Source organism: Medicago sativa, chromosome 4, assembly GCF_051527215.1.
Source record: "Medicago sativa cultivar Bolivia chromosome 4, Bolivia_mono, whole genome shotgun sequence".
Lineage (NCBI taxonomy): Eukaryota > Viridiplantae > Streptophyta > Magnoliopsida > Fabales > Fabaceae > Medicago > Medicago sativa.
This window is the reverse complement of record NC_140752.1, coordinates 92,297,088-92,367,105: the sequence shown is the minus strand read 5'-3', so window position 1 is coordinate 92,367,105 and position 70,018 is coordinate 92,297,088. Positions and strand designations below refer to the sequence as shown.

Here is a 70,018-nt window from a genome sequence, read left to right as displayed (position 1 = left end):
ATTTTATTTTTGTCATTTTAAGCATTCACACAATACAAACATTAAAATATTTTTTATATTATTTTCCCTCTTCAATTTAAAATTCAAAATTCAAATCTTCTTTTCCATCCTACTTTTTCTCACATCTTAATCAACACCACTTTCTACTTTCTTTCTCTCTCATTAATTTCAAACTTCTTTCCCTTTTCTCCTCATTTTATCCCTCACAACCAAACCTACCACCACTCTCTCTTCCCTCATTCTCTTTCTCTCTCACGTAAAACAACAACAAAAATTCCACCATTTTTCCTCTACCTTCTTTCTTCATTTTTGATCAATTTCGGCCTCCTCCCACTAAAAGAAAGCCACCATCATCTTCCTCTCTTCATCCTCTACAAAACCAACTAATTCATTTATACATTCTACCAAGTTCAATTTTGAGACCACCATTGACCACCGCGTCGGAATTCGCTCTCCGCCGTTTCAAAGCATCATCAGGTTCTCTCTCTATCTATCTCTCATCCGAAAATACCCATTTTCGATCTGTTAATAGTATCATAAATCTCTCTAAGCATTGACTATTTGTGTTTGTAGTTTTGAATTTTGGATCTGTTGCATAATGAAAGAATGAGCCAGGACGCACACTTCTTGGACGGAGGTAATGATTCATCCATTTTTCATTTTCAGATTTATAGATCTATTATATTTTGCATTTTGAGACCAACCAATTTTATTTGGTATTTTTAATTTATCTGTACTTTGAAATCTTTGAGCAACTTATCTACCCTTTTAACTTTTCTTATTTGTAGTCTGATTTTTAGAGTTAAAAATTTCTGATGTTTTTACTTCTTATGCAGCAATAACATTGCGATTTTATGCTTTTGGTGGTCTTCAATGGGTTAGTCCTCTCTCTAATCTCATATTTCTTGATTCTGGAATGGTTCACTGTTGGTTAATATGCAGTCTTAATTAAATCCTTTTATAATAGCTTTTATATTTATTTTTTTTGCTACAATAATAGCTTTTATAATTATTAAATTTAATTGTGATGAGTTTGTGGTAAAGTTGCAATAACACTTGCTATAGTGAACATGGTACTCATGGAAGAGGAGTAATTATTATTTTATGCATTAACAGCCAAGTTATGTGATACTATTGAGTTTATTTGTTGCAGTCATATTCAATTCAATTATTTTATTTGCAGGCGGTTGATTTTATCTCTACTGCTAACATGAGCAGCATTCGGTTGTTATTATTTGTAAGTTCTTCCAAATTTATTGTAGGTTCTTCCATTTGGTCTTTGTATTTGGTGTTCCTTCCATTAATTGTTTCTATTAAATCATTTTTATACATAGCCCCATTTGATTGTCATTATTTGTAGTTTCTTTCAATTTGATAATGATACTCAACTTATTAGATTTGACTAGACTTTTATGTTATTGATGTTAATTTGATGGTTCTTTATAATTTATGAAGATATCAGGATTTAAGATATGCTTTTGATTATCAGTTTTCATTATTAAAAAAAAAATCTTGCCACTAACACTTTCAAATTTCAAAATTTCCCTCCACTATCATTTTGTTATTCAAACAAATATCCACTAAAAGGCAGGTTGACTTACACACACACAATGCTTACATCACATGATCCATAATGAAAACTGACTTGCACTTATTCAGATAACATGTTGCTAAATAGAGTTTTTCGACAATTATTGCTACCAAGACACATGCAAATTTCAAATTTTCCCTGTACTTTAATTTTGAGGTTTAAAGACATATGGACTAAAACACTTGCTGACACACACAATCCTTTTCTGTATTTTCTCCTGAATTGTTTGCATGTTATTTAAAGTTTGCAAGAACATGAGTAGTATATTAGATCAATCTAGGCTCATTTTGTAATTTACACCAATTTAGAAAATTGCTTATGCTTTGTCAGTGCAATTTATTTGTTGTGGATTGTTAATCTATTTTTTTGGGTGTTTTGGTACTAGCTATAACTTTCTATTTTTGGCTAAACATGCAGTCATTGTAGGAATTAGTCAATCAGCTCAAGTAATTTGTCTTTGCACAATAAGGTAAATTGGATTAATGTCTATTATTTCTTAGATGTATAGTGCAAAATTTAGAGTGTATAGAATGGATGAAAGTTAGCTTGCTGTTCTATTGGTTAGCACGGTTTCACACACCAAAAATAGTAGTTATTAGTAGTTAATATTCAGTTAATTGTTTACCATTTTGCCACTTTGTTTCTCTCAGTGAAATTATATTCCTCTTGAACATGATTAGTGTATTAATAAGCTTATTTACTATGTCATAAATAGAAGGCATAAATTATATTCCTCTTGAACATGGTTTCAGTTTCTGCATAACATGTGGTGAAAATAAGCATTGATTTTTGTGATGTGCTTTATTGAACTTAAGTTTTTGTAATTTGCCTTCTTCTTAACAGAATCTTCATTTTGTTTATTATAATCACATCTTTTAGGCTGTTGTCTATTAGTTTGCAATTTTTAATTCATTCATTTGAGAAAAATGCCAAGTTGTTTCCATTTTATGAGAAGAACGAATGCGGTAATTCAAACTCATGCACTATCATTTATAAGTAATTCTTACTACTAACACATGCACATTCAAATTTTAAAATTTAAATTTTCTTTTATTATTAAAAAACAACTCTTACTACTAACACACATTCAAATTTCATATTTTTCTTCCACTATCATTTTGAAATTCAAACTTATATCCACTAAAAGACACGCTGACACACAAAATGCTTACATCACACATATCACACAGAAAGCAAAAGGGACAATAATGGGTCAAACTAAACCACGTCTTTTCCAATACTTTTACATTCCCATGTTTGTCTATTTGTAGTATGTATTTGATGTCACTCATTATTTAAGAAATTGAATTTCAAATTTCACATTTTTAAGAATATTGTTAATTTCATTATAACTTGAATTAAGTCTCCTGTTGCGGCTATTTTGGATACTGGCATTTGGAATTTGATATCAGTATCTCTTGATTTTAGATTTACATGTCGTTTTGGTCATTGTTCTCTATATGTTTATTCTTAAATTGCATGAATTCTAAGCTTCAACAACTTATATAATACTTTGAATTTTTTGCTGACATCTTATTTAGTATTTTCTCTTTTTGGGCATATACACTCATCCTTAGCTAAAGATTTCTTTGAACCATGATTTTATGTCAAAAGTATTGTTTGTTTGTCCTAATTATTCAAGTCTTCTTGAATTGAGAAGCAATTTATGTTTTTCGTAATTTAAACTTTTATTAATTAGTTCATAAATTTCTTTTTCTGCATCAGATTTTCATGATTAGAGAATATATGTTCACTCAAGGTTTGGTAATATTTGTCCATATTGGGTTGCCTAAAGAATCTCATGAGTCTGTGCTTTAGCTGAATGATAACAACCAAAACAAAACAGGTGCAACACATGTGATGTTTCTTTTGAAGATGGTCAGTTGTATATGGAACACGACAAGAGTAACTATAATTTGTCTCTTTATGAATTTATCAATCACAATTGTAAATAATTAGGTGTTTCTACAAATTATTGGTTGAACAATGTTTTTATTAATGAAAACTGAAGTTGGTTTCATTAGGATTTTGCTCAAGAGGGGTAATTGAGCAGCATAACAATTATTTAGTATATGTGAAAACAGTATTGGTTTCAATTTTATGTATGTATCAATTTTGTTAATCTTATTGAAGGGATAATACTAGGTCATATTGGTATTATTAAGTCCAAATTTGTTTATTCTTCAAAAACACGGGGGGCTATAAGGTTTTATGTAGCCTTTGTGTTAGTTGATATAAATATTTCTTATCATCATTCTTTATGATATTTTCTCAATCTAGCCCCCAACGACACGGGGGGCTGTAAGGTGACCATAACTATAAAAGATGGTATTTTTTTGATTTATAATTACTCTAACTATAAATATGACTATTGTAAATGACTATTGATCAAGCAAGTGGTTTATGTAATGGAACACACTTGCAAGTTAACCATCTTGGAAAAAATATCATTATTGCCATTGTAATTATTGGCAAGAGTATAGGTCAAAAGGTCTTAATTCCAAAGATAGATTTGGTTCCCCCATATTCAAGATTTCCATTCAAATTCTCAAGAAGGCAATTCCCCATTTCTTTATGCTTTGTTATGACAATAAACAAAAGTCAAGGTCAATCATTATCCAAGGTTGGGTTGTACTTACAAGATAACTATATATTCAAATATATATATGAATGACAATGTATCTATGTATTTTGTTGTTGTGTTAAGTGTCAACATTCCAATGCACTACAATATACTGCTTTTTGCCCGTGCGTTGCACGGGGCAAATACTAGTTAGTTAACACCGATTAGACAGTGAACATCAAACAATGCCTTTGATGATGAATAAGCAGTCTGTGAGTTAACAATGACAGTGGGTTACTTCATTTGTTATAAAGCAATGACCACGGAGTCTTGACTTGAATCAAGACATATTTGAGTCCACATACATACTTAATGTTGTACCTTTGGGAGTTTGCTGTTCAGCATCTTTGTTAGTGCAGACTGAGGACATGCCATGCTCACAAGAGAAGAACCTGAAGTCATCATTGTAGCAGGAGTTGTAGACACTGGAAATTCAGAAACTGCAGGTGATGTTGATTGAATAAGGTTATTGCATAGCCAAAGAGCAAGGCTAAATTCATCATGATAAATCAAAAGTAATTAACGAATTGAAGGTTTCTCAATCCAGCCAAGTCATATATAGCAGATTTTGGTGACTTTAGAAAAACAATAAAAGCAAAAGGTAATACTCAAAGTTGAGAAGAGGACCATAAAAAGGTCTAAGGCATGAATCTGCGTAAGAGTAAAAAGAAACAAAAAAAGTTCAACTTCAAACCATGCTTAACAAAAAAGGTCAATGAAAATTCAAAATTTCCAACACTTCCATGACTAGATAATATTTCCAGAAATAAATAGAAATTAGACATGCTTAATTCAAACATGCCTTTTTTGTTTGTTTTTGTTTTACAGCAATGGAGGCGCGGAGGGTGATCATCTCTAAAGGCAATCAAAGTTTAGACCTTCTATTTAACTATAAAGAGGTACGATAATGGAGCCACTGAAACATTCATGAGTAAGTGCAAAAGCTGACAACGGCAAAGGTTTAACAGGAATGAATAAAACATCCCTATTTTTAGTACTATAATGAATAAACAAAAATCCACATTCTTCTAAATTTTGAAACTCCACTTAACTCAATGGCTTTACCACGACAAGATGTCAACAAAAATTTAAAAAATGAATTTTCCTTCTGAAAGGAATTTGGAAAATTATACTTGGAGAACGAAAGTTTAAGAGAGTGAGTGCTCCTTTGGGGTAGCCTTGTGTGCAAGATTATCATTAAAATTGAGACCTATTGCATCACCAATTTGTGTTTGAATCTTTGTAATGTCTGCATGTTTTTTTAGCAAAACTTTTGATGCAAATATATTTGAAAGCAATACATATGATCCACTATCTGCCGGGTTACATGAAATAAGAACAAGGATGAGAGTGGGAACTCAAGAAAACTTTTGATGTTTTATGACCTCGACATTCTCTTAAATGAGCTTAAATTCTCAGTTTTATGAGAGTGAGAAGAAAGTGAAACCAATCAGATTTCCACTTTTTAACGTTAATGTTGACAAAAATTGCTCATCAAGGTGTTCAATGATTTAACTATGTAATGAAGCTACAAGAACAAGGATCTAATGCACAAAGGAAAACTTGCAACAAGAATACCAAACAATGATGAATATGGCAACAAGCATTAAAAATCAACAATCACACAACCAACTAACTATACTTTTCGTTCTCAATATTTATTTATTTGGAAAATTCTATGGTGAAGTCATGAAAATGACTTTTCTCGTGAAGTTAACACTATAACATCAAAAGTGTAGTGAGTAACACCCAACCGTTTGCACAGTGGCATCAAAAGTTCAGTCCCCATAGTATCATCAATTAATCAGATTAACAAGACTACACTTAATCTAATTTTATCCTACCTTGTGTTAAGTGTAACACCCCACAAAATGTAACACTTAAGACTATCACATAATATCATCAACTCTGTATGCATGTTAAAGATGCCAACGATAAAATAGTACTTGTATGTCCAAAATGTTGCAAGCATTACTAGATGAATTACTATTGATCATTAATCAGGAATCAACAATTTAAAAATGAATTAAACATTAAGATCAAAATTAACTTTTCCAAAAAAGTCAGTTTTCTAATTGCACCGTAGAAGCTCCCTATTTGTTTATCGCGGATTTTATACGATATTGTACAATGACCTTTTTCTTGACTCAATATATTGGGGTTTAAACAACTAAGATTATAGGCTTTATTGCACTAATCCTTAACTAAATTTTTTAACACCGAAAATGAAATAAGAGTTTTTTCTCCAATTGTAGAAGAATCTTAATCCTTAACTAGAATTCCAATTTATGATTTTTCAATGCAATTTCTCTTAAAAGTCATTACATGCGACTTTGTTTTTACACTCTCAGCCACTACCAACGACTCACTGGTTGCAATTGCATCCTCTACATTTGCATTTTCGTTGTTTCATATTTTTTTTGTGTTATTTAAATATCGTTTTAGTCTATCATTTTCGAACAAACCTTAAGGTACTCAACTTTATTTTTTTTTAATATCTTGTATATATTATGCATTTGAAATTTTATTTTTTCTTCACTAAATTATATTTTCAACTCTGTCCCCTAAACTAAATCCCTGACTCCGCCCCTGCTAACCCTCAACATGCTGAGATGTTTTTGCTAGTGAATAATAAGATAAATGAAATAAACTGTAACAAGTTAATATTTGTCATTAAAAAAATTCTTTATTTTAAGGAAAAACTTAGGTACATTTTTTTTCTTGTCAAAAAAAACTTAGGTACATTTTTCTTACAAGCTTTTCGTATGGTTCTCCACATAATTAAAATTCATTTTTTTTTAATTATAACAAACTTTGAAAAAATTGTGGATTTGAGAAATCATAGATAGTTTATGTGAAGTACCACACAAAAAACATTTGAGAAAATGCACCTAAGTATTATCCTTATTTTAATTCTAGCAAAAATTTAGGTGCATTTTCTCATGTGCTTTTCATGTTTCTTAAATAAACTACGCATGAAAAGTGTATTTTAAGCTAAGAATCATATGAAAAACACATAAAGAAATTCACACGAGTTTTGTCCCCATTTCAAACTATTTATTCAATTTTTAGTTTTCTCCTTCATTAAATTTCATTTTAAATTATATTTCATTTAGCATAGGTTTTGTCAAATTTGGATGATTGTTTTCAAATTATTAAATTGATAGAGAAAATTTTAGATGATTGTTTGATTAAATTATTTAGTTTAATCAATTTTTATATTTCTAACGTCAAAAAAAAAAAATATTTCTAAGAAAATAATTTTGTTTGCCTGCATGTGCTCATTATTTTCATTTTAAATTTTTAACACACACTTTTGATAATTTTTCAATTTAGATAACTATGATTGATTTATTTTATATTTTGTAGTTTACTTTTTTTAAAAAAAACTCGATATCCGGTTCAATGACCGATTAATCTGATGGGTACAATCTCACTGTTTGTTTGTGGGACCCATTTAAATCCATATTTTAGGATATATTAATAATTTATTTATCAAAATAAGGGTTATATCACCACCCAAATTTACGTGTAATAATATGAGAAATCTTTTTGTTTTATTATTTTGAATTATTGAATCTTCAATAAATATTATACATATAACACAAACACTAATACTATATTGATAATTTTTTCAATTTAAACAACTAAAATTTATTTATTTTATATTTTGCGAGTATATTAAAAGTTTATTTAATAAAATACAGGCTACATTACGAGTAATCTTTTTTTCTATTATAACTCCTAAGTAATATGGACTTTTAATAAATATTATACATAATATACATACAATAATATAACTCCTAAGTAATATGGACTTTTAATAAATATTATACATAAAATACAGACAATAATATTATGTATTCTAGCGTTTGGATGGGCAATCTGTGTCCATTTTCTGTTCTTTTTGTTACGCTAATGGGTATACGTAGTTTTTAGGATTTTTTTTTTAAATACTCATCTTCTTCTTCATACCTTCATCTTCATTCTTTATACATTCATCATTAAAAAATCCAGAATTTAAAAAAATAAATAAAAGAAACTGAAAGCCATGTGAAAACAATTCATTTTTGGATGTTATCCCCTTTATTGAGAGAACTCACGCACAAACCACTGGGGGATTATTGCAAAGGGGCTAAATCACTGGGGACCAAATTTTTCATTTTTTTAATAGTGAGTCAAAATCGTACCATTTCGAAACTGAAGGGGCGAAAAATACCCTTTAACCTAAAAGTTTTTATTAAAATTAAAATAAGGAAACACATAAGAAAAAATTAAAATTGAGTTAAAAGAAAAAAAAGTAAAATTATGTTTTCTTTGAAATATAGAGTCAAGACATAGATCCTTGGATTGGTCGTGATTTTTACACATGTACATATTTTCTTTTGATTAAACTCAGCTTACCTACCATCTCTGTGGGTATTGAGTTTTTAAATCTTACTTGAATTCAGTTCAAGTATATTTACACAAACTCAGTTCAAACATTCTTATAGGAACTTAATTTAAGTATGTTTACAAAAATTCAGTTAAAGTATGCTTAAGCAAGGTTTGCAAATTTTATATGTAGTTAATGATAGGGTGCTCAATTTGAGTTTTTTGGAAGTTGAGTTCAAGTACAAGTTCTTAAAACCTGACAGGCGGTGCAAATAGAAATTTTCTTGTAGTTGAAGTTGTTCCATTATCCATTATATTCGTTTCTCCATCCGTAAACTTTTTATCCTTATTGCTTGAACATTTTAATTTTTACTTTTTACACCCGTTAGAAACAATCGCACAAAAAATCACCCCTCCCCATTTAGAACAAATAATTATTACAAAAAAAGTACATTAGTAATTTGACATGTTAGCATATATAAACCATATATTGTCGTCAAAACAAGGATGTCAAGTATAATTTTGTCAAGTGAGAAAATTTAGACTTCATAACATAAATAATAATAAGCAAGATTTTATGTGATTCTAATTATCCTTTAGTAGATTAGGGGTCCCTATCTTTTAGCTTTATTTACTTGTTTTCAACATATATAGACAACTACAATAAATGCAAAAAAAAAAAAAAAAATACCTAAGAAAATAACTTAAATTTTGTTCAATAACATATGATGATCACTAAGTTGAATAATAATAAGCAAGATTTTATGTGATTCTAATTATCCTTTAGTAGATTAGGGGTCCCTATCTTTTAGCTTTATTTACTTGTTTTCAACATATATAGACAACTACAATAAATGCAAAAAAAAAAATAAAAATACCTAAGAAAATAACTTAAATTTTGTTCAATAACATATGATGATCACTAAGTTGATAAAGTAAATAAAGAATTTTAAATTCATACCTTTTAGATGGTATTTGAATTTTTTCAATTTTAAACTTTGATAAAATAATTCATAAAATTCTTTCATTTTGAAAATACTCCTAACCTAGCAAATTACTCTTTAATACACTCCAAAGGATCAACACACCACTCACAAAAAAAAAAAAATCACATCTATCTTCATAGCTTTAGATCTCCTTGTTTTCAAGTGTCTGAATCGATTCATACTTAGTATAATTCAATTCATGTCATTATTTTTGCCACTATAATTACACTTGTCACTCATGTCTACATATTTTTTTTGATAGTGGTCGGGGTTTGAACCTCAGACCTTGCATATTTTATGCATTGTCCCAACCAGCTGAGCTAAGCTCACGAGGACACTCATGTCTACATATAGCTTTACACACAGAGCTTCTAATTCACTAAATCAATTTGCAAATATTACTCTAGAGTCTCAAACACTCTCTATCTACTTGTATCTAATTCTAGTTTTTGCAAACGGCAAACTTGTGAAAATAGGGTTCTTGAATCCACAAGAAATTGAGAAAACACTCTAAAATATTATTGAATGAATAAAGGTTAAAACCCCGAAAAATCTAAAATAGAAAATAACACAGGTTCAATTATGTCCCATGAACATGCTTGTAGCACAAGGAACTAAAAACTCTTAATTTTGGGCCTAATTTTGGGTTCCATGAATTACAAAACCGTTTCTGCATATTCTATTTTATTCTATATGATACATATCCTATTTGAAATTCATCTTCAACGTTACTTTTCAATAAATTACAAAAACACAACAAACTACTTTCCTTCCAATGGAACCTTCCAAACCAATACGCTTCAACCTTCAACCGTTCAATGCTACCACCACCACCAAAGTTCATCATCTCCACCGACACCACCATCATCCCTACCAACACCACTTCATCATCTTTTCCCGAGCAAGCTAAACACACTTCTTTCTTCACTTTTTCTGCATATCACCACTTCCTCACCGAGTATTTCATTACACCCTCGTATAATTTTATCCTTGTGAGCGACAACTGTACTGGTTAACAACAGGATAGTCAATAGGGTATTTGGTGTGCCCCAACATATACTACCAATTACTAATGATCGGAAAAAAGACTGATAAAGTCCTTGATTAGCTACAGGTTTATTCAATTTCTTTGTCAATTTTCAACATGTTATTATAATTAATGAATCAGAACTTTTTGATTTTGTGATTTTCTTTTTTAGTGTTTTCATTTGTTTCTGTTGAGATGATTTAGGAATCTAAATCTATTACTTTAACCAGAACTTACATGCAAGATTAATTATTCCAAACAATATCCCCAATAAACTTAGATTTAAAATATAGCAGACAAACGTGAATATTTTGCAAGTAAAATTATTTATAAAGAAAATTTGATTTTTATATCCTCTTAGAAAAATAATTGAATTTTAGATGATATTTTTTCGTCAAAGATCTTTAAGAAAATACGAGATATAATTTATTGGTCAATTCTCATATGGCTTAAGAGTGTGGTTAGCTAATGTAGAAGTAACTTTTCTTTTATACATTTTAGAGCTTAAAAATAACTTTCCAAATTAGAGAAATTTTGCTTAAGAGTGTGGTTAACTAATGTAGAAGTTACTTTTTCTTTTATGCATTTTAGAGCTTAAAAATGGCATTTCAAATTGGAGAAGTTACTCTATTTATCTCAGCCACAAGTCAAAATTATAGATGCATAGATACATGTAAGGAAGTTTCCAAACTTTTTAATTTGGAAGCTAATAGTTTGTAATATATAACTTGGTTTACCATCAATTTTGGGCAAGTCTTTGTCCTATCAACATGTCATTAGAGGCTCAAACAATCAAAATTTCAGCAGCCTAATTAATTAATCTCACTAATTTTCTGGTTTCCTGACTAGAGTGATTTACCATCTTCATTGAAGATCTCAACAGGTAAAAGGTACATGAAAATTTCAATAAGAAAAATAAAATTGCAAGTTGTTATAAAGAAAACATGAAAAAGCTCTACACATTTTCAACAAAGAAGAAAATATCACATCATTCTGACTTGTATCTACACACTTCAGGAACCCTCTCTTAAAAGCTAGCTACCAAAAAGGAAGAACCAAACCACTTAAACACTCCGCCAAGCATCCCATTCTACCGAGTGTGGGACTTGACTACCCCATAACACTCTCGAGTTCCCATCACGTTCTTTATTCCAATTTAATTATTCATATTTCTTGCGTCAAAACAAAAAAGTCATATTTCTGTTTTATCCGGTCTCTAATCATCTTGAATAAGTTGAAACTAATAATCATGAATTACTAAATAACCTACCTCTCATCTAGATTACGCCCTTGATCAATGATGAGTGGAAAAACTGAACCCTTTTGGATTTTATTGTGGAATTGATGTACCTCTTAATCTGTTTACATTTTCTATCCATACCGAAAATGCGAATAAGTTGTTTGTCACCTCTAACACTCAACACGCTGAGATGTTTTTTGAGAATTACTGCTAATGAATACTAAGATTAAAGAAATAAACTGCAACAAGTTAAGATGTTTTGAGAATAAGTGCTAGTGAGTAATGAAATCCAAAATTGAAACTGCAGAATAGAGTTCAAATGTAAAAAGCTGCTCTCCATCTTCATCTACTGTATCATCTGGTCCTCCCCTCAAGATGTCCATCTGTTAGTGTTAAGTATTTACATGAGACCACCCTTTCTCATCGTCATGATCTCTGCATAGGACAAATAAAACACTGGTGAACATGATAATAGATGTCATAAACACATCAATTAATTCTGATGGGAAGGGAATTAGTGCCTGATAGGTTGATCGGAAGGGAATATATTTATGTAAGATTGTTACTGTTGCAGTGCACCAATATAGTCCTTCAACATAAACTTTCATATTTCAGACAATTATAATGAAAAACTTGTTTTAAAAAATGGTTTTATTGTTTGGATGGTTGAAGAAAATAGCGACTCATATATGATATGTGGCTGAATCATGCAATGAAAGAAATTGTGTGCAATTATGAACTCTCATTCATCAATGCATTTTGAATCCAAAACAGAAATTCAAGTTGCAATCTCACTAATTTCATAACTAACTCAATTAAGTTTGTTATAGTTTCTCTATATATAACTAACTCAAATATTTCCTTAATACTTTTTTTAAAGATCAAGTAATTTACCTGTTGCCAAGCTGCTGATCAAGATTCAGATACTAGCTTTGATGGTCTTCAAAAATGCCCATATACACGATCCCTTCTTTAGTGTCTTTGCACTAAATGCATCCTGTTTTTTTTTCTTCTTATTATTATGTGTTACTTTTTTATCAACCAAATCACCCTCGTATATTGTTCCATTTGAGCATGTGTATTTTCCGTTGCCATGGAGAAGTTTACTCCTGAAGTTACCAATATCGACATCCCCATTAACATATCTATAAACTCCAGATCCATTTTTCCAATTTCCTACGTAAGCATCCCCATTTACAAATTTATAAACTCCAAATCCATCTCTAAGTCCATTTGACAAACAACCATCAAAAACATCACCGTTAGCCGAATCCAAAATCCATCTCCTATAATCCATTTTGTCTATTTTCCAATTTCCAGTGTAGACATCCCCATTTGCAGATCTATAAACTCCAAATCCATGTACAAGTCCATCTGACCAACAACCATCGAAGACATCACCAGTAGCCCAACTCATAATTCATTTTCCATCCATTTTGTCTTTTTTCCAATTTCCCATGTAGACATGCCCATCTGCATATCTATAAACTCCAAATCCATGTCTAAATTCATTTGACAGACAACCATCAAAAGCATCACCATCAGCCCAATCTCCAGTGTAGACATCCCCATTTGCAGCTCTAAAAACTCCAAATCCATGTAGAAGTCCGTTTGACCAACAAGCATCCAAAACATCACCATTAGCCAAAGTTGCTGTCCCTTTTCCATCTTTTTTTATCATTTTTCCAATTTCCAATGTTTGGGTGCCATTGCCATGACGACAATTCCTAAAGAATTCACCCTCATAGTTGTCTCCTGATGAATATATGAACAGTCCTTTCCCTGTCATCTCTCCGTCAACCCAATCACCCTCATATATTGATCCATCTGACCATGTGCACTTTCCACTGCCATGACGAAGTTCACCCTTGAAGTTACCAATGTAGACACCCCATCTGAAGACAACATCTCTTTAAACCTACAGTTTAAAAGAAACAATGAAATCATAAACATAATAATACATGGATGGCCGCAGCACAGAAGAATACAGTGATTAGTCAAAACAAAAAGAGAATTATATCATTAACATTTTTGTTAGCATAAATTTTTTGCATCATCCATAATATGAATCAATAGAACATAAGCTGATAAACCATACATGCATGTTGTGGTTCAAACCATATTGATTTCAAAGTTCATACTAACGTTGCTACTTTCTACCAACACAACAAAACACAAGTGCATGTATAACTCAAAAAGAGTAAATGCTTAGGTCGCGTTCGTTTTTCCCGATCTCTTTTTCTATTCTGTTAATCGCAGAGCAGAGTAGTTATTATTTAAGCCAAATAATAATAAACCCTCTATTTATATTCATAGTAAATTAGGGTTAGTTTCTTTTTCTTACCTTAAATCAAGGTTATTATCTTATTTTACTTACTTTTTGCAACAAAAAAAAATGTTATTCTTTTTAATTAATCTGTTTATCTTTTTTTTTTTTTTTTGCTATCTCTCACATTCCATTTTAATTTTATCATTTTCATTATTTATACTTTCTTTATTAAAAAATAATTTTTCTTTTTCAATAAAAACATGTTATTCTTTTTAATTAATCTGTTTATCTTTTTTTTTTCGATATCTCTCACATTCCATTTTAATTTTATCATTTTCATTATTTATACTTTTCTTTATTAAAAAAATAATTTTTCCTTTTCAATCTCTCTCAAATATTTTTTCTCTCTCTAGTTTCTTTTTTACTCCCCTAATTTTTTTTTTCCTTTTTCCTCTTTTTTTCTTTTTGAGATTCTTTTCTACTCTTATATGAAAAATGCAAGAAAAATATGTTATGCATAAAAAACAAGATAAATATTTTGTCACTAAAAAATATAGTTATTCTTTCAAAAATCAATAAAAACGTATAAAATGTTAATCTTGATGGGTCTAAAAAACATATCAAATCATTTTAGATTTGTTTAAAATTTTACATGAATGATCTATATGATATCAACTTAAAATATAACAGTCGAATTTGAAAAATATGAATTGAGTAAAACGATATTAAAATATGTAACATTACATCGATGTAATTTGATCCCACTTATATATATTCCTCAAATATCAAAAACAAACGCAGTTGCATTATGAGTTGATAAGGGGAGTAACTTATCGATATCCAAAATATAAATGGAGACAGTTGTTTAATGTTATTTGTTGACAACTCTTCTCCACAAGATCGACCAGCTTCTCCAAGTTTGCTGCCCATGAATTAAGAACATCGTCGCTATCCTTTCAGTTAAGTGCAAGTATTCTGTTTGGGTATTAAAGGTTGTGTTGTGTTGAAGGGTTTTTGAAAAGGTGGCGAATTACAGAGAAAAGGTAAAAGAAGTTGACAAAAATATTGAAGACGGACTTGATTTAACGTTGACAATGTCATTGCCAATGATGTTTCCTGGTCTTAATAGAGAGGGAGAGATGTCAGCTATGGTCTCTGCTTTAACGTATGGGGTATGTTCTGAATCAGAATATATTAAGCCTTTTTTTATTCTTCTTCAACTTTTATCTTATGGTGCCAATTCTGCTCTCAAGAGAAGAAGGGAAGATGGTGGATTCTTTGACATTTCATCTTCTCATATCCCCCAAATTAAGCACCAAGGGGATGGATAGGTTATTTTTTATTTGTCTTGACCCTTTGGTTCTCTAGATGAAAAAAACATCATGGTAATCTAGAGTCTGAGTTAGATAAAGTTTGTTAAAAGTTGTTCCGGTCAATATTCGAAATAGGATTCTTCCACGCGTTGACTTGGTTGGATATGTCAATTACTTAATATGTGGATATCCATTACCCAAAATTGTCATTTTCCAAAAAATACACATTACCAGAAAAGCTTTCGCCCCAATGTGGTCCTATCCGTTAGTATCTACAGTTGCACGAAGAGATGTCCAATTCACACCCAAAAAAAAAAAAATAAGCATCACCAAGTGACTTATCAGGACTGATCTTTAAATTTAAAAATGGAGCTCCCAAAATCATGAACTATGATAAACAGGGCACTAAAAGTGCATTTGAAGTTTAAAACTACAAGAAAATATTAGCAACCACAGTGGCTTCTCTTCAAACTTCAGTGTCACCGTCAGCTTCTTATTTCAACTTCTACAACTACTAATTTTGATTCTTCTTTTAGTTCTCCAAATTCATGGCCTTCGGGTTTAATGTTATTCTTCAATTTCATTATGGACAATTGTTTAAAGTTATTCCTCACCAACACAGTGAGCAACATTTCAAATGAGCATCCCCGTAAGGCAACTTCAGTCCATATCACATATTGAGGAGCCCCCTGAAATGACCAGAAATAAGCATTATGAATATATCATTCTTCATAAATCACATACTTATTCCATTGAGAAAATCTCTCTAAACACAACAGTGAGACAATTTGAGAAAGGAGCCGACATATGGACCTACCTTCTTAAACCTTCAAAGCTGCTTTATGAACCATGGTTTCCTTGTGTATTTGATGACAGCTCTTCTCCACAAGATCAAGCATCTTCTCCAAGTTTGCTGCCCACGAGTTAAGAACATCGTTGCTATCCTTTGCTGTTTGGAAACAGACTATTCCCATTGGTCTGTCAATCTTTGCAACCAGAGCCTTGGTAACAACCATACCGGACAGATGCTTCTCAGCTTCCTGAATTATGCACGAGTAATTAATTAGGAACAACCCATTAAAAAACAAATAAAATAAGATGGAAGACCAATAGGTAGTTACAGGTTTACAACAACTATTTTCACATGCAGGTCAACAATGAAAAACAAATTAAACCACAATTCCCCTACTACCTTCACTTTCCAAGGATATAGTTTTTCTTTAAAACACGAATTCCCACACCATAAGAAAAAGTTATTAAAGTAAGACTAACAGAACAAAACCATAACTGGCATTACACACCTCTAGGCTGAGACACAAAAGCTGTGCAAGTCTCTTCAAAGTAATCACTGCATAGTATTTTGATACAACAAGAATATTCTGAAAGGTTTACAAAATTAATACATGTTAATGCTCATATAAATAACTGAAACATAAAAAAAAGTGTAAGGAATTCGGTGAATCACATGTTCAATAATTCTCTGTTTCAGATCTTCAGCTGCTTTTTCACTCAAAAACTTTCCAAAGACCATCTCATTGTCAAACTCATTCTTATATGTCTCCCAAAGAGCTGTCCATTGGATGACTTCCATGGTGACCAGCTGCTTCAAAAGTAGCCTAGACACAACATATAACAGGCACACCCAATGACAAGGAATTCTAAACAAAATATTTTAACATGATTAGAAAGGATGAAAGATGAAAAATAGGATAACATACTGGAAGTTTGGAATCTCAGATAGATTTCTATCCTCCAAGGTGGAATTTAAAAGACTGGACTGCATCGGTGAATGTGGTGCTAGAACCAAGCACCAACATATTTTCCTCAGGATCTGTATGTAAGAACAATATTCGGAAAAAAGTTATGAAGTTATATCATATATACCGTATAACAGAATCTTATAGTAACAAAGATCGCAAATAAAGAAAGAGAATAGAAAGCCTACAGGAATAAAATCAGCAGGATTTTCTTTGATGGACGGAATCTCATATATTGCCTTATAGCAGCGGCAAATTTCAAGATAATCATTGTTGTGGGAATAATACCTAAAATCACAGACAGAAAACCAACATAAGGAAAAAAAAAGTCAGGATCAGCAGTAAGAAATATCATGAACCAGGTACTAGAAAAATATGTAGCATGAAGAAAAACAAACATGCACTCATCTATATCGATTTCACAGTCAGTGAAGTGCTATAGAAGTATCAACCCAAGTTTAGAAAGCTATGGGGAATTTACTGCCACATATACTCCACTGTGACCAATTCTTTACTCTACATTACTGTCACGACTCACATGTTACAAATCACATCCCAAACACAAATAAACAGGACTCTACGACAAAGCAGCATAAATATAAACGACGGTTGATAAGAATTGGAATATTTACAATTTACGATGAAAATAATTGCTGAAGAACACATTTACAGAGAGTGACATATTCACTATTTTTTAGAACAGTATCAATGGTAAAAGACAAGGAATCCAAATGTTAGGAAGGATAACCAAATCCAGCAAGTTTATTCTAAAGTTCAAACTCGTTTTATATGGCAAATAAGCTTTACATTATCTAGTTCACAGCATTTTAATAATCCTCGTTTATAAAATTCTAAATGGAAGATAAGCTTAACATTATGTCAGAATGTTTAACTTAAAACAGTCAATGATCTCAGATAAAATGCTTTGTTTCAAAATAGTTAAGAACTGGGATGCAGTAGACAAAAATGAAAAGTAGAGATGAAATGGATAACTTTGGAAATTTAGGAATCGGAAAGAAGTAAGTGATTAAAATGTGGAAATGTCAGAAGAATTGATAATTTGATACAAACCAAAAATGTCCAATCACAGTGCAGGATGTATTAAAACAAAGAACAAAAATATTACGCTAGTTATATAATTTTCAACCACCTCCAACTCTAATAATCCATAAATACAGTACAAGTTAGCTACCTAAGAAACTTGGATTGTTAGGTGCTTTATACGCACTTTTTTACATTTACAATTTGATATTTAGTAACAAGGCTAATTTAACTCTTGAACAAAGTATTTCTTCTTGAAGACCATCAAACCAAGAATTAAAACAGTTAATTAAAAACTTGTTGGTAGAAGAGAAAGCCACAAACATGTACTCCAATCCGCACTTACGTAATATAGAAAAAAATGCCAAGCATAGAAACAAATCATAGTCCCGTAGATATAGATAAAAAGGAGGAGACGTAAATCTTATGATGATCTGATATTCTAAAATATATTTAAGCAAATTTGAGTAAACGCAAGCAAGGTAGATTAAGAGAGAATGAATGATTGCAAATAAAAATAAAAATAAAATTGCAGTCAGACAGACGGTCATTAGCACTGTGCCTTATCTTTCAGATTCTAAAATTAACAGTATAGGACATTCATGCATCATTGTTTGGTTTTTATATTCAAATAGGCCAGCATCAAAAGCATATCCTCAAAAGTTAATGAAACTAAAATATAGAAAACCAGGATAATTTAGAGTATCTACACAACGTTCAGTTTGTATAAAATAAACTAAAGGAGACAAAAATACAAAGTCAAGCCACAGTACTTGTAACTACTAGTAGATAAAACAAGAAATACTACAACTAAACAGGCAGTAAGAAATCAATTACCTAATCATTAGCTCATAATAGTTCTGCTTCAACTCCAGTAGAGATGGAATATCAGCAGGAGCCTCTTCGACCATATTATCACCTTCTTTGGGCTTTTTCTTTTCCTTAGATGCATCTATGTCGAATACTCTTGGGCTTATCTTTCTTGAGAGTATTTGGGCACGGACATGATCCTGGCGGTCTAGGCAGAGTCGAACCTACACAATTTAACATAGAAGATTTCAAAATCAGTAACTTATTAACAACATAATTAATTAATAAACTACTATTTCTGTCGTCGCTAAAAAAAATGACTCATACTTGTTCAAGAATGAATGCAATTTTCTCAGTTTTTGCCATGGCACCAAAAGTTTCCACCTGATAAGATTACCCATCACATAAGTAAACCAAACAATAATTTGTACTAATCAGTTACATCCAAAAACGAAAAAAAGATATATAAAAAGCATTAAAAAAATTACAAGTACACACTGACCGCAATTTCTTGCATCAAATCAGCAGCCTCGGCTAAAAGCCCCTGTATTTCCTTTATCTTGGCAAGTTTCTTGACCAACCTTGCTCTCTCAATCTCAACGTATATCTAAGAACACAATACAACATACAAATTGATAAAAAAATGTCTTTTAAAATGGATTATGCTATGGAGAAGATGATAAAACAGTATGGAGAATTCAAACATAACAACTCACCTTCCCAGCAGATACACTGTTCAATGTCTTGATAAGTTCAATACGAGTTTCAACATCTGGTGTCTCATCAATATATTGCATAGCCTGCTGGACCATCGCTGTCACAGCCTGCATGCATATATATAATAACCTCGTTAATACCTTTTTGTACCAATCATACAAAAAAGATGCAGAAGCTGTACAATAGTGAATTGAATCTTAAGTTCCTTAAACCCTAGACTCTGTCCAACTGCACCAATCATTTTAGAGTTTAAAGCTAACTAAAACCCTAAACAAACCAATCATTTTAAGCAAACAATTTCCAATCTAAACGGAAAAAGAAAAAAAAACCTAAAATCTTTTAAACCTAACGGAAACCCTAATTCCTAACACGAAAAAGGCATCAATTTGCAACTGGTACCTGCTTAAGCTGGCCGCGTCGTTTGGACAAAACGACAATCTGGTCATTTAGCGTTTTCCAGGCTTTGGCTTCAAAGCAGAGTTGCAAGATATCGATTGCGGCTTTTCTTGTGCCGGCAATTTCGCCGTCTGATCTCATCTGCTTCTCGACGTTGAGAAGTTGCTCTATCTTTGCATCTAGATTCTCCATGTTTGCCTGCAAAACGAATTGAAAAGCAGTTATATTATAGGGAGTAGAAAACACATGCACCGATCGAGAAAGGGGATCAGAAATAGAGAGTACCGTGGTTTCGTTTGGGATAAACAGAGAGATCTCTGAATCGGCAATTAGAGAGAAGTGACTTGAAAAGGAAGAAATAGTGAGAGTGAAGTAATGCACAAGTTAAGAAAAACTCGGACTCAAAAGCCCAATCCAGACCAACCCGCGGTGCTATGGCCCAATATCGACTGAAATACAATTCGGTTTGGGCGGATGTCGGTTTGTCGAGTCCGCGGGTCAGGCAGGTGGTTAGAAACGGGTCTTTAGGAGAAGAAAGAGATAAAGAAGATTGAGATCTCAATTTCCAGATTCCGGCCGCCGCCGCGTGGTTAGCGTTAACCACTGCAAACACAGCCGCCCTCCACCAAATACGTATAGAAACAATGAACAACAAAGAAACAATGAACATTGCTGTCACTAAATTCAAATCACAAAAATACAGAGAATTGCAGAGAAATTAGATTCAACTCAAGGTCCCTTGTTTGCAATGAAACAACTGGTGTCATAGGAAGAGTAAAAGCATAGAATTACAGAGAAAACTCAAGGTCCCAACCATAACAGTAAGAAATTAGATTAAAGGAGAGAGAATGAATAAATTGCAATCAAACTTAAAAAGTGAGAAGGTGTGTATAGACAGTGTAGTCTCTTCACGTCATTGCAATAGAGTCTAGGTAGTATATCGACCATGTACAATGGTTTTTTTCATTCAACATCCTTCAACACCCACTTTTTCAATTCCCAACATTCCACATCATTTTCTCTCTCTTAATTCAACACACATTCAATTTTTACCTCTCCAATGGTTTTTTCATTCAACACCCTACCCCACCACTTTTTATTTCTTGTTCTTATTCTTATTTAATTTTTGTTTTTATAATTACATAAAATTATAATTATCAATTATAATTAACAATCTATAGTTTTAGTTTTTTTGGAAAAACAAAATTTAGTAAAATAATTTATTTTTATTTTCTTAACTTAAAATGCAATACAACAAACTAAGCACGCGACACACAAATAATAAGATTAAGAGAGTGAAAAACTTGGTTTTTGTTTCTGTGTCCAAATCAAATGATCCAAGTCTCTATTTGTAGAGAAAAAAAATCACGAATTTTAGTAAAAAAATAAAAAAAAAATTATTTGCAATGAAATATTTAAGTCCAAAATATTAAGAAGATAAAAATCTAAACAGTCAATCATGTTGTACCACATGTCACAGCTTTATCAAAAATTTCTTCTCTCTCCACGTCACGTGGCAAGGCAGTAATTCAACTTATTGAAACCATTCATCACCTCTTTCCTCTTCTCTCATTTTCAATACCCCACTACAATGGTTTCAACATATTGAATATGGGATTCAATAACCCATTGTAAGTGGTCTTAGATAAATTATATTAGAGTAAATTACACTCCCCTCCCCCTCAAAGATACTTGAATTACACTACACTCCCCTCCCCTGTTATTCAAAATATATTAGAAAAAAATATTTCACTCCCCTCCCCCAAAGAGAAGCTTGAATTACATCCCCTCCCCTCTTATGTTAAAATCTACATTTTACTCCCTCAATATTTTTTTTTTAATTTCTAATAATCTAGCAAAAAAATAATAATCTAACACACTTCAGAAAAAATTGTATTGCTGGTCTATTTTAATATATTCAAAATCTGAATACATATTTTTCGCTATTTTTGATTCACAATTTCATTATAATATAGTTTTAAACCCTATTATAAAATAGAAAACAACCCAAAATAAAATTAAAATATGTGAAAAATTACTAAAGACAATAAAGTATGGTTATTTAAAATTTAATTTTATACTCTAAATTATAAAATTAATAGAAAAATATTTAAATTTAATTATGATTGACATTTAAATTATAAAGAAATGAATTTATTTTTCTTAAATGGTAGCTCAAAATTAATATATATATCGTAAAAATATTTATTTATGCGAAAATAGATTAAAGTGTAGTGCATATTTAACTATTAAGGGAGGTGGTTGTAATTCAAGCATCTTATAGGGGAGAAGAATATAAGTTTTACTTTTCAAGGGAGGGAAGTGTATATTTTAACATAAGAGAGGATAGGAGTGTAATTTAAACAGGTGAGAGGAATGTAATTTACTCATTATATTAATAAATTAGATAAACTAGCATGGAAACCCGTGTCAAGCACGGGCTAGAATTCCGTCAAACTTAAGAGATAATATTGCGATGTAGCAAAAGTCAGTTAAAGTTCAACATTAGATGAAAGAGTACATGTTGAACATCAAAAGAGTGAAAAACTCATACTTAAGCCTTAAATTTTTGGATGAAAATGTAGTCTCATTTTCACGGTGTGGTTGCCCTTTCTCCGATGAGTTGATCCACATTATTGTTGGCTTCTCCAGAAAGTCCAACTGTGGTATGATATCATGGTTCAACGTTGTAGGGGAGCGGGAGTGTTCTAAGTGGTGGATCACGAACACGGAGAGTCTGACACTTAATGGAGAGATGTTAATGTGTTAAGTGTAAGTTAAAATTTCACATTGTATGCAAGAGTATATGTGACCAACAAATAAATAATATGATCCATGTTGTAATGCCTTGAGACATTGGATGAAGGTGTGATGTTAAGCTCAATCGTGTGATTGCACTTAACCTAATGTGATCATACAACTCAATTTTGACTCTCACAGAAGTTCCAACGGTGTGATATTTTTATTTGTTGGTTTTTGAATGTCGTTTTGTTTAATTTTTTATCTTAAATGTCAAAAAATTATTCAACCTCAGTTATATCTGATTCATTCACTTTTGATCTTTGGTAAGATCTGACAATAATAAAATGTAGATGTATTTTGTTGAGATAAAAAATACATACATGTTTATTAGAAATTTAAAATTGTTGTGGCATTTTTTTAATGAGTCTAATATTTTGGTAAGATAATTACAGATTAATTCTTATCTCCTTCAATAAATGTAATATTACCAATAACTCATTATATACTTTATTATCTTAGAGAAAATAAATGTATAATATTACCAATAACTCATTATATACTTTATTATCTTAGAGAAAAACAATCACTCCTTACTTGTTTCTCTTTTCATTGCTCTCATGTTCAAATTCATTTTTCGTCTTCTTTATTTTTCTAATATACTTTCTCCTTTCTCATGAAAGAAAGGAACAAAAACATTTCTCTATAAAACCACTACCAACCCATATTTTTTAACATGTTATGCCTCTGATCTTATTTGGCTCTCTCACCAGATCAGAAATACGGACTGTCTCACACATAATAGAGATATGTTTATGTGTCATGTGTGAGTTAAACTTCTACCTTGGAAGCAAAAATATATATATTGAGAAACATGAATGTGAGATGACCAATATACATAATGTCTTTCAGGTTTTGTGTGAAGATGTGGTGTCAATCTCATTTTTGGGGTTTCTCTTAGTCAAATGTGATGATCAATCCATTATAAGCTCGCTCAAAACTCCAAACACTATGATGAACTATTTTTTTTAGTTTTTGGATGTCATTAGTTTAATTTTATTATATTAAATATAAGTTTTTAGATGTCCACTCTCATGAAAGAAAAAAAAAAATCCAATCTCTACTATTTTAAATACCTTCTCTTTTGGTCTTTGGTGGGATCTAGTAATAGAAAAATGTAGACGTGTTATGTTAAGTTAACAAATCACATACTTATCTCCCTCAAAAAAAAATCACATGCTTATCAGACATTTAAAAATGATGTAATATTTTTTTAATTGATTATCTTTTTGGGTGAAATAATTACTAATAAATCTTCAACTATATCATAAAATTACCAATAACCCGCTATATTCCTAACACTTCAATGAATAAAACACACACTACTTTTTTCCTTTATCATTTCTATTATCTTTAAATATATTTTTTATATTCTTTCTTTTTCTAATTTTCTTTCTCTTTTTTATGAAAGATGATCATAAACCTATTTTCATCAAAACACTATCAACCCATATTTTTTACCATGTTGTGCCTCTGGTTGACCTTATTTGGCTATGTCACCAGACCTCATGCGAAAGAGTCTCACACTTATGGGAGATATGATAAAGTGCCAATTGTGACTTAAAATTCCACAATATATGCAAGTAGATCTTTAAAAACATATAAGTAAGATGACCAATATACATAATATTTTAAGGTTTTGGGCGATGATGTGGTGTCAATCTCAGTTGTGTGCTTTGTAATGATCTACCTCATTGTAGGTGGCCATAAAACTCTAAACATTTTGATGAATTATTTTGTTAGTTTTTTCAACGTTGTTTGTATAATTTTTATATTAAATTGAAGTTTTTTGATGTTGTTCGCTTTCATGCAATATTTTATAATATCAATCACTATTATTTTAACTTCCTTCAGTTTTGGTCTTCGTTGGGATTTCACGATAGAAAAACGTTGATGTGTTATGTTGAGTTGACAAAATACATGTTTATTGAACATTTTTAAATGTTGTGGCGTATTTTTAACTGAGTTTAATTTTTTGGTAAATTGATTACCCAAATATCTCAAACTCCTTCAATAGACCGATAAAATTACTATAAAATCACTCTATTTGTTATAACATCATGGACAAAACACACAATTCTTATTTTTTTTTACCACTATCACATCTCTTATTCTCAAATTTATTTTTCATGATCTTCTTTCTTTTTCTAATTTTTTTATCTCTATTCTCATGAAAGATAGGAACATAAACCTCAATCCATTAAATTACATCAATCCACCTTTTTGACCATGTTGTGCCTCAATTTGACCTTATTTGACTATGTAGTATGTCACATAATTAAGGACACAGAGTCGCACATTGGGGGGGGAGAGAGAGAGAGAGAGAGAGAGAGAGAGAGAGAGAGAGAGTGAGAGAGAGAGAGAGAGATAGAGAGAGAGAGAGATGTTAATGTGTTTGATATGAGTTAAAATTTTACAATAGATGGAAGAGTAGATGATGAATAACATATAAGTGAAATGACTCATATACATGTATCTAAAGATTTTGGATAAAAATGTGGTGTCAATCTCATTTGTGTGATTTCTTTTAGTCTGATGATGAATATAATTCAATGTAAGCTTCATAGGAAGTCCCATCATTACAATGATTTGTTTTTTTTTAATTTTTAGGTGTCATTTGTGTTAATTTTATTATTTTACATTTTAAACTTTTGATGTCATTCACTTTGATGGAATTATTTTTTGGTGAAAGCAAATTTAAAATTCCTTCACTTTTGGTCTTTGGAGGATCTGAAAAAGGAAAAATGTAGATGTGTTATGATGAGTTGACAAAATACACATTTATTAGACATTTTAAATTTATGTGACATTTTTTTAATGATTCTAATATTAGGAAGAATAATTACCCAATAATTTATAACTTCATCAACAAACTCATAAATTATCAAAAAATCGTTATTTTCCCTTACCATTTCTCTCATGTTTAAATTTCGTTTTCATCTTCTTTCTTTTTCTATTTTATTTACGCTTTCTCATGAAAGAAATGGGTAAAAACGCCCTCTATAAAAGTGCCACCAACCCATCTTTTTTACAGGTTGTGTCTCCAATCTTAGTTGGATATTTCGTCAAATCATAGACACCAAGATTATCACCCTTAAAGAGAAGAAGTTAATGTGACATGTGTGAGTTAACCCTTTACATTTGATGCAAGAGTAAATATTGTGAAACATATAAATGAGATGTCCAATATACCTAATGTCTTAAGGTTTAGAATGAAGATGTGAGGTCAATCTCATTTGTGGGGTTTCTCTTAGACAAATGTAATGATCCAACTCATTCTAGGCTTCCTCATAACTCTGAACTCTATGATGTATTGATTGCGGAGATATTCATTATCATTTCTCTCATGTTCAATTTTTTTTTTATCATCTTTCATTTGCTAATTTACTTTCTCTTTTCTCATGAAAGAAATGAGCATAAACCTTCATCCATTAAATCACACTAAGTGGTGCTAATGTGTCATATGTGAGTTAAAGTTTCACATTGAATGCATCAGTAGATGAGGAGAAACATATAAATGAGATGATCCATATATCTAATGTCTTAAGGATTTTGACAAAGATGCAGTGTTAATTAATGTGCTTGTTCTTAACCTAATGTGATTATACAACTTAGTTCATGTTAGCTCTTTTCTTGGATTCGATTTATGTCCCTAAATTTTTATCAGATTAGGTTTACGTCTCCTAGTTTTTTTTCCATAAATTTTTTTTCTTAAGAAAACTTATTAGAAAAGATCCTTAAAATATCAATTATTTTCTATTTTTAGTTTAAAAAATGTCTAGAATACTATTTAAAATGAAAGACATAAGATTTTATTGATCAACATAGGTTAAAAGTTATATATTTAATGTATTTAATTAAGAAAAAATATATCCTATTAAACAAAGGCTTTTTAATGGCAAATTTTAATAATTAGTTGTTAGATTAATTTTTCTTTCTTTCTCAAAACAAAATTAATTTTTTTCTTCTTCATCTGAGTTTGTACCAAGAACCTCTAACATCATCTGAAAAACACAATCAAAGAAAACCAATAAATACATTCAATTAGACAATTGATATTTCATTAAATGCTAAGATGATTTTGCATCTTTCATAGAAAAATAAAATGATACTCTTCATAGCATTATAATTAAATCAACTATATAATCTGACATATTTTTAGGATCCTTGTTTTTTTTTTTTTATCAAAACAAATTGACCAGAAATAATTTGAATTAATTCAATTTTAGAAGCAATTCAAAGGTCTTTGCAATGACATACACTCATACTTTCACCCATGTTTATTTCTATTTTTCAGGTATAAGTAATTTTCAAAGTATCATCAGAGGCCGGATCACAGTAGAGTCTAGTTTAGGGTCTCATTATTCGTTGTATTTTTAAAGGTGTCTTTTATGTAAATGTAAATATTTTGTAAATCTTTCTTCTAAATAAAGTTATTCAAAGTCATTTATATGAAGTTTTAAGTTGAAATCTTAAAGTAAAACTCTATTTGAGTTGAAAAAGTTTTAAATTCTTAATACTCAAATTGGAATGTTACACATACTCATTATGTTATATCATATACTCGTACTCAATGGCCCTTGCATTTTAGAAGCAATTCAATGGTTCTTGTAATGACATCAATGATACGTTTCATATTTGAGAAACGAAAAAAAAAATGAAAATGAAAGCCCAAGAAAAAAAATGTCACGTCACCATGCTAGTTGAAAGTTGAGCAGAAAAACATTTAAGATTTTGCATGTTAGAAAGTTATATTTGTTGTACATATACATATATATATATATATATATATATATATATATATATATATATATATATATTTGATTTACTTGTTAACAAACACGTGTATGATTGAAATCTATGATGATTTAGTTACTCTAATTGGTAGAAAGTTAAGACAAAGAGTACATGACTCCATTTGATTGGTTGAGAAATCAAACAATGATGATAATTTGATGGTTGCCTTTGAAACATGATTAATAAGTGATAAAAAATTCAATTAGTTTTTCATTGGAAAAAAAAACTGAAGCTATTTTTTATTTGTTTACAATAGTGAAATTTGCATACACCAGTTTTTTTTTAAGAAAAACAATTAAAAAAAACTTTATATTTTGTTGCGTCTCACACGGATTCAATCCAAATGTGATTGTTACCATTTTTGGTAAAAAAAAAAAATTAGCGGAGTAAATTTCGTAATATTATACAAACAATAATCAACTCATAAATATTTTTTTCTTAACAATTTTTTTTAGGTAATGAATGGGTATTTCTTTTTAGGAAATGGATCCTTAATCGGCGGTAAAGGGTTAACATCGTTTTATTTATTATCTTAGTGAAATTAAAAATGAAAGAAGATTTACATAGGATCTTTAGTGCACTCTTGTTGAGATTAAAATACTAAGCAAAAAGATTTGTCCAATGTAATTGTTCTTATTTGGATATTTTTATAAGCTTTATTTTAAATAAAAAATTTCATTAAGCTTTATTTTTTTTTTTGAGAGAGAATTAAGCTTTATTTTAACGGTTATTTTTCATTCAAACTCATTCATGAATTTTCATTGCCATTTAATCCTTCATTTAATTTAATTATACATTTTATTTGATGTTATAAAATTTCTGTTTCAAGCAAGAGAAGTAAAACACGTTGTTTGATTAATTTTTTTCTAACGTTAATGGTTGATTCATATTTAGAAACAACGAAAATGGAACATGTGTATGGTACCATTGCAAATTTTTTAAAGGTAATAAGATCGTATGAAATGAATAAGCAAGTGAAAATGATGTAAGATGGATCAACTATATATAGGGAAAAGGCTAGCAGATTATTGAACATTAAACATATGATTAAAAACGTAAATCATCCATTTATCATGTTGAAGGAATTGAACAAATTATTTTTTAGAGGAAAAAGGAATTGAAGGTAAATGATGATCACCATTAAAGAATTGAAGGTAAATGTTATTAATTATCTTTGACCATGCATATTACGTAATCAACTAAAATCAATGCATATAATTTTCATTCAAAACAAAATTCTTGCATTGATAATGTATGATTAAATGGACATTTCTTAACCAAAATTCTTGCTTGTTCAATTTTTTAACAAAATATGGCCTAATAAGTTTGATTGGAAAATTTGCCTACCTTGATTTATTTTTCCAAAAATTAAAACAAATATTTAGAAAATTATTTTATTAAATTTTTCGTAGGAAAATTAATATGTAAAAATGATTTTCTATTTACTTAGGATATTATTTTCATAGATTAAAAAAATCATGAAGAAAATACAACGATTAAGTTATAATTGAGTAATAAAATAGAGTTGAAACTGTATAATAAAATCATAATCAGTTTTTTTTAGTACAATTTAAATCAATGATTATACGCCTATTTTTATTTATATTTGATGTGCATGCCTTTTGTTTATTATAGAGATTCGAAGTAGATATTTTTTTTATTTTGTTTAAGATTATTAATTAAATTGTTAGCATGTATAGAAATGATTGACAAAAAATTATAAAATTTTCACCATAAAAAAGGACAATTGCTTTGGCACGTGAAAATCTTCTCTTTCTTGATTTGATTATGAATGTTCATAAAAATTACTAAATTAACATGAGTAAGTAATAATAACTTTGAATGTTCATAAAAACTACTAAATTAATATGAGTAAGTAATAATAACAAAAAAGAAGTAACGTGCTTATTGTAGAAAATTTACAAATGAAGAATTAAGAGCAATTAAGTCTTGTAAGCAAATTAAAATGTCAAGTGTACTATTTTTTATTTATCTTTATAATAATATAGATTCGTAATTTCGTATATAGTGAATGAGTTAACTTGTGTATACCAACAATTTTTTTTATTGATATATCAAATCACTTTGTTTTATTGGTGCATCTAATCAAATTGCTTTATTTTAAAATATAATTAAAAAATATGAAAAAAATAAACAAAGACAATAAAAGACCAACCAACAACTTTCCTTCAAAAAAAAAAAACCAACAACATTAACGTAACAAAATTATAATTTGAAACGGCCAAATTATTTTTTTTAAGGAGAAACAACTAAATTATTCCTTCAAAAAAAAAACTAAATTATATATTTCAGCCAAAAAAATAAATTATCAACAAACAATTTGATGATAATGCCAGTAAACACTAAAAAGAACATTAGTACGTGTTTATATCCATGTTTCATAGAAAGAAAGAAAAAAATCTCCATGTTTCATAGATCCTTATCAATCCTTCTCAATCTTAATATTCTTCAAAAATTCTTGGACGAAATTGTACTGCTGCTATGTGTTGATCATGATATCAAATGATCGCTTGAAAGGTGTGAGTTCAAAATTTAGATGTCTAATTGCTAGGTCTAGCCTCCACATTACATATTAGATCCATAATCCCTGGACTTTGATAAAGAAGTCTAGAATTTATAAGTGAATTAAAAACAATGATAGATAATACTATCAAATAAAAACAATACAATGAGAGAAAACTAACAGAAAATAGTATAAATGAAAACACCTTTTTACCCGAACCACCATCATATACAACTTTCGTTACGATATTTGGAAAGAATTCTGAATTCTCTGAATGAATATGAAATGGTGAAAGTTGAACCAATATTTATAGAGAAAAATTGAGCAATACAATTGTTGATGCAGATCTTAAATTAGAACTTTTTTCACACGTAATTATAAGACATTTATGGACATTAAAGGGTGATTGTTTGATTAGTGGAAATACACATACAAAATGAAATGGTTGTAGGTTCAATAGAGAGCACATTCTTATAGGATGCCACTTTTGTATTGGCATTCATATCGGTATCAATTGTAATAAATGGCAAGGTCAAACATGTGTTAATATGTAAAAATGATATATCAATAGCCAATAATCAAGCTACAATTAGATGATGAGGTGCACATGTGTATTAGTGATGCTTAGGTGTGTAATACATTAAATGAAGTTTAATATAGAAGAGTGCCAAGTGTACTTTTCAAAAAAATTAAGGCAAATATATATAATAGAGATTAAATTTATATGAGAGTCTAGTAGTAGCAGCAGGGCAGAAAAGAGAGTACACGTTTTACTATGATTGGACAAGTCAATAAAAAACAACAAGAATGCATGCTACAGTTTGAAAGTAAAAAATTATAACTGGCACTCAATCGGTCGGGGATGGATACACAAGGGTCCAAATTTCCCAACCGAACCGATCCACAACTAACCAATATGTTAAACCGTTTGACAGCGGATCGGTCGGATTTTATCGGATTTGGCCCATTTGTCCAGCCCTAATCCGAACCATATCGTTAGCAATTTTCGGATTATAAAATTTGAACTTCTTCGAACTATGATTTTTAGTGTTGTATTTGATGTCAAAGGTCTCTGCTGACCGTCGTAAAATCTCCGCATAAGCTGCAAAGCAATTGCAGAGATTCTATGAACGGTCAACAACGACCATGACACCTTAAACACTCCTAGAAACTAAAAAATGTTCAAGAAAAAGTAAGGAAAGAGGTGAAGTGAAGAATGAAGAAATTTGATGAAGATGGAAGCTTATTTATAGCCTTAAACAAGTCCTAGATTATAACTACTATCAAATAAAACGTTTTCCACCGTCCAAAAATTCATTAAACACACCACAAACCGTCCAAACCTTTGGTGAAACGCCACCGTCCAAATAAACTGGGTGTATTAGGATTATATAATCTGAAACTGTCTAGAACTAGTTCGGAATCATATAATCCAAACAACACCAGATTGTGTTTTTAGAGGGTTTTCATGGTGCATGACATAGAAAAAAAATAAATTAAAAAGGCATAAAAAAATAAGTAAACAACTCAAAACATAATCTTCTATGATGGTGTTCGGAGGGGTGCTTTTGAACTTGATCCTGCACGCATGCCAACTGACATATTTCAATCGGCATGCCAACTGGATCAAGTTGAGAACTTCATCATGCTTTGTATCTATCTATATATTTTTGACAGCATGCTGAAAATCTTCATCATGTTGTGTGTTTTGTTGTTAATGAAAACATAAACACTTACTTATAGAGGCATCAGGGAGTTTTGGACCACAAAAATTGTCGGCGCAACGTGGATCACACAAAAGAATCCTATGCTGAATGAGTTTGGATTATATAATTTGAACTATACTTACACCCTATAAAATGTGTTTAATGAATGATTTTCAAATTTTAATTCCATCTATGTGTTTAAATGAACTTTTTTTAGCGTAAAGTAAAACACGATGAAAAATTTCAGAATATATTTATCTATTATTGAAAATTCTCATATGTAGCGTAAAGTTAAGGGAAGAGTTTTTTTGTCAGCATGATGAAGATCTTTAGTGTGTGTGTGTGTATATATATATATTATTAAAAAAAATAAAACAACTTATTTCAACAATAAAACACGTAATAAAATAAAATATAGTAGATTAGAAATCAGCTAAATTAATGTCCTCGTGTGGTGCGTCCAAGAGTGCTCTGAATCAAATATAAAATGAAGATTGAATTTGAAAAGGGTAAAATGACACAATTTTTAAAAGGCTAGAATATGAATAACTTGAAATTACGGAACGATGGTTGAAATAATATTCTATTATCAAACATCCTTTCGACGGTTAACAACCGATGACCAAAAAAAACTTTAAAACGTGTTGGTTTCAAGAGTATTTTATATTGCACTGACTTTAATATTTCAACTTGAAACACTCGTTGGTTGGTAATCATCGAAACGATGTTTGATAGCAAACCACGAGCATTGTGAGCCGACACTCGTTCAATTCTTATTTTTGTTGACTTCCCTTTTATCGAGCTTGCAATATTCACTGAATCCTTCCATCTTTTGATGACCTTACCGTTGCCAAAGATTACATATCTTATCAGAAAAATGAATTTTGCATTGATTTTAATTTCGGCTACTATGTTGTCGCTATTTTAAATTTCGCCAATAACATTAACAAATTACCCGTCTCAGAACAAAAATCACTCTTAGTTACTTTGATTAGAGATTGCAGTTTTGCAATACCATAGACAAAAGATGCCGGTGGTTGACGAAAAACCGAAAGATGTTGATGCTGTCTCCTCTACTATATAATACACTAGGTCAAGAAAGTAAGGGTGACAATTTTATTAGTTAAATAAATTTTGGTATAAAATCTGATTATACTTCTTCTAATGATAAGAGTCAACATGCGAAAGGTTAAAAAAGGATGTTAAAATCTTTGACCAAAATCCTTATCAGAATCCTTTATAAAGAACTCATCAAGCCACCCTCAAAACTGCTTTGATCATCGTAAATAATAATTAATCTCAATTTTTGGCAAAAATAAACACATAGTTTACAAAAACTTAATGCTATACCACAAAACTCAATGTTTAAATCCATCGTCTTAAATTCAAATTGGCGATCAAGGCCTCTTACATACTAAAATTATAAAAGTTTCACGCTTTCAAAGTCGTATGAATCTCATCACTAAATACACAGGCTTAAAACTTCACACATAAGTCCAAGCTAAAACAAAGCTATTGGAGGAACATGAAATTGTCCACAAGCTGATTCTCTAACCGACCACTCCTCGGCGACTGATTAAAGCTCCCCTGTACATGTTACAAGTAGACAGACGACACACACACACACTCGAGGTGAGTAAATCATATGATAATTACATGGTAAGTAGGAATAGATTAAACAAACTCAACACCATATAGTATCAACAACAACTCAGATCACAACAATTGTATAGTAAGTAGAAATAGATTAGACAAACTCACAACAGTCAACCCCGTATGTCACCACCAACAACTCAAATAATACAATGCTACGGCATTAGGAGTGATGTTGTTAACACATAAACTAACGATTGATTGCTTGATCGAGGTACATGTTGTGTCTCGCATAGAGCAGTAGCGCCCATTTTGGTGAATGGTATAGATCACACTCTCAACTAGTTTGATATTGTCGTGTGGTTCATTATTAGGGTATAACGTCGTGTGGTTCATTCTACAGGCCTCCCCCAAGCCAGAATCAAGATTTTCTTAGCCCTCCCATAGCAGCCTTCCTAATTCAACGGTGTTTTCCCCCTTAGACACAATGTCCTTATGGACTTGACAACACTAATTAGTACCATCCTTGTCTCACTCAATCTATAACCTTCACAAATAGGACATCCACCAAGCAACACTCAGTTTTTCAGGATAGGTCGCTCGTCATTCTTGTATCACTTGGCTTAGGTCACTCCTAAGAGAACCATTTTCGTCTTGCTCGTCCAAAATTACATGATGTATCGACCGAATGCCATTCTTGCTTGGAGGCCTGGGTTGTACGATATCAATCACACCCAGGCATCACATAGCAAGATATAAACAACATAACACATAAAACAAGCAACTCAACATAATGTTGTCCTGGGATGGCTTCTATTTAACACTTCTAAAACATGTTTCCCATCACACAACGATATACATGTTCAGTAATAATTTAAATTATTTCTAGTTATTATGTATGTTTCCTGTTATCATATTAATTAGATTTTAAATTCTACATAGCTATAATGTTACAAATACGATGGGCCGTTCTGCCACTCGAAGGCACTAATAGCACACTATCTGAAACACTTATTCAAAGGAGCAAAATCGAGCTGATTCAAACCTTGGCAACGGTGTTTGTGCAATGTCTTTAAGACCCTGCAGGTGAAAACGGAGATTACAATGAGTATCAAGTTTAAAATTACTAATAATTTTGAAAGCTGGGACCAGAGATGATGATGACGGCCAGACTTGTTACGAGATAGAAAAATAAATAAAAGTAGAGAACAAAGAAGGAGATGGAACAGAACCTTCAGATATGAAGTTCCTGAATTTGTTGGCAAAGCAAAGGAGCTCTGTGAGTATATTGGTTGCTCCTGCAGAATATTTAGTAACAATTAACATCAGGCCATTATCTAAACAGGAAAAATACAAGAGATAACACCAACAATAACTGCGCCAGAAGAATGAGGAAGGTGTTGGGCATTGTAATTTAAAAGTGAGGTGCAAATGTAAGGGCATGTTTGGTTTCCGCTTCTGTTTTATAGTTTTTTATTTTTATTTTCACTTACATGGTATTACAAAAAATAAAAATAAAAACATGGTATTAGTTTGAAATTGAAAGGGCAGTATGAAATGAAAAGTTGACCTTCTCCTTCCGATTACAAAAATACATTGTATTCCCCACCTGCATAGTTATTTATACAAGTAAGTTAGAGACATTTATTGGAAACAAAAACATTGAGATATCCACAGCCAGTTTGTTATTGTTGTTGTTGTTACCTGGATAGGGACCTTAGCAAATATGAATGCTTTGGCCATCATCTAATAAGAACGTTTGTTAGTTAGTTAGTTAGTTGGTTTAGAAATCCTAAAATAATAATACAACAATCCAACTTAACTTGCGAAATTGGAAGAGATATACCCCTAAAGTGCGAAACAATTTAGAGAAATTGGCGTGTTTGATGAAGTCGGTGATCAAGTAACCTAAATAGTGGAATAATGAATGAATGAGATGAGTAATAATAAATAAAATCGATGAAGAAAGTAAATAAATGGAGAAGAGAAGTACTTGTTCCCGTTATGTAGCAGACATCGAAGATCTTGATTAAGATGGCGTTGGCGAGAGCCAGAGAGGGAGGTATGTCACCGTCGCCGTCGACGACAGCGAGAGAGGGAGAAGATGGGTCGGAGTCCGCCATCCTGTTTGTTTATGCTGCTTGCTTGCTTTGCTTTTACCCCCCTTAATCCAATTTCACTCATTAATTAATTAAGGGTTTAATATGTGATTCGTCCCTGCAAATAAGGGTCGCTTAAAATTTCGTCCCTCCAATCACTAATCCTTTTTTTTTGCCCCTGCAAAATTTAATCAGTTAAAAATTCGTCCTTTGACCCAATTTAATCACTGCCACGTCAGCAAATGACCAAAAGGGCACGCGAAAGGACGAAAATACCCCTGGCTTATTTTTTTTTGTTTTTTTCTTCAAAAAACTTTTTTTTCCAGATTTTTCCCCATTTTTTTTTACGATTTTTTCTCAGAAAAATTTCAGTTTTTTCAGTTTTAATTTTAAAAATTTTTTCCGAAATTTTTTATGATTTTTTCAGATTTTTTTAAATTTAAAAAAAGAATTTTCAAAATTTTGAAATTTTTTTTTAAGGAAAAAAAATAAGCCAGGGGTATTTTCGTCCTTTCGCGTGCCATTTTGGTGATTTGCTGACGTGGCAGTGATTAAACTGGGTCAAAGGACGAATTTTTAACTGATTAAACTTTGCAGGGGCAAAAAAAAAGGATTAGCGATTGCAGGGACGAAGTTTTAAGCGAGCCCTATTTGCAGGGACGAATCACATATTAAACCCATTAATTAATATCCTAATGTTTTCGGATCAAATTTATTACTTTTGCTAATTTACTTTACTAAATTACCCCCGCCATTTTTCTTTACTTCTACGCAACATTCATTTCATATGGTAGCCTGTAGGTGTGCCGTTAATTAAAGATACAATCTCCCCGGTGTCAATTTCCACGAGTTGGTACATACCGAGTTTTGAACTGCCTCGAACGTTCATCAAAGCACCAGTTTCTCCATTGATTTGCGCTGCATTGGCTCAAATATTCCCATTCTGTCAGTCTTAAGTGTATCCTCCCCGTTGTTGTGCATAAATTAGGAAAACCATAGATTTTTAGGTGAAGGACCTAAGTGGTTGTTTTAGCTCTGATCAAATTCACGGCTCTACATCAAGGAGTTCTGAATCAGCTTCAAATAGTTCATCGTCAAATAGGGATATTAGCAAAACATGTATATTTGCTTTTGAAAGTTCTCATGTGCCAAAGCTTTCTTCTGTCTCTGGTGAACCATTGCTCACTCTCACTCTACTTGAAAAATGAATGAACTTTGAGGATTTATGTCTGAAAAAAGTGATTCCAAAAACCTATCTTTTTCAAGGGATCTTGTGTCATCTAAGTATTGGAAAGAAATGTAAGTCCAATGGTCAGAACATATGACGTCCGTCATGCTGCCTGTTTGAAAGTTGTGTGACCTTGACCTTTCATTGGCCAAAGATTATCATCGCATACGTAGAGTTTGCAAAAGTCATTCAAAATATCCAAAGGTGGTTATAGCTGGTGTGGAAAGTCGATTTTGCCAAAAATGTAGCAGGTAAAGCTTCTTAACAAATCTATGATTGTTTAGATATAATTGATATAGGAAATAATAGTTTTTTTTTTATTTTTTATGATGGATTGTTGTTAGCAACTCATTAAAAGTTAATACTAATTCTCAATCTGAACAAACTTGCTGTCTTTTCTGGATGGTGTTGAATAATTTACTTTAAATGCTGAAGTTTCCATGATCTGTTTGAGTTCGATGAAAAGAAGAGAAGCTGCAGACGACAACTTTCACGTCACAATACAAGACACCGTAAATATCATCCTGAATCTGTCCAATCAAGTCAATCAGCTTTGTCTTCTTCATCCTGTGGTAATACCAGTTTCTGCTTGTTATCTATTATTGGTTGTTAAAGCTGAAAAAATGAAATGTAGAAATATAATACCAGTAAGCGTGATGTGGCAGAACTTCTTAACTTGACATGCTTAACATCACATTTTTTTGCTCCATGCAAGTTACAATGAACATTAAATGTGATGTGGCAGAACTTAACTTGCTACAATTTCCTATCTTTTGAACCCCTTGTATGTTCTGCTCGACTTTTCTTTTATTTCATGGATCTTATTGGATTTTTAACTGTCACACGTTTCGATGGTAAAGAGGCTTAATCTTCTGTAACATGAATAAGTTAAGTGTGTTCATGAGTTCTAGCTGTGACAATTTCATAATAACCATGCACAGTAATAGTCATGTTATTTAGTCTATGTTTTAGTTATTAATTTTGATAATTTATTATTGTCAGAAGGGATGTTGCTATTAGAGTTGTGGGATGGATACTGGATATAGTTATAGGCACATTTAAGAGACTAATCAAGTCTTTAAAGAAATAAGGTAGCATACCCCTGATTACGGCACGATACAAATAATTATCATGATTGTTTGGACTTGAGTGTGATTATGATGTTCCTAAGCCAGTCTTTACTAACTAGATTTTTACGAGTATGCCATCTTTAAAACCTGATTTAGTAAAAATACAACTTGACATTTTGTTGTTAGTCAAAACTTAGACCAAAGAAGGTCCACTTTTGGTTGTTTTGTTATAGTTAATTGCAGGTCATTCATTTCGCGATGATGCAAATTTTACTATTCTCTTCAGTCTTCTAATATATTTTGGTTCTGCAGATGGAAAGCAGCAGATGAGTCCATTTGCTAATTCAAAGTCTGCTACAAATTTAGCCTGGCAAAACATGCACCACAGCAAGCCCCCCCCCCCCCCCCACCCCCCAAGTACTGTGACTATGCTTTCTGTTGATTTCAATGTCCATTTTACATCCAAAGTCCTTGCAACCAAGAGTATCAATCCAAGTTATTTCACATTTTTTGTGCTGAATTTTTTTAACTCTTGCAGGTGTAGAAGATTTCATTACATTTTCTGATACAAATGATAAACAATATTTTTTTACTTGTGCTCTCTCACTTCTGTCATCAATCCGTAAATTGTTTCTACCTGACACAACAAACACGGAAAATATAATAAAACTGAGAAAACATATATGCTGTAGTAAGTTGTATGTGCAAATCCTCTTGTTGCATCATGCACCCCAGACAAATTCTATCATTGGTACTAAAAAAATGGAAATAATAATATAAATCCTCTTGAAAATAAATATATTTTATTGAAAGAAAATCATAGGCTACTGCAAATTTTCTTGAAGTAAATATGGAGCTTGTGAAATGGAGGATTCTATGCATGTTCCTATATGCATAAAAAGGAAAGAAAAGAAAAAAATATCCACTTGTATAAAAGTACTTTAGTCATACATACAGTAAACATTAAACAATACAGATGTAGTGTTTTTAAGTTTTAACCAAGGAGAAAGATTATTGCACTGACTTGCCCTATGATTGAAATGCTTACGGGTAAACATCAACTAATCCATCTCTTTTCCTCTCACTTTCTCTCTACTCTCTCTATATCTGCAAGTGTTTTAAAATGTTTATTAGGTACCTTTCTTTGATCCAACAACCATGACTTCCTCTGATAATTTGATTCCATTTACACGAGATACCTTTCAAAATCACAAATATCCACCTGCACACTTATTTCACAGTTGTAAATAAATTTCAAATGGATTGTTCAATTGGACCAGTTACTAAATCATTTAATTAAACCCAGAAAATATCCCAGGACAGTAAACATCACTCTAGCAAGGTGCTAATTACTAGCAGGTAGGATGCCAACAAGAATGACAATGTGATCCCATTAGTTGACACCAATAGCCTGTTTGGTATTACGTTATAATTATATTTACTAATATAGCGTTCCAATACAATTTTGCCGCAATTTTAAGAAGCTGTCTTTCCAAGCTTCTCAAAAAACGTGCATCTGCATCCATTCTGCCGTGGAAACAAACACTCAACAAGATAATCTCAAGAAAACTGTAAAGACTAAATCAACAAACTGTTTCTTAAAGAACTAATAAAGCAACATTTGATAATAATGTGAATTAACTACAAATTCAAAGTTTTACTTCAACAGAGAAAGAAGTGCAGCACAAAGCCACAAACTAAACAGAACTAAACAACTATGCGAGTTAACTAAAAATTCAGAGTTTCACTTTAGTACATGAACAACAGTGTAAACTTATTAACTACAAATTTCATAGAGTTTCACTTCAGCAGAGAAAGAAGTAAACCGCAACCTTCATCATTATCATCGAAGCATCGCACTCACAGGCCATGGTGATCTTCAATCTCAACCATTGGCCTGACCTGAGGCATGGGAGACACACCTGCTGCAGCAGTGACATCAGCAGCACAACCACCACGTCCATTAAGAGCAGAGCAGGTTTCTTCGGTCGCCAGACCTGCAGTAGACGCTCCAGCTCCAACACCCACTCCTTCCGACCCTCCTTCACTTCCTAAGATAGTATCATAAGCAGCCGCAATAGGATTGATATGCGGAAAAGGCAAATACACGCTGTGCACAACTATCTTCACATTGCGGATGACGTCAGCAACCTTAACTCTCACATAGTTAATCCTCATCGGCGCTGATGTCACTCCTCCGCCGGAAGTAGTGATCAGAAGCGGCTGACCTCGCTCCAATGTAGGCAGAGCAGTTCCAACTGGAAGCTTCTCAAGATCGGCAATCGACAAGTAATGATTCGGTATGATATGGAATCGCACATTGCTGATATACGATTGAGAACCGGAGAATATAGAAAGATCATCCACCGCAAAAATAGTCATGTTATTGAGAGTTATGAGCTCTGCGTATTTTACCTTCATCGCAAGGGAGAGGATGCTGAAACCGTTATTACGAAGCCTGAGCATTGCATCTCGTAGCATGAGGCGCATAATAGCAGGGAGCACGGTGGCGCCGGTAGTGTGAACGTGAGCACTGGAACGGTGATCAGGATGAAACGGAAAGGAGAGTGAAGTCATTCTCTCAACGTCGCAAGAAAACGGAGAAAGCGTAGAGACGAAACCTTGAAGACCGTGAACCGCAAGCATTCCGTTGTTGAATAGATCAGGTTGAGTAATCTCAACGCCTCCGATGAAAACTTTTGCAGCACCGCCGGTAGTGATATTCGAATGAATCAAATCGGAAGTGACGGTTATGCAACGGCCTGGACTGAGCGTCTCGATCTTGGTGCCAAAAGGAAGGGTACGCAAATACTCGATGGTGAATAAACCTGGAACGATGTGTTCACGGAGGAGATTTGGAACAGAGCAAGAAAAGCAAGTGCGAAGGGAAGCATCAGAAGGAGCGAAAATGGTGGAAGGACCGCTCCAAGCAGAGGAAGCGGTGGTTGCAGCGTCGGAGAGCGACGGAGCGGCGGTTGCAAGCTCGTGAAATCCGAGATGAGACAAGATCGGTGGAAGTAATGCAGTGTGAGAGAAGAATGAATGTTCTTGTAGATCGTGTGGAGGTAGCGGTGGGATTGAAGCTTCGAGACCTTCAGTGGCGGTGACCTTGTCACCGGAAAGCATGGCGGTGAAGAAGATTGCGAAGAGCATCGAGAATCGTAGAGAGGAACAGGTTGGAGAGCTTTCCATAGTTGTTAGAGAAAAGGTAGAAGAAGCAGGTGACTAAAGATTTCAAATTTGTGAGAGGGAAAATGAATCTAATGAGGATGAAATGCAGAGAGAAATATTTATATACGCGCGCGCGGGGAATGAAACGGTTAGAGATATATTGCAAGCGTGTGAGTTTGTTACGTGATTGTTGAAGGTTTAAACGTTTTTGAATCTTGGGGTTGTAAGCGTGCGAAAGATATTTTATTTTATCTTTTTTACTTTTAGAAAAATTTAGAGATTTAAAAAAAATATACAAAGTTATTTGTGTTTGTTTAATATCTAAAAAGAAGGAACCAAACATACATATTTACGTGGAAACCCTCAACAAATAAAAGGAAAAACTACGGGGTAAGAGTATAGAACTTTCACTAAGTGGAAGAAATTACAAGACCTCTCTCTAAATATATGGAGAGACAAATTACACTATTTCTTGAAATATGAGAATACTAATATTGGGAGAAACTTTACAAGAGAAACTATATTTCTTCTCTCACTCCCAACAAGCTCTAATTCTTGTTGTTGTGTTACTACTTGATGGGATGATTAAAATAGTGCAAATGAACTTGCTATTTATATGAGAGCTAAGCCATAGTTCCTTACATGCAACAAGTCACTTGTCTTCCATGCAAATCACCAAGTGTGCAATATGTCACTTGCATCTTATACATCTTGCAATTTGTCAATGCATGCAACTATCCACTTTGCATTGCATATATAGAAATGCAATTTATGTTACATGCATCATGGGCACCCGTTTTGTTACAAAAGTGGCTATACCAATCATAATATTGGGCTCGGACCAACCCGTGAGCCGTTTAATTCACATATTGACCATGTAATCAGGAAGCTTTTATGCATTTGTAGGTGTATGCTGAACCTTCATGATAGAATACTGAACACCTTAAAATTTGATAACACACATGATCATGGTTAAAGCAAAGGCTGCTTAAAATTTTGAAACATTTTTCTTTTGCAATATATGGAAAATAATGTTTGAACTCAGATGCAAACTACTTAAATTCATAATTATTAACCTTACCCCACTAGCTAGCTTGGCTTATTCGTTAAATTTACGACACTATTGTTTAATGACCGAGTGATATTTAAGATGAATGAGGTTTTGTTTATAATCTAATTGATATTTTCTATGGAATAACAACTTTAAAAAAAAATGTTTAGAGTGATGAGATGGACTTTTTTTGCTGGTGAATATGGATCAACTTGTGAGGCAGAATCTTCTTCCTGGTTCCAGCTCTCTCAAGTTACTATTCCTGGTCAGTGCAGTTGGACATGATTCACATGAATACCCCTTTTAAGTCTGGTGTATCTATGCACACAACATGATGCAACTTTTGTATCTTTATTGTAAATGTTATTTTCAACAATGCACTCTCAATGATGAATTATTAATTCTTTATATGATAATTGTCATCCCTATTACTTGTATCTTTAATCATTTTCTTCTTCTTCCGATATATGCTGGCTGCAGTGAAATGCCAAGGATGAATATGATTAACAAAATGAGCAGTTAAAATGTACAATTTCTTGGTTACTATGTTGATTTGGTCAACCATTCTTTGGGTTCATTTCATCAAAATTAGAAATATGTTCCTAAAGATATCCTAACTGTGCAAATTTTGCTTTAGAGTATTGTTCAACTTGGTGTGCAAAGTTCGGCTGAATCCTCTATTTTATACCGCCAGAGTTAAGGGAAATGACAATGTGTAACGGAAACAAGTTAAGGGACCAAAATAAATCGAATTTTAATTAAGAGACCAAAGCGATACTACCTAAATAGTTAAGGGACCAAAAATGCAATTTAGCCTAAAAACTTTAATCACACGTTCAGACATGTTTTCTTTATTTACCATTTCAACCCCGCAGGCCCTACTTACTTGCAATTCAGATGATTGTTTTACTTTTCTACCCAATCCACCTCTATGGGAGAAAAAAAGTTAGATGATAAAATTATTGGCATTTCTCTTTATGTTTCTAAGTTAATACATCCTCTTTGGTCAGTATTATAAACAAAAATCAATATTTTAAATTCATTTATTAAATGATATATATGATAATATATACTATATAGAAAGAAAATAGCATGTTTCAGCTCTTTTGAGTTTTTTTTATTTTAATTATACCCTTAAACATATTTTCCTATACTAATGTTATATTGTTGGTGTTATTAAAAAAATATTATATTTTTTATATTATTGTTGTCAATATGAAAAGATAAATATGATTTTTTGAGTTTGTTATATTTGAAAGTCACAAATATCTATACTTATATTTTTAATCGATATAAAAAAATTATATAAAATATTATGTAATTTACACGTAAATTTTGATAAAATATCATTGATAATATAAATTAATCTAAAATGACCGGATGGTGTAGTTCATTATATTTTCTATCCAATTTTGGAATCCTAGTCGTCTCTTTTGTTACTCTCTCTCTCCAAAAAAAAATTGTTTATTTTGGATTGCATGTTGGTGTTGGTGGGATATGAAAGTCTGCCTCTTTCTTATTGATTTGGAGAATTGAACTGTGAATTAACAAATGCTTGGTTGAATTACAGTTCTTTTGGTAAAAAATGCTATGAATTAGTTATTTTGGATCGCATGTTGGTGTTGATGGGATATGAAAGTTTGCCTCTTTCTTATTTGGAGAATTGAATTGTGAATTAACAAATGCTCGATTGAATTACAGTTCTTTTGGTAAAAAATGCTATAAATTAGTTGATTGCTTATAGTTTATAGTTAGAAAACTCGTTTATTAAAATTAATGTGTTTGGTAAAATTAGTTATTGCATTGACTGATAGATGTAAAATGATGTAAAATGACATGTTTGTTTCATTTTTTGTTTTTATAAATTATAGGCCAAATATCATTTGCAGTCCTTTAAGTTACATGATTATAACAAGATAGTCATTTAAGTTTTTTTAGTTACAAATTGGTCCTTTAAGTCGTGAAATATTTACATCGTTATCCTAATTTCATCAAACTCAATCAAAAAGTGTTTATGTCGATGTTTAATGTTAAGTTGGTTTGTCCAAATTCATTGCTCCCAAAACTAGAGATCATATGTGTGTTTATTCAGTCTTGATTCAAAACAAAATTGACCGATTACTTGATTTATAATATTGTTGATCAAATATTTATATGTAAAATTAAGTTTGAAATTCAAAACCAAGAAGAAGATAATGTGTATAAGTAATCATGTTTGATGTCATAAACATTTTTCGACCTACCATCTTAATGTTAAATGGTCTATAAGCATTTTTTAACGAAGTTTGTTGAAAAGATAGATGACAATGTAAATATTCTATAACTTTTTTTTGGGAGAAGCTAAATTAACCGACCCAAATTAGCACCAGAGGGAATCGAATCCGAGACCTCGAGGAGAAACACACTGTCAGATTCCAGGTCAATACCACCAGACCAACTCAAGTGGGTTAAATATTCTATAGCTTAAAAACCAATTTATAACAAAAATTAACTTAAAGGACCAATTTGATAACAAAAAAAATTTAAAGGACTAATCTGTTATAAACATATAACTTAAAGGACCACATAAGATATTTGGCTTGGCTTAAATTATATACATAAACTTATTTTTACTTAATATATTTCTTTTTAAATATTTAAATTCATAAACATTGAAATTCATTTCAAATAATTTTCATCTTCAAATTGATAAATGTGCTTTATAAATTCAATTAACATTTTTTTTTATTTAACAACTTTTATTTAACTAAACTCGATGCACTTTTTATTGTATATTTCATTTAAAATCATATATTATATACAAATTAAGATCAAGGTTAAAATAATAAAATTAAAATTAAACTAGTCTAAATACCCGGCGTTGCCCGGGTTAATTATTATAAGCAAATTTTTGAGTTCGGGCAAACATAAATATATTAGGTTGAAATAATTTCAATTCATAAATAAAATTCATTAAACAACATAACATATTAATGGTTAAAATTCTTTAACCAACAAATATGACTTTAGTTTCACACCTAAATAAGCTATCAATACTTGGCTTATAGTGGTAGAAAATAATATTCATAGTCTGCATCATAAATAAAATAATATGTTAAAAGGTATAATACTTTGCCATAAAATAAAATTTTAAAGACGTATGAAAATAAAGAAGTATGAGAATATTTGGTTTAAAGTTATTGGACTTCAGGAATATTAACAATTATTATTGTAAAAAAAAGTCTATAGAAACAATAGATATATACAAACGATGACAAAACAGAATAAGAATGAAAAGCGAGCAGAAATATTAGGGATTACTGCATTTTAGAGGGAATTTGTTAGGTTAAATTGCTGTCAACCTAATACAGCATTTTAGAGGGAAATTATTAGGTTAAGTTGCTGCAGACCTAATAAAATTTTTAAAAAAAGGCAAGAGGATATGAAGGAAATTGGTGCGATGCATTTTTTTAGATGAATTTTTTTTTTTAGATGAAATTTGTTAGGTTAAATAATTGCAAACCTAATAAAGCAAATGAGCGGGAAAAAATTAGGTTAAATTGCTGCAGACCTAACAAAATTAATAAATAAGGAAAAATTAGGTTAAATTGCTGCAGACGTAACAAAATTAATAAATAAGAATAAGCGTAGAAAAAAAAGGCAAGAGGATAGAATGAAATTGGTGCGATGCATTTTTTCAGATGGAATTTGTTAGGTTAAATAATTGCAAACCAAATAAAGAAATGAGCGGGAAAAAATTAGATTAAATTGCTGCAAGACGTAACAAAATTAATAAATAAGGAGGATTTTATTCCCTAGTTTTTAATGGGAGGAGGGAGGTAGTAATAAAAAACCTGGATTCAACATCAGGGGTTCCCCCCACCAAGCAAAGCGAAGTTGGGAACTGAAACGAACACAACACAGTGGTGAGCGAGTTGATTGATCAAACTCAAACTCAAATTCAAACTCTCGTTATGAAGAAGACGCTATCCTTTGACACGAATTGGACACTATCTTCTTCTACCTCTATTCGTGTAGCAGCAGTTACTGCCATTGCGGCCATTGCTGCTTACATATCAGCTCTAAAATATACCAATTCTTCCAAACCAATTCGCTCCCGTTTTTCTTTAGCTTCTTTATTATCGGATTATAATCAAGATAACCACTCCGAGAAACCCATTTTTGTTCCCGGCTTGCGAAACCTCGGCAACAATTGCTTCCTCAACGTTGTTTTGCAGGTTTGTTTTGGTTCTTTTCTTTGTTTCTCCTGTTTCTTAAATCGTGATTAATGTTTCTGTTGATGTGTTTTTTTGCAGGCTCTGGCTAGTTGTGTTTGCTTTCAGAGTTTTCTTGATAACGTTATTGCGGAATATGGGACTGATGAACAACTTGTTGAAAACATGCCTCTTGTTTTTTCCCTGGCTTCTTTATTACAAGGTACTACCACATTGTTTCTGTGATTGAATGAACTTTCATTTGCGATTTCTGCATTGGAAAAATTGTGATACTTGTCCAGTTTATGGAGTTAGATAAATTTTCTGATTTGCTTTTTGTTATTAAGTTAATCAAAAAGTTAATTATGGGCCTGTTTGGATTGACTTATTTGAGCTTATCTATTGACATAAGTTTTGTGAGACTGCTTGGGAGAACTTATAAACAGCTTATCTGCTCACAATCTGTTTTCGGCTTATTTCCACAAATTCTCCACTATAGCTTGTAAAAACAGCTTATAGCATATGCAAAAGCAATTTAACTTCATTTTATATTTTCTATAAAAATATATGCAAGCTTATGCATTAGCACTTACCATGATAAGCGTTTGTGTTATAAGTGCAAATAAGTTGTTTATCCAAACAGTCCCCATGTTTGTTAGTGGTTAGAAACTAGTTAGAAGTTGTTATTTAGCTTTTCAGTTTTCTGCTGTTAACGAGGGACCTAGGTTGTGTGCAGTCACGACCAGGGATGGACCGACCCTGAACTTTTTAGTCTGGGCAATATATCAATAAATTTGTAGCATTAAGTATATGTAACAGTTGCTCTCAATAATAATAATAGTATATATTTTTTACTTCAAAAAAACAGTTTATTTTTAAAAGTATAAATACACATCACAATTGTTCTCTGCGGTGTTTTAATATATTCTACTAATATTTAACGACTTTCTCATTTTCAATATCAATCAAAATATCACTTTATATAAATAACTAAACAATAACGAGAATGAAGGGATTTACACTTTTACAGTATGAGTTATTTTTTAAAGTGTGAAGAACTTAATCAATTAAACAAATTATGTTTATCTGTGGTCTTTTCTTATAGAGTATATAGTATTGATTTTTTTCTCCCCAAAACATAGTGACCTAGCCCACACAACACTTAACCTAGGTCTGTCCCTGGTCACAATCCTGTGACTGTACTGTAATCAGCCACATCTAGACTGTCCGATGGATCAGACGGTCCTGAAGCGGCTAACTGTGTGCAGTCAAACTGCACTCAATCCAAATCTTTTAATGAGCATATATGTAAGTTGATTTGTGTTATTTTACATTCATTGGCTTGAGATCAATGAAATCAGGTTTTTTATTTTCCTCATAATTTACTGTGATATTTGTATCAAACACTGGCGAATCACCGTGTTCACTTGACATGAATGAATGAATGTTATTGTTGGCAGAGCTGAGCTCAGTTAGTGCTCAAAAGGTTATATTGAGCCCGCGACAGTTGATGCATGCTATGTCCAGCTATATTCCAAATTTTGATCTTACGAGCCAGCAGGTGGAGTTGCTTTTCTTTTGTTATTTAGCAACCATATGTTGTTTGAGTTCTCTTTCTGCTTCGTGCTTAGTTTGTTTGACTGTTTGTTTTTCTAGGATGCTGCTGAAGCGTTTGTTCACCTATTGGGCACATTGAAAGAAGAAGTTGGAGGTTGTTATGCTCCAAAGATAAGTTCTTTAGCAGACACTTTTGCTTCTAATAATAGAATTCTTACTCCAATACAGACGGAGTGGCAGAGTGAGCCAGAGAGATGGCGGCGCCTCTTTCTTGGACCCTTTGATGGGATTCTGAACAGCAGCTTAACTTGTCAAAGTTGCTTGTCCCAGGTACAGAAGACTTTCCTCACTGCAATCTAAAGAACTTTTCAGTTTTAGTTGATTGCGTGTGCACTCCCTCGTACTTGTTTGTAATTTTAGACTGCCTTCATAAAAAAACCATGACACTCATTTCTGCATCACTCGCTGACATGTATTAAGTTTTAAATCATTCTATAACTGGCTATCAGGAGGACTATTTTTCAGATTGATGTTTTTATTGTCTTCCTGTTTTGGTTTCTGTTGTTGCATTTGGAAGTAAAAAGTTGTAGGGTAACATTACAGCCACTTGCTAAAACATCTTGAAAGAATTAAGGTTAGTACTTTGAAAATGGTCAGCAATTATTTATAAATTTAGGAATTTGGCTATAGTATGGGATGACATGATGACAAGACTTATTGTTGCCTGCAGGTTAATAAAATGACTAAATGTAAATTTTATCGCACATAAATATTCCAAACATGCAAACCATGTTACTAATGACCCCATAGTGTGCTTTGTGGTTTGTCTAGTCTGTGGCTGTAGGAGGCATAAGACATCCATGTTAAAAACTTTTCTTTTATCGTGATAGGCTGGCTGCTAATTACACAATTTCTTGATAACAGTTTTGTTTAACATAATTATTTATTCTGGTTTTTGATGATGATATCTTCTTTCATTATTTTTAATGTGATTCTGATGATGTTTCCTTTTACCAGTCTTTTTAAAAAAAAATATCTTTTAACTCTATATTTGTTCATTTTGCAGATCTCAAATAAATTTGAAAATTTTGATTGTTTGCCTCTTTCACCTGTGCTTAGTAATAGATACACTATAGTAAGTTTTAAAGATTAATGTCACTTATACTGTGTAGTTTCAAGGTTATTCCTTTGATGGTTGAACTGCTGCATGCCTACTGGAACTTTGATTAATAAATTTGACTGGTTGCAGAGAGTTGGCTGTACCCTGGAGGAATGCCTGAAGCAGTTCATTGTAGCTGAACACATTGAAAACTACAACTGCAGCCACTGTTGGCATAATGCTGCAATCAAGTATCTTTCCTTGATGGAAGGAGACAAGGTATCCCTGTGTGATTATGTTATTTATTTATTTATTTTGATATTGATAAAGATAGGTGAGGGATACATAGATGTTGGTTGCCGACTCTACCAACTGACTGTTCTTTACGTTGTCAAATTGTGATGTTTTTGCCATTGTTACTCAGGTAGAGCTTGGAAACCTTAGGAGATGTTCTGATCAAGAGTTCTGTGATTGCCGAAAAACTTATAACCTTGAAAATCTACCGTGGTCAAATAGGTTTTCACATGCTTTGAAGCAGCTAAGTATTGCTCGGTGTCCAAGGGTATGCCTAATTTGTGTTATCTGGCATCTATAATTTTCTCATGAATATATGTTCTTTTGTTGTTCAATCTCTGAACGAACTACTGAAATATTTAATTGCATGGGGACAGATTTTATGCATCCAGCTGAAAAGAGTTCACATGAATGATTTTGGAGAGTCATTCAAATTACAGGTAATTTCTAATGTATTAAATCCTCCATTTTTTTACGGCTTCGTTCCTCCTGACCACAAAAAAAAAGTAAAAAGTTCCCTTGGCATAAGGCTTAGGCTTATTTGATTGCACTTTTAAATGGATTGGACATAAACTTGACTATTAATTTAGAGCTGCCTAACTTTTTTAATAAAGGGAAATGTTAGCGAGTGCCCCTGAGGCACTCTTTAAGGACCATAAGTAGTCTGTATTTATGAAAAAGTGTGTAATCAATGCATTGAAAATCGAAACATTTGACATTTTTTAAAAATAGTTACTAGTTTTGGAATGCTTAAAGAGTGCCCCAGGGGCACTCGTTAACAAGACCCTTTAATAAAAAGCAGTATATTAATTTTCATCGAATTTCAGTGAATATATTTTGTCTTCATGGTGTTTTAGGGCCATATATCTTTTCCATTGATTTTGGATGTGTCCTCATTCATGACAACTAGACTAGAAGTGAAGATACAGGAAGAAGATGTACAAAGTAGATGTAACTCTTTGCCAAACCATGGCAATATGCATTCTGAGATAATAAGGATGATTAAATCTGGTGTCCTTTATGGAGGAGCTACAGATCAGATCGATGCAGATGCTCGTATTGAAATAGTTAGCTCCTCCACAAGTAGACAGGCAATTCTTAATAAATTTCCTTGTTCTGGTTCTTCAGAAAGCATTCACTCAAAGACAGAGTCGCAATCCATTGATACGGTTGGTCCAAATTTTCTGTATTGATTAATTTATATTACATTGAACCACGAAATCCTGTTTACCCATGCATTTTATGTCTGTGTATAATAACATTTAAAAGAAGCTTTATGTATCTGTCTGTCAGTCTCCCATTCATTGTAAATAAAGCATAAACTGGAGTGTCCTTTAGTTAACTTTCTCAGTCTACGATCCTAAACATTATTTTTCATCACAAGCCAGTTTACTTTTAAAATGTGCTATAATCAAACTCAAAGCATTCTGCTAATATAATTAGGACGATAACGGTACTATCTGAAATGTGGCTGATGTGTCCTTCTCCAATGTGGCTGTGGCCATTAATTGTTGTGATGCTTGAAGAACCTGGAATTTATTAAATGAAAGCTTATATATGTTTTTAATTCTTATATTTGGGCATGCTTTTATTTTGGCCCTATCATATGCAATTCTTTATGGCTTTTGTCTCTATTTTAAAGTTAGGTGCTTTAGTCCTCCACCCTTATAGAGATCCATTTAGTGAGGATGTGATGGACCACCGCGTTATTATTGCCATGTATCACTAATTATCCCATGCAGCCCCTTCCCCTTCCCCTTTCCTCTAGCATCTTGAATGTAGGCCTTCTATTTTCCAATAAAACTTCTAGCTGGGCATCTCTGCCCATGCTTAATCCACAATACATGACACACTACTTTTGAAAAATCAGCAAATATGATCAAATGCTTCAGCAAAATATCCATTACGATTTGCCAAATCAGAACCATGTATGGTTCATGTAAAATATCAATTATGATTTGCCAAATCAGAACCATGTATATGAACATTGATTGTTGCAGTATTTTCAGCAGGCACAGTTTCAGAAAAGATTAGCCTTGAGCAGATTCAACCAAACCCAAATGACAAACTAGAAAGCAATTTGTAATACGTATGTAACAATGTAAAACGGAGGGATTATTACCAATTGTTAAGGGTCCTTGTAATGGGCACTGCTTTTTCTGGATTCTTCCTTTTTCCCAGAGTATGTCTTTGCCAATGGAGATAGGGATGGACGCGGGGAACGGAAGGGGATGGGGTGACAACAGAATAGGTAATGCAGGATAGTTAGTGACATGGCAAGGATGGTGTGCCGTCGGTTTGCCATTTCATCACTTAGATCTAACTTTAAAATAATGAGAGGCAAAAACCATGAAAAAGGTCATAGGGATTATGGACAACAATCAAACTCTTGATCAAATCTTAGGACTGAACAAATATTCAAGTTTTAAATGAAAATGTATTTTCTTCTTGAATGATCTTTAAAAATGTAAGGAGGATCAATATGACATTAACTTGCTTGTGGATGTTCATTTTGAGTTCTCACATATTGTGTGCTTTATGCAGGTGGATGTTTCTTGTAATTTAGATTCTCAAGATACATGTTTATATCAACTTGTTTCTGTTGTGGAACACTTTGGAAGAGCTGGAGGAGGACATTACACTGTCTACAGATGTGTGAGATCAGAGTCCTCAGATGTCTCGGGTGATTGCATCAATCAAAATTCAATGCGCTGGTTTGGTGTTTCAGATTCTCACGTGGATGCTGTTTCAGTCGAAGAAGTTCTGTCTGCTGAGGCCAGCTTGCTTTTCTATGAGAGAATTCCAAATAACTGAAAAACTGATTTTCTTATATTGTTTTGGGAAGTTCTGGGTTAATTAAATGCATTGATTTATATGTTCCTATTAGTTAGAGGAGTCTATAGTGTAACGTTTAACTTGACTAGGGATGGTCATGGTACACGGATGTAAGGAACTCGTTCAAATTTCAATACCTTAAAAAGAAGAGAGAAAGAAAAAGTTAAACATGAGATTTTGAGGAGGGTGATTACAAATTACAATGAATGTGTGATCATGATACCCTAGCCCATCTAATACTTGCAAACTCAAAAATGAAATCTGTGAAATTGCACTAGTCGTTTTAAAATAAAAAAAAAAAAAGATAAAAGAAAACCGTGTTCTAACTACATTTTGAATTGCAAGTAAAATAGATTTTGCGTGCAAGTCAGGCCTATAAAAAAACGATCTATTATGTCAGATTTTAACCCTTTACTAGTTGCGATTAAAAAAAAAAAGTTGCTATTAAACAAACTAGTCAGTTGATCTTGTCTTTACAATCTAAATTTTTTACCGCTAAAGATTGCACATATTAACCACTTTGCAAAATGATTCAGTGTGTTACTTAACCAAACGTTTGGAGTTTGAATCCATTCTTGAGAATGAGAGAGCTTTGTTGTCTGCCCATTATGGCTCAATCTAGTTTTAGAGATCAGCCTTGCAAATAATAGTCAGTTTAAACAAAATATGATTGAGTCTCGTAAAATGAGATGCACTTTTTATATGGAAGTGAGATTTACTTTTCATATATGCAAATTTGTTTACTTTTTTTCTCTATATAAATTCAAAATCATTTTTTTTCCAGAGGAATTCAAAATAATTTCAGATCATTATATTGTAAACAATTTTTTTTGGGTTAATTAAGTTTTTAGTCCCTATAAATGTTCACAGTTTTGTTTTTAGTCCCTGTGACATTTTTCTTAAGCATTTTAGAGACCAAAAATGTTGATGGAAATTTTTGACAGGGACTAAAATGCTGATGGAAAAATTTTATAGGGACTAAAAATGCTGATGGAAAATTTTATAGGAACTAAAAAGTGCGATTTTATTTTGTAGGGACTAAAAATAAAATTCTGAATATTTATAGGGACCATTTACTTAATTAACCCTTTTTTTAACAAGCAAAAATGAAATTTATAACCACACACAAACAAAGCAGTCCCAATAACACAAGGTGTGCCAAAAAGACTACTAAATATATACAAAGTCAATCAGAAACACAAAAGACAATTAGCCGATGCCCAGACAAGAAAAAAGGCTCGACCACCACCTATTAGTGTCAAACTCAAAAGTGACTTTTTTAGCTTTATCCACCCTAAGGACAAAAATTTAACTTTATCCAACAACTAGGGAATGGAAGTTACATCATTATTAAATAGACGGTTATTACGTTCATTCCGCACAACCCAGGCACAAAGAAGCCATATAAACTGCATAAACGAACGCCTTGTAAACAATTTAATAGCAATACTATATATTTAGAGTGTAAACCAAGTATTTTTTTTCCCTATATCAAACCAAGCATATAATTTATAATCAATTACTCCCTACGGTTACTTATATAAGCAAAAATTCACTTTCATATTTAATCAATTAATTATTCAATTTCAAAGAATATGAAAAGTGAATTTTTGTTAATAATAATGATCATGGAGAGTAAGTTTTAATTGAAAGGGAGAACCTACCTTAAGTGTCTTACAAATAAGTCATCATTAAAAGAGTAAATGGTAGAAAAGTAACACAAAAAATAAACCAAATTTCATCATGTTAATTGCCACAACGTAGACATGGAGTCCCGTGAACGTAAACAAGAAGTCGTATTATGATATGTAAAGATGATTCATTATTATTTTTGTACAATCTCCACCTTTTTTCAAAAAACATGGGAGCAAGTGTCGTAGAAAAGATCATTCATGAAGCCATATATTTCTAGTTTACGAAAAACAAAATTGACCTTTTTAATTTGGAAAAAGAAATAGCTTAAGAAACGAAACTTTAAGACAAGACAAATAAAATCTTGGGAAACGAAACTTTAAGACAAATTTTGTGATATTTCCATACAATTTAAACGATTTAAAAAATTACTTTATTACTAGGTAGTTATTCAATAAGTCGGTGTATTCTCATAAAAAAGTTGGTGTATATATATATAGGTATGCTTATCAAATACGAAATTTCACACCTGAGGAAAATCCAAATCCAAATTTTTATCTTTTGGTATCTTTATAGTATAAGATGTTGGAACAAAATGTGTTTAACAATGAACCTTAAAGAGTTTTGATGATAACAATGTATTAAAAATTGTAAATTGGACTAGCTAATATTTGTTCAAGTATACAGGACCATAGTCAAATATTTACATCATATAAAGGTTCTGAAGAACAAAAAGAGAGCTATGGACTAAAAAAAAGGAAGCTTGAAAGCATCTGTGAAGAAGTGCATCTGAAGGTCATCAGAAGCTGAAGGTCATCAGAAGCTGAAGGTCAACAGAAGCGGATAGCCTTCAGAAGCGGATAGTCATCAGAAGCTGATTATCACCACAAGCTGAAGATTCAAAGATCAACACTTCAAAAGCTGTCTATTGGATTCAAAAACACTGCAGAAGACTAGTGGATGGTTGCAACGGTCATTTTGGTGAATATTTGAAGGCATTGGAACCTTATCTTCAAAAAGCGTAGACATTGTACTTTGTACGAACTGTACAACCACCTTCTCCACTACTCTGTTTTGTGTCTACGCTACAGGACAAGAAAACAGCTCCAGAACAACAGCTATGCATGCAAAGATGTTCCTTCACAATGGGAATGGATTTCAAATTGGTTCTTCATAGGACAACAACCAAATCAGGCAAAAGATCATTGGTGAAAGATCAAGCTTCAACAACGACTCTTTGATGTGCTGACAATTTCACAACGTCTCTTTCACACCTCTATATAAAGGAGTGAAGACTTAGAGTTTTGGTAATGCAAGAACGCTGAAAGAAAGACTCACTACATTTTTACAAGTGCCAAACCTCTGCTGAAATTGTTCTGCATTCACTTAGAATTTCTGTGTCTCAAAGTCATATCTTAGAAATTCTTAAGTTATTGAGTCTGTATCTGATTTGTATTGTGAGCACCTCTGATTGTATATCAAGTGTTCAACCTTAAGCAATTTTCTGTGTAATTTTGTTTAGTTAGAAGTCTCTTGCAGTTGTGCTTGAGCAGGGAAGTCTCTTGATTGTGTTCTTGAGCAAAGGAAAACTCTTGCAAAGTGTGCTTGAGCAAAGGAAGTCTCTTGCAGGCGTGCTTGAGCAATTGTAATCAGATATTACTCTTAGTGAAATCTCCTTGGAAGTGCAAGGGGGACTGGACTACTTCCGAACTGTGGAAGGAACCAGTATAATTGCTTTGTGTCTTTCTTCTTCTCTCTCTCTGTTTTATTCCGCTGCGTTCAAATTCTGATTATCACTTCAGAAGCTGTTTCACTTAGCTTCTGATCAGTGTGTTCAGTTTTAGGAGAAACGAAGAATTTTTCAAAACACAATTCAACCCCCCTTCTTGTATTTTTCTCACCTTCATAAGATGTCAAGGCTTTATGAAAAAAATATATATAAGATGTTAGGGTTATGTATGTATATTTAGCATCTTGATAGTATAAGATGTTAAGACTTTATAAAATGTATTCTTTTACGTAAAAAAATCGTAGATTATCGATATATTATACAACGAATTCTGGAAGAATTGGGTTCATGGTTCCACTGCAGTAGGTAGATGTAAAAAAAATGAAGTATTAGACGATAAAATAAAATGTATTCTTTCCTTAAAAATATGTATTCTATACATTTTTTACAATATTTCATGTTATCTTTATTAAAGGAATCATCAAATTAAATATCAAATTAAATCTATATATCAAGACTCAATTTCATGTCATTTTATTCATGTCGATCAATCAAACCATAGCATGATACTTTTATTTCATGTAGGAAAAATGATTTTATTGCCGTGTATCATATCAATATGTATAATTACAACGTTTTATATTCATGAAAAAGAAAATACAACATTTTATGACTTTACATGATCAATATTTAAAGATGAACAAAATTTTCGTAGCGTAAAATAAATTGTAGCATAAAATTGCAAACAATATTTCAATTGTGAATCGGTGGCTTCCTTCTTGCTGGAGTGTAATCCATTGAAAATACTTCATCTCCCACATTATGTTCTTCTTTTGCCTTAAACATATGATCTACCTTATTATGAGTATTACTCATTACATCATTGCTTTTTTCCTTCAGAGTTCGTGCTGCACCATATATATAAATCATGTTAGAAAAATAACATATAAAAATAGACAAAAAAATTGATTATGATTTTATTAAAAAAGGAATATGATCATGAAAGTCTTTTAAATCCAATATAATTAAGAACATAATCTATGTACAACTTAATACCTCTAGCTTGGGTAGATATGAAACAGAGAAGGAATAGAACCACTACTAGGAAACGTTTGTTTTGTGCAATAGCCATCTTAAATAATTCGACTTTTTTTTTAAAAAAAGATTAAAGAATTAGACTTGTGTTCTATGTAACACAATATCTTGATGTAAATGTTGTATCACATAAACGTTCATTCTGAACCCTTATATAGAAAAATATTTGTAGCTCCTTCTAGGTTGAAAATTACTAGTAGCCAATTGCCACGAAGTTTAATGCAACCATATGATTGTGGTATTATGCACAATAAGAGAGAGTAATGGTCTACGTGTGTCAACATCATTGTCTCCTACTTGTCTGCCTAGAAAATATGGGTATGTGCTATTGGGGAAGGGCTTAAACAAGAGAAACTATAATCCATGAATGTCAACCTCTACTATACGTGTATTTGGGCCATCTTAGTTTCCTTTTTATCTTCAATTCAAATGCTTCCTTTTCAAATCTCATTTTATTTTATACACTATATATATATGCTTTAACAAATACAGGACCATTTTTTAAATGTCCGTTATTTGCAAGGACTAAACACATGTAAAAACCTATTAATAATAATTTTTTGGAAGAATAATAAAAATAATAAAGTGTGGATATGTTAGTAACTTGCATTTAATTGTGGGTACATGCTTAAGTGAATAATAAAAACAGATGCTTCGCGTGGTTTGTGCGAAATATTTTCGCACCATTTAGCATCACTCTGCTTTAATAATGTTCAATAAATTTATGCATATATAGTAGTTAACTTTATTATCCCTTGCTCAAAAAAAAACTTTATTATCCCTCAAACTTAATTTACAATAAGTAAGACAGTCTCTATCTACCATGCATATTATAATATGTTAAACTTTATAGGATTGCATTCTGCAAAGTTCTCTCGTCCGGCCTCCAAACACAGGTAGAACCATTATCAATTAGACTGTCTTTGGAGCTCCCTTCATATTTGACAAGAACAGTATAAAAAACTAATCTTTTCATGATTCACTGGTGTCCCAGATGAAAAACAATCATAGAACTAGGTCACGTCTTTGAAATCAACAAAAGTAAGTTTATTTCGGAGGAGGAATGGGTGCTAATAATCCAAAATTTGGTCGGACCAAAAATTCTTCTAGTCGGTATTTGAGCTTAGTACTTCAATTGATTCGATCTTAGCTGAAACTTATTAATCACTTGAATTCATCTACTTGGTAAAAAAAAAAAAAGTTCATTCAAAATATTGATACTCTCTCTTATCTTTAATCTATGTAAAACTTAGTTTTTCCAATACACTCTTTATTTTCATTATTGCATAGATATAATCTTTTGAAATTCAAAACTTTCATTATTTACAATATCGTTAAACACAGTCACTTAGCAAAGAAATAATATAAAAAATGTGCATGTATGAAGACTTTAAAACGATAAAGTTTGCTAGTACATTGTTGAAGGGTCTTTGATTGAGGAAATGTCTATAATCTTGAGCTGGTTCATTAAATTTGTGCCCTTGAATATGCAGACAAAATAATGCCTTAAGCGCGAAAAACTTGTGCAGGGCCATCTCTCAGAACTGCAACATGTTTTAGTAACTGTTTAAATACCCCCCCTTCCATTGTTGATTCATAAACATGTTGATTGACCCACTTGTCAATCCTTTCACATACAAGGGGGAAAATTAATTTGTATTGTACCATGCCACCTGCCACATAAATTATTTTCGTCCTTCAAATAAAAAATTTCCTTTGAAAATTTCTGTGTATATAGTAGTACATATTTGGCTTGATTATTCTTTTGGTCTTTTGCTTTAATTTTGAGTTTCAAGTTGGTCTTGTAGCTTTTAAAAAGTGTCACTTTGGTCCTTTAACTTAACATTTTCACCTCATATTGGTTCTTTATGTACAAATAAATGTGACTCTAGCATGGAGTTGGAATTTTTTTTTTTGCTGACCCAGTTTCCCAAATTAATTCCACAACTGACCCCCTATGAGAATTAATGACATAAATGACCCACTTTCAATTTTTTAATTTTTTTTTTGTCCTGTAGTGGTCATTCCCGCCAGATGAAATGGCGGTAACGGCAGAGATTTTGACACGTGTCCGTTCACAGCCGTTTTTTTGTTTGTCCTGTAGTGCGTTCAGAATTGTTTGTCCTGTAGTGCGTTCAGAAAATTGAGAAAAAATTTAAATTCTGCTCCCAGCAGGAGTAGAACCGCACGCGTATAGGTACACAACAAACAGCTTTTCCACTAAGCCAGTGGACATTTGTTGATATATGTTGCGTACAATAGTATATGTATCAACTTTAAAAACAGTTTCATAAAACATATATAGAACATTTGTTTTTTTTTTTTTTTTAATGTATGTCTTATAAAAAATATATAGAACATTTGATAATTTTAATTAGATAATTTTTTTTTAATGTATGTCTTATAAAAAATATATAGAACATTTGATAATTTTAATTAGATTCTAGATGAAGCCGTATTAGATAAGGCTTATACTGTATATTACTAATAATCACTAATACAATCAGTTTCACACTCAATTAGGTTTTTATTTTTTCTCAATAGGAGTGTAACATAAACCATCCAATTTTTTTATTTTTTTAATATAAGCCTTTTATAAAAAAAAAAAATTAGGCTTAATTGCAGATTTGGTCCTTCTATTTGTACTATTTTGCAGTTTTGGTCCCTCTATTTTAAAATTCGACAGTTTTGGTCCTTCCATGAATATGAAAATAAAATTTATAATTTGTTCATATTTATTGAATAATTTTTGAAAATAAAATTTAGATCTGGTTTATATTCGTCAGATGTTATAATTTTAATTGGATTCTAGATTTTATTTTGAAAAATTTGTCCGACGAGTATGAGTAAAATCTAGATTCTATTTTGAAAAATTATTTCGTAGGAAAATTTTTTCACCAATATATTATTCACCAAATATATTATCGTCGAAAAAAAATTATCCAAGACCGAAAAAAATATATAATTTATTGGTGAAAAATCTCCAATTAAAATTATCCGAATAATACGGCTTCATCTAGAATCCAATTAAAATTATCAAATGTTCTATATATTTTTTATAAGACATACATTAAATAAAAAAAAAACAAATGTTCTATATATGTTTTATGAAACTGTTTTTAAAGTTGATACATATACTATTAGACGCAACACATATCAACAATTGTCCACTGGCTTAGTGGAAAAGCTGTCTGTTGTGTACCTATACGCGCGCGGTTCGACTCCTGCTGGGAGCAGAATTTAAATTTTTTCTCAATTTTCTGAATGCACTACAGGACAAACATCTCAATTTTCTGAATGCACGTGTCAAAATCTCTGGTAACATGCACGTGTCAAAATCTCTGCCGTTACTTCTGAATGCACGTGTCAAAATCTCTGCCGTTACCGCCATTTCATCTGGCGGGAATGACCACTACAGGACAAAAAAAAAATTTAAAAAACTGAAAGTGGGTCATTTATGTCATTAATTCTCATAGGGGGTCAGTTGTGGAATTAATTTGGGAAACAGGGTCAGCAAAAAAAAAAATTCCATGGAGTTGACATGGTAATGAAACATTTTAAATAAATGATATATTAGTTTTGTTGCATAAATTTGAAGCAAATATGAAGAAGAATTATATTTTTAACACTATGATTTGGAGAAAAAGAACTTTAGAAACCCTTGAATTTGAAGAAAAAGAACGTTTTTGTGATGAGTTTCAACTACTAGTTTATAGTAAAGTGTGAATGAGATGTCACATCAACTTTCATTAACGTCGTAATATATATAGTGGCAGTCATCGAATTGTGTTGGATATAAGTATAACTTATATTTAATTTACTCATAAGTTGGCAAGATGCTCAAAATAATAATACAAAGAAATTGTAGCCCCTTTACAATAACATGTTATCAAACATCTTGTATTACTTTCGTATCTTTTACTACATTCCAATGATGTTTTGTTTGCTCTGATTGTTTTCTTCCCGTCGAGTTAGATTGCATACGTATATATGAGATTTGATTAATTAATCATGGAGGCAATGACATTAATGAATGAAGGGAGAATGCCCGACAATGGTAAGACTAAGATCATTTTCAGATTAAGACAATGGAAAATGTTTTACTTGCTTGTAAGATTAAGACAATAGACAATGTTTGTATAAATCACATGGGATGAGTCGTTTGATCATCTACCATGTAGGCCAACTTTGTCCCTTACATATTGCGCATGAAACCAAACCTGATTTTGAGGGGTTATATACTTATATTAATTAAAAGGTACCTAGCTTTATATGATATGATAGACACGACATTCATAGAGAAAATGAAATAATTAGCCTCAACTCAATTGGGTTGGCCTGCCTATATTTCTGGCTTGATGCATTCTATAAAAATGGTTTTACTCCCTTCAATTGGGGCACTGTCTTTTAGTTTTTATCCTTAAATTAAGTCATCAAAGATTAAATGAAAAACTCACTTAAACTTTAAAAGGGTCGATATAGGGAAATGAAAATTAAACAAGTGAATTTAAATAATTATATATGCAATACTTTATCATATTTTGCAAGTGTATCAATCATTTGCAAAAGTCAAATTCTATGGTTTTTTTTAATCATGTCCATATTGTGCCTAGTTTTAATTTGACCGAAAAACTCTTTACAATTTCGCAACTAGGGTTTTAGAGGATCGGTATTGATTAAACTTGGAGTCCATTTGATAACTAATTAGATAAAAGAGACATCACCTCAATGCAGTGTTTGGTACTTTCAAGTTAACTTCTACGATAATGTGTGTGTTTTATATCCTATGTGAAGATATGCATGCCCTTTTTAGGTTAACAAACTGAGTTGGAAGATGAGGATAAAAAAACTATTCCACCATCCTAAAATAATTGATTCCTTTATAAAAAAAATTGTCCTAAAATTAATGACTTAATCTTTCAAAAATATCTTTAATTTTGTATTTATTATAATGGTGAATGTATCAATATTGATAAGGGTACTTCAAATAATTTATTTTTCTCTTTCACTTATACATTTTTCTTAATATGTGTGAAATGATCAAATAATCAGAGGCGGACCCACCATATGGTTGAGTGTTGCTATAGGTTAAAGCCATTTTTGCTGATGTGCTTAATATGTCACAAGTTTGCTTTGTTGATATTTATGTTTCTTTGATATTTTAGTCACACCAATATCAAAAGTTAGATTCATCCCTGCAAATAACTTAATTATCCTGAGGCGGAGAAAATATTGATTTTCTCGCATTCTCTTCATGTGTGGTAATTGGCGACAAGTGGTTAATTATGACAGATTTCAACCCTACACTAATCTCTTGGAAAAAACATGTACATATATTGTTGCTAATTAAGTTGCGAGTTAATGGATTAGATTCACAAGTTATAGTCCATGCATGAACCACATATGAATCTCTGTACAGCTCTTTTGATTGATGTTTCCGAAGTGTCATTTATAAATAGTTAGTCTACCCCTTGTTTTTAGCTCTCTCTAATTTATCTCATGTAATTAAAAAATGGTTTTTCTACAAATTTACACATGTTAAAAAGTTTTAAAATGTAAGTTTGTATTGAAACGTGTACATTCAATATTAAATATGTACTACTATCTTTTTAATAAATAATTGTTGTTTTTCAATAAAAAAAAAAAGTTTTCACTTTTAGTACCTTTCACATGTGCAAAATGTACAATATTGCACGTATTAGACAAAGTCATTACAAAATGATAAATTGATCGTATCACAATTATTTTAGGGGAAATAGTCACTTTGGTCCTTGAATGAATGACGAGTAGTCACAATAGTCCCTCAATATATCGAAATAGCAAAATTGTTTCTGATTGTGCACTATGTTAGTCAAAATAGTCCTTGATATTAAAATATTTCATTAATATTGTCATATTAGTGCTTCAATAGACTTATTTATTGTCATATTAGTCCTTATACGTACTTACTTATTATCATTTTAGTCCTTATATGAAAAGAATTATTGTGAGTATTAAGGGGTTATTTAAGCTTTATGGACTATCTTGACTAACAAAGTGGACAATCAAGGACTATTTTGAAATTTTGATACATTGAAAGACTATTGTGACTACTTGCTACACATTCAGGGATCAAATGACTATTACCCCATTATTTTATTACATCTCTTTATGTAAATTTCTATCTTAAGGTGGTTAGTAATAGGTTAGAAACCAATTAAAAGAACTCGTAGAATGTTATGTTTTGTCGAGAATCGAGATGTGAGTAACGTTAACGTTTTACCACAAATTGTTCCATCATCGGAGATTGAACTGAGGAAGGTAAGTAAAATATGTGTTTGGAGGACTTTGGTTACTATCGGCACTCTTTAATCTATAAGCTTAACCATAATTGAATACATTTCGTGAAAAGAATGAAAAGTGCAAACTCAAATGATATCCTTATTTACACAAAAATCTAACAACAATACTGGTACCTAACTACTTTTTTAATTCCTGGCCCCCATTTTTTTATCAAACGCAATTATTCTATAATTATTGGATATGTTGTGAGTTTATAAATTGATAAAGGTTTCAATAATGAAAGTAACTACTTGGAGTATATTATCATATAAAGAATGAGTTTATCTATACACAAAACACAGTTTTTTTTTTGTTTTTTATTGCATCTCTTATTATTTTACTCGTGTAGAGATGATTTGTGGCCAACAAGCTTTTTCAATGAATGATTCTTTAACTCCTTTTAACATCAGTTATCGCTAAATTAAGTCAAGTGGATGTTAGGGTTTGATTAAGCGATTGATGATTGAAGACTTCTCATACTAGATATCACATGTAGAGCATGAAACCAAGGGTAGCTTGTCAACTTATTAAATATTGGAAATGCCATAAGGAGTAAAAAAGTTATTCTTAATGTGTATTATTAAATCTTTTCATACTAGATATTGAACTTTTTGACAATTTCTTGTTTTAATGTGTATTATTTATTGGGTGTAATTTGTTGTTTACGAAATGAAAATCACTCAGTTATATTTGTATATATCTTGTAACAAAAAAAAATTGTATATATGTATAGTTTATTTAACAACATGATATGATACAGTAATAAATACTCATGCCTTTTAAATATGTAATTAAAGATTCGATCATGACTAATGTGTATAAAAACGTCTAGATGTGAGTCATCTCAGTTACCTCATAAAATAAATCATTGCATCGTGAAACTAACCTTATAGATGAACGTTAGGTACCTTCTTTACCCAAATTTTTATTTACCATGAAACATTTTAGGGAAATGTTAACTTGTGCCCTCAAGGCACAAGTTAATGAAACAAATATAGAAATAGCTCATTGGAATGTGTGCATTACATTTAATCTTTAGCTTTTTAATGAGTTGAATGCACAAAATTTTATAAAATATTTCTTCTTTTAGGTTTCTTAATATGTGCCCTAAGGGCATAAGCTGAAGGTGAGAAAAACACAAGAAGGGGGGTTGAATTGTGTTTTGAAAAATTCTTCAATTCTCCTAAAACTGAACACACTGATCAGAAGCTAAGTGAGACAGCTTCTGAAGTGATGGTCAGAATCTAAATGCAGCGGAATAAAACAGAGAGAGTGAAGAAGAACGACACAAAGCAATTATACTGGTTCCTTCCACAATCCGGAAGTAGTCCAGTCCCCCTTGCACTTCCAAGGAGATTTCACTAAGAGTAATATCTGATTACAATTGCTCAAGCACACAAGCAAGAGACTTCCTTTGCTCAAGCACACAAGCTAGAGACTTCCTTTGCTCAAGAACACAATCAAGAGACTTCCTGCTCAAGCACAACTGCAAGAGACTTCCTAACTAAACAAAATTACACAGAAAATTGTTTAAGGTTGAACACTTGATATACAATCAGAGGTGCTCACAATATAAATCAGATACAGACTCAATGGACTTAAGAATTTCTAAGATATGACTTTGAGACACAGAAATTCTAAGTGAATGCAGAACAATTTCAGCAGAGGTTTGACACTTGTAAAAATGTTGTGAGTCTTTCGTTCAGCGTTCTTGCATTACCAAATCTCTAGGTCTTTACTCCTTTATATAGAGGTGTGAAAGAGACGTTGTGAAATTGCCAGCACACCAAAGAGTCGTTGTTGAAGCTTGATCTTTCACCAATGATATTTTGCCTGATTTGGTTGTTGTCCTATGAAGAACAAATTTGAAATCCATTCCTTATCCAAAGGAACATCTTTGCAGGCGAAGCCGTATTCTGAAGCTGTTTTCTTGTCTTGTAGCGTGGACACAAAACAGAGTAGTGGAGAACGTGGTTGTACAATTCGTACAAAGTACAATGTCAACGCTTTCGTCCAAATTGCAAGCACATGCCTTCAAACACCTTTGAAATGACCGTTGCAATGTTCCACTAATTTTCTGCTGTGTTCTCGAATCCAATAGACAGCTTTTGCAATGTAGATTCTTCAATCTTTGAATCTTCTGAAAATCCAGTTGATCTTCAGCTTCTGGTGAAATGACTTCTGATGAGGCAGCTTCTGATGATGCAGCTTCTTCTGCTTCTGATGATGCAGCTTCTGATAATGTGGCTTCTGGACCTCTTGTCTTCAGGAGCACTATTCTTCAGGAGCGCGTTTTACTCTCTTCAGGAGCAGCTTGACTTCAGGAGCGCTTTCCACTTTCAGGAGCGTATTGCCTTCAGAATCGTCTAAGCTTCATTTCCATTTGCTCTTTATTTGCTCATTCAGAACCAATTAATGATGTAACTTTAACTATGGTCTTGTGCACTTTGAACAAATATTAGCTAGTCCAATTTACAATTTTTAATACCTTGTTATCATCAAAACTCTTTGAGGTTCATTGTTAAACACATTTTGTTCCAACATAAGCTTCTTGTATGTGAAATTGACTTAAAATAATTCCAGATGCTTTTTTTTTTAAAATAATTCCAGATGCTGAAAGTGGTCTAAAAATATATAATGATAAAACTTCAAAAGTCCCATCTTAATTTTTTCTCCACAAAGCAAGCTTTTAAAATTGACTATGGATTTTATTTTTTTGAATGGAACATTGATTATGATTTATGGATGTAGATATATGGTTGCACTAACATATGAGAATCAGAGATATCAAAAACATATGTCTGCATAAGGTAAGGTAAATATACTAAGCATCTGTTTTTGGTGATTAAGCAATATATTAATAAAACTTTGACAAATCCTATATTTATATATGCTCCCCTCACACTCTCATAACTTCCAAAACTATACATTTACAAGTGACAGTTCTAAATATATGATTAAGCATCAACAACACTGGTGCTTTCACCTCCACAAAAATCTGTGATTTAAGTGTGGATTTCCCTATCTTCAAAGTTCAAAATATATCTTTACATTGAAGCTCATAGATAGAATTGCAGGGTAATTAAGCACTGTGGATTGGTGCCTTTTTTTTTCCTACCAAAAATTGTTCTCTAAGGAAAGAGAAAAAATAAAACTAGGAGACTTTAATTATGGATTGGTGGATTCTTTGAGGCAGGTGTGTAGTCCATTGTATCCAACAAGTCATCATTTTTTTCTTGTGTTTGTGTTTTTTCTTGTGTTTGTGTCCCTTCATGGTTTAGCTTAAACAAGCTACTTTGACCCTTTTCAGCTCCATCTTTAGTATCTCTCAAGTTTCTAGCTGCAAGATACCAAAAGAAAACATCACATAAATTATAGGCCTCAAATATACAAATATTAATTTTAAAATGACAACATCTTTATGTGAAACGAATATGAATCTTCTACGACTATTGTATCGTGCAACAATCTTAGAGATTGTCAGATTTTATAGAACAATCCTTAAAATTAATGAACGATGCAGCAGTGGTAGGAGATTCAATTTAAAGTGAAACTAAGTTTACCTTGAGCTGTAGTTAAGATGAAGCAAATCAACAAAAATGCAACAAGAAGGCGTTTGCTTGGTACAATAGCCATATCTTAATATTACTCTCAACTATAGATATTTGATATATGGTTTTGAAGTTGCATAAGATATGGCCTAGTTGGTGTCTTTTTATAGGGAGGGAGTTAAGTAATTTGCAAGAGGGTGTATATTTCTCAAAGACAAAGAAAAACAATTGTTGTGATTTTAGGTTCAAATCAATGTCTCCTGCTCTGTCCTCGCTGAAAATGACAACACTTTTTGCTTCGATTACAGGATCCAAGTTAAAGAACACAAAGGGTTCCATTCCCTCAATGTTACGTTGTTGGCTTTTTGTGTCCCTCGAAATTGTTGGCACTGTGCATTAACCAAATATCTGCATTAATAAAATACACCCCCTCAAAAATTGAAAGGTTAAAATAAAAGAGCAAGAGAAAACAAATAAACACGTTTTGAGGAGGGGGGGCTCCATTCCTTGCATACAGGAGACCTATAAGGGTGATATGTGATTCCCTTTTCCAATCTCACAGGTCACAACACATGGTGAATTTCAATACTCCTTGCATATATATTCTGACAAACATTATCATTGATTTTTCGGTGCATGTTTGATATCATAGTATATGTATCGATGGCGAGCCACCGTGATAATCGTGCACATAGACAATTTACGAGACCATGCACAAATCCAAATCTTGTGCTAGTTAAATGTCTTATACTTTTATTAAACAAAATGTTTCATATTTCTCTCTAATTCTCGAAAGAATCCTTGTGTCAAAATCTAAATTTCACTCTAAAAATCTTTGTTGAAATCTTTTTCTTCTTAAAACAACACTTTAAAACAAAATAATAATCACTTTTATGAATTTTTATCTGTTTGTTACAATTTTAAAAATACTGAGGGTATGAAGAATAAAATCAAAAGCTCCTTATAATGTGAGGTTATTTGGAGTAATTTGTCTAGACAGACATTTTATATAATTTAAAAAAAATGTGATTTTCATTATATAAACAAACATAATACAAATTATTTTCTTTTTAAAAAAAATATCTAAATTTTTAAGTGAAAAAAACAATTTTTTATAATCTATAAGAGGTGTGTGTGTGTGTAAAAAAAAGTATATTAAGATCAATCAATAACCAATTATCTATATATAACATCCAAAATAAAAATCTTAATTTTTTCTTACCGAAATGAATCAAAATTCTAATCTAATATTGTAAACTTTATATTCAAAGTTTTAAAAATCTCTTGTTCGGGACTTCGATTAGTTTGAGATAAGGGGTAAAAAAGTTGAAAATCCTAGTTTAAACTCGGATCAATGAGTAAATATTAATCAAACAACTAATTATTAACTATTATTTAAAAAAATATATGGTGTTAAGAGAAATAATCTATAATTAAAAATTCTACCTCAAAAAAAAATCTATAAAAAGTCTTATTCAAAATTTTATTAATGAAATTTTGAAAATACTTTTTTTTTCCTATCATATGCTACGTATATCACTGTGCACTCCAATATTACTAAACTATTTTGCTATAATAAAAAATTATAGGAAACTTTCAAAACTTGGTAAATCGCCTATATATCTGATATAAGAAAAATTGTATATCTCTTCTTTGTTCATGGAGACGTGATGTATTATAATTTATTTCTCCATCACAATACATATTTTTTTAGTTGACAAATCCATCACAGTACAAATATCTACTAAAGAATTTGTAAAATTATTTTGAGTCGCATATAAAACCTGATAATTGAGTGTTTTGCCATGACTTGATAGAATAACTCTCCTCCATGCATATGGCTCTTCCCCAACTACATGTATAAAGAGTGGTCGATATGCATCATATGTACACACCTCTTATATTTAATTAGTTTATCTTGTTACTCAATGATTCATCACACATTACCCCTTAATCGTCCTTATGTTTAATTTGGTTGTACAAGAAAGGAAACAATTTATTAATGAGTGAAATGACGGGGCTTCTTTGATCATTTTCTGATAAGGATTTTAGATATGTTGTTGTATGGAAATGCCATGTGATCATCTAATTGTGGGGTTTCTTTGTCTCTTAATTTCACATTAACCGGACACTGAATTAATTTCTCGAGTGATGTCTAAGATTAATGACAAAGTTGATGGGAAATAAAGATTAAGACTAAATAAATTAAGAGTGTTAACGGATACCTAAGCAATTTCCATTATGGAACATATAGCGTATAATCACTTTAATGTGAGACATCATACCATACATTTTTCAGTGGAGGTGATCAAACTCAATCTATTAGTATTACAAAGCTAGTTAATCACTATTACACCAACTCTAAAAAAGTTATATGGAGGGTCGCGTAGTTTAGTTAATGTGCTACATTACAATTTGTAAAGTGGCAAAGTTTATGAATAGATGATTTCTGCTGACTATTTATAATTTAGGTGATGCATTTACTAATTTCAAATAAGATGGACCGATATGATCAAGGAAAATGATAATTTGTATCTTTAGCGCATAAGTTAGCATGATGCTATGATCAATACTCACAATTTCATAAGTGAGTATCAATCAAATTCATTAACATGGTGAACGACGTTGCACAATAATATAGAAAAGCGAACAAACAAGACATAAAATGTTAAGTAAAACATGAAGCATCGACAAGACAATTTTAACTATGTATCAGTTCGGCGATCGCAACCTCTAAGATACGATATGTCCTTCCCCAACAAAGCTTAGGAAACATAATATAATTAAATCACAATTTATATACCGTTTAATATCAAATCTTAAATTTCACTATCCAACATTAGGGAATTACTTCCATGAAAGACCTCAATGATATGACCAAAACAAATTTACACCAATCAACTTTCGTACGGCTCAATGATATAAGAAAGAATAAGTCAAATATGAAAATTGTTACAGCTTTAGGATTACTCACAAAAACAAAAATAACCCACATGCATCAATTTTTTTCAACTACAGTACCAGAAGCTAAAATAACAATTGTGTCAAAACCTTACCATGGCTAAAATTCAATCATCATGACAATACTCCACATAACAAAGGAATATTTTTCTACCGCCATGCAACATAACAATTTATGGTACATAATCCACTAACAATTGAAAAAAAAACAAAAAACTAAAACCATTAAAATGCAGAATTGTGAAAAAAAAAGGAAGAAAACTACCTATGATGAAGAAAAAAAACTAAAACAGTGTCGAAAAATGAACCCCTCAAGCCATAAAAATCAGTCAACTCAAGTCATGCATGCTCTCAGAACCATGAAAAAAAGGAAGAAAATGACCTCTTATGAAGAAGAAAGTGAAACGGTGTTCCAAGTTGAACTTAGATACCGTTTGGCCAATATTTTTTACAGTCTAAAAGTTACTTCAAAACAAAGTTAAAATAAAGGACTTTAAGAAAGAAGCTAAAGTTGTTTGGTTTCTTTGTTTTTTTTAGTTTTATAGCTATTTTTAAGTTAAATGTTGTTT

At 31.6% G+C, this 70,018-nt stretch overlaps 6 protein-coding genes, 1 long non-coding RNA gene and 2 pseudogenes across 12 annotated transcripts; 3 read left to right on the top strand and 6 right to left on the bottom strand.

Annotated features, from left to right (window-relative positions):
- The first annotated feature begins 161 nt into the window (after window positions 1–161).
- On the top strand, window positions 162–3,755 carry LOC146933820 (uncharacterized). 4 transcript variants are annotated; one of them, XR_015007569.1, is made up of 6 exons: window positions 162–477; window positions 574–637; window positions 837–877; window positions 1,184–1,237; window positions 2,009–2,060; window positions 3,317–3,755. It is a non-coding gene; the product is annotated as an uncharacterized LOC146933820 (long non-coding RNA). The 4 variants fall into 4 exon arrangements; XR_015007571.1 differs by having other exon boundaries at window positions 1,154–1,237; window positions 3,317–3,452; XR_015007568.1 differs by lacking the exon at window positions 2,009–2,060 and having other exon boundaries at window positions 1,154–1,237; window positions 3,317–3,611.
- Window positions 3,756–11,914: 8,159 nt separating this feature from the next.
- On the bottom strand, window positions 11,915–13,753 carry LOC146933819 (uncharacterized; annotated as a pseudogene). The gene is made up of 2 exons (XR_015007573.1): window positions 12,736–13,753; window positions 11,915–12,276 (listed from the first exon to the last, which is right to left on the bottom strand). The product of XR_015007573.1 is annotated as an uncharacterized LOC146933819 (transcript).
- Window positions 13,754–15,754: 2,001 nt separating this feature from the next.
- Window positions 15,755–20,994, bottom strand: LOC146933818 (26S proteasome non-ATPase regulatory subunit 12 homolog A-like). The gene is made up of 12 exons (XM_085705608.1): window positions 20,430–20,994; window positions 20,148–20,342; window positions 19,748–19,855; window positions 19,534–19,638; window positions 19,359–19,415; window positions 19,059–19,255; window positions 17,369–17,468; window positions 17,142–17,254; window positions 16,889–17,039; window positions 16,725–16,802; window positions 16,241–16,463; window positions 15,755–16,112 (listed from the first exon to the last, which is right to left on the bottom strand). The coding sequence occupies exons 2-11, from the start codon at window positions 20,334–20,336 to the stop codon at window positions 16,245–16,247; spliced, it is 1,317 nt and encodes a 438-aa protein (XP_085561734.1). The 5' UTR covers window positions 20,337–20,342; window positions 20,430–20,994; the 3' UTR covers window positions 15,755–16,112; window positions 16,241–16,244.
- Window positions 20,995–33,297: 12,303 nt separating this feature from the next.
- On the bottom strand, window positions 33,298–35,742 carry LOC146933817 (uncharacterized). The gene is made up of 7 exons (XM_085705607.1): window positions 35,557–35,742; window positions 35,410–35,471; window positions 35,268–35,309; window positions 35,134–35,172; window positions 34,796–34,861; window positions 34,609–34,643; window positions 33,298–33,557 (listed from the first exon to the last, which is right to left on the bottom strand). Exons 1-7 carry the CDS (start codon window positions 35,684–35,686, stop codon window positions 33,521–33,523), a joined length of 411 nt encoding a protein of 136 aa, XP_085561733.1. The 5' UTR covers window positions 35,687–35,742; the 3' UTR covers window positions 33,298–33,520.
- Window positions 35,743–36,449: 707 nt separating this feature from the next.
- Window positions 36,450–39,535, top strand: LOC146933816 (uncharacterized; annotated as a pseudogene).
- Window positions 39,536–39,597: 62 nt separating this feature from the next.
- LOC146933815 (uncharacterized) lies at window positions 39,598–41,403 on the bottom strand. The gene has a single exon (XM_085705605.1). It carries the CDS (start codon window positions 41,150–41,152, stop codon window positions 39,821–39,823), a length of 1,332 nt encoding a protein of 443 aa, XP_085561731.1. The 5' UTR covers window positions 41,153–41,403; the 3' UTR covers window positions 39,598–39,820.
- Window positions 41,404–46,017: 4,614 nt separating this feature from the next.
- UBP27 (ubiquitin-specific protease 27) lies at window positions 46,018–52,333 on the top strand. 2 transcript variants are annotated; one of them, XM_085705603.1, is made up of 10 exons: window positions 46,018–46,399; window positions 46,478–46,598; window positions 47,836–47,936; window positions 48,032–48,262; window positions 48,999–49,067; window positions 49,182–49,310; window positions 49,456–49,593; window positions 49,703–49,765; window positions 50,183–50,494; window positions 51,870–52,333. In XM_085705603.1, exons 1-10 carry the CDS (start codon window positions 46,136–46,138, stop codon window positions 52,137–52,139), a joined length of 1,698 nt encoding a protein of 565 aa, XP_085561729.1. In that variant the 5' UTR covers window positions 46,018–46,135; the 3' UTR covers window positions 52,140–52,333. The 2 variants fall into 2 exon arrangements, with proteins under 2 accessions (XP_085561729.1, XP_085561730.1); XM_085705604.1 differs by lacking the exon at window positions 48,999–49,067.
- A 3,758-nt stretch (window positions 52,334–56,091) lies between these two features.
- On the bottom strand, window positions 56,092–56,752 carry LOC146933813 (uncharacterized). The gene is made up of 2 exons (XM_085705602.1): window positions 56,578–56,752; window positions 56,092–56,429 (listed from the first exon to the last, which is right to left on the bottom strand). Exons 1-2 carry the CDS (start codon window positions 56,651–56,653, stop codon window positions 56,275–56,277), a joined length of 231 nt encoding a protein of 76 aa, XP_085561728.1. The 5' UTR covers window positions 56,654–56,752; the 3' UTR covers window positions 56,092–56,274.
- Window positions 56,753–65,772: 9,020 nt separating this feature from the next.
- Window positions 65,773–68,403, bottom strand: LOC146933812 (protein GOLVEN 2-like). Its single transcript, XM_085705601.1, has 3 exons — window positions 68,273–68,403; window positions 66,501–66,896; window positions 65,773–66,277 (listed from the first exon to the last, which is right to left on the bottom strand). The coding sequence occupies exons 2-3, from the start codon at window positions 66,571–66,573 to the stop codon at window positions 66,102–66,104; spliced, it is 249 nt and encodes an 82-aa protein (XP_085561727.1). The 5' UTR covers window positions 66,574–66,896; window positions 68,273–68,403; the 3' UTR covers window positions 65,773–66,101.
- Window positions 68,404–70,018: the final 1,615 nt, after the last annotated feature.

Bases quoted from the DNA above. Each gene is read 5' to 3' on its own strand.
- LOC146933818 (XM_085705608.1), bottom strand. From the start codon at position 20,336: ATGGAGAATCTAGATGCAAAGATAGAGCAACTTCTCAACGTCGAGAAG. The intron at 19,416-19,533 runs GTCAGTGTGTAC...TAATCTTATCAG, and splicing joins ATTTGATGCAAGAAATTGCG to GTGGAAACTTTTGGTGCCAT. The intron at 19,256-19,358 runs GTATGAGTCATT...TAAATTGTGTAG, and splicing joins TTGCATTCATTCTTGAACAA to GTTCGACTCTGCCTAGACCG.
- LOC146933817 (XM_085705607.1), bottom strand. From the start codon at position 35,686: ATGGCGGACTCCGACCCATCTTCTCCCTCTCTCGCTGTCGTCGACGGC. The intron at 35,472-35,556 runs GTACTTCTCTTC...TCCACTATTTAG, and splicing joins CTGCTACATAACGGGAACAA to GTTACTTGATCACCGACTTC. The intron at 35,310-35,409 runs GTATATCTCTTC...CGTTCTTATTAG, and splicing joins AATTGTTTCGCACTTTAGGG to ATGATGGCCAAAGCATTCAT.
- LOC146933815 (XM_085705605.1), bottom strand. From the start codon at position 41,152: ATGGAAAGCTCTCCAACCTGTTCCTCTCTACGATTCTCGATGCTCTTC.
- UBP27 (XM_085705603.1), top strand. From the start codon at position 46,136: ATGAAGAAGACGCTATCCTTTGACACGAATTGGACACTATCTTCTTCT. The intron at 47,937-48,031 runs GTGGAGTTGCTT...TTGTTTTTCTAG, and splicing joins TTGATCTTACGAGCCAGCAG to GATGCTGCTGAAGCGTTTGT. The intron at 49,766-50,182 runs GTAATTTCTAAT...ATGGTGTTTTAG, and splicing joins GAGAGTCATTCAAATTACAG to GGCCATATATCTTTTCCATT.
- LOC146933813 (XM_085705602.1), bottom strand. From the start codon at position 56,653: ATGGCTATTGCACAAAACAAACGTTTCCTAGTAGTGGTTCTATTCCTT. The intron at 56,430-56,577 runs GTATTAAGTTGT...TATATGGTGCAG, and splicing joins CATATCTACCCAAGCTAGAG to CACGAACTCTGAAGGAAAAA.
- LOC146933812 (XM_085705601.1), bottom strand. From the start codon at position 66,573: ATGGCTATTGTACCAAGCAAACGCCTTCTTGTTGCATTTTTGTTGATT. The intron at 66,278-66,500 runs GTAAACTTAGTT...GGTATCTTGCAG, and splicing joins CATCTTAACTACAGCTCAAG to CTAGAAACTTGAGAGATACT.